The sequence below is a fragment of the Lutra lutra genome, chromosome 2, assembly GCF_902655055.1.
Source record: "Lutra lutra chromosome 2, mLutLut1.2, whole genome shotgun sequence".
Lineage (NCBI taxonomy): Eukaryota > Metazoa > Chordata > Mammalia > Carnivora > Mustelidae > Lutra > Lutra lutra.
The window spans coordinates 46,242,552-46,314,640 of NC_062279.1; the positions used below are offsets into that span (position 1 = coordinate 46,242,552).

The 72,089-nt window shown below is 41.1% G+C and overlaps 1 long non-coding RNA gene and 1 pseudogene across 3 annotated transcripts; both read left to right on the forward strand.

Annotated features, from left to right (window-relative positions):
* Positions 1-644: 644 nt before the first annotated feature.
* On the forward strand, positions 645-28,196 carry LOC125093996 (uncharacterized). Of its 3 annotated transcripts, none has more exons than XR_007125421.1 (4): positions 645-960; positions 1,592-2,059; positions 2,840-2,971; positions 27,682-28,196. It is a non-coding gene; the product is annotated as an uncharacterized LOC125093996 (long non-coding RNA). The 3 variants fall into 3 exon arrangements; XR_007125419.1 differs by lacking the exon at positions 645-960 and adding an exon at positions 1,203-1,415 and having other exon boundaries at positions 1,592-2,081; XR_007125420.1 differs by lacking the exon at positions 645-960 and adding an exon at positions 1,203-1,415.
* A 42,581-nt stretch (positions 28,197-70,777) lies between these two features.
* On the forward strand, positions 70,778-71,474 carry LOC125093998 (ubiquitin-like-conjugating enzyme ATG3; annotated as a pseudogene).
* The last annotated feature ends 615 nt before the right edge of the window (positions 71,475-72,089 follow it).

The window sequence follows — 72,089 nt, forward strand, 5'->3', positions numbered from 1 at the left end:
AGGAATGTGAGGATGTGAGCAAAGACACGCAGGAGACCCACTGTCCGAGCCCTGGATTGTTCTTCGTCCCCCTCCTTTTTCCACTCTCCTGTACCCCACACTCATAAAAATAGGAAGCGATGTCATCGCATATGTGCATGCCTCCCCTTCGTGGGACGCCTCTGGGTCACCGCTTCCTGTTTCTGAGTCATCAGGAAGGTAATTTCCCCCCGATGCTTAGCATCCTCAGGGACACTCTGATCACTCAGCATCTACCTACCCGGTTTCCCCTTCTTCTCTCCCCTCTTTAAAAACAACCACCACCCCCCACCCCCAAAAAAGGAAAAAGAGAAAGGAAAAAAAAAAAAAAAAACCAAAACAAAACCCTAAACGCAGTACAGCTGCCGGTCTGAGCTGCTGCAAGTTCACAAAATGCCTGGTGGATTACAACCTTCAGCCCCGGTTTGGATGGATGGCTGAGTGCCTGGATTTAATTGGATAGTTAATTACAGACGAAGATGACTCTTGAGTGCCTCTCTTTCTGCAACAAGATCTGTCCCAGTTCTTGCCTACTAAGAGAAGTGGGGAGGTATTTGGCTGCCCCTCAAAATAAGGAATGAATCAAACTGCTGGAATCAGATAGCCCAGGAGGCACGGGCTGGCACTGGAAGGATTTGTTAGACTCAACGGAAGCAAATCTTCAAGCAGCTAGCTCCATAGACAAGCCCTCACTGCAGTCTTCCCCCACTTTCACTCGTTTCCCTCCTCCCTTCCTTTCTAGTCCTTTCTCTCTTTCCTTTTCTTCTTCCTTCTCTCCTTCCCTTTTTTCCTTCCTCCTTCCTTCCTTCATAAATCCTGTACCACACTTGCTCTCTGTTTTTCCTCTTTCTCTCTGATTTTCGCAGGAGGGAGGTGACTAGTGGGACCATTGCTTTCCTAGTGAGTATCTACGACTCTGCTAGGCACCAGGCTCAGAGACTGGTAAGGCTCTGGCCTTTAGGAATCTCCCTGTTACTGGAGACATTTTATTTATCCATTCATCTGCGGATGAACCCTGAGGTTGTGAAATGATGTTTTAAATTTTATTTGAGAAAGAGAGAGAGCATGAGAGAGCCGCAGAGGCAGAGGGAGAAGCAGGCTTCCCGCTGAGCAGGGAGTCCCAACTGGGCTGGATCCCGGGACCCTGGCATCATGACCTGAGCTGACGGCAGATGCTTAAACCACTGAGCCACCTAGGTGCCCCTTGAAATGGTCTTTTAAATAACTCACAGGCAAGGTTAGAGGCTGAGAGGGTGATGTGGGGTTGGAAACTAGAAAAATGAAAGGAGACCAGGATCTGGAGTGCCCTTTTGCTGGGTGAGCCTGGATTAAGCAGGGGCGTGCACTGGGCACTGGCGGACGGCAAGAAAGCCAGTGGTGGTGTTGGGATGACCTAGGTGAGTTTGTAACAGACCCCCAAGAGCGTTCCTAGCCAATGCCCTCAATGTTCTCAACAGAAACAGGAAGGGAGGTGGATGTGCACAGAGCACCTGCGGTCAGAAGGGCAAAGGGCAGAGCGGACCTTCCTGATTTGCTGGGAGACCCCCCTTTAGAGCATGTGATTTCCTTCCAGTGCTCCTTGGGGCTTGCCACTCCCTTCCTGGTGTGTTTTCCCTGCTCTTCCGGCTCTGAAATTATGGTTCGGACTAGAATGAAGGAACTTGAAAATTCGTGCATGGAAAATGCCGCCCCCGCCCGCGGCTTGGGCCTGGAGATCAACGACTAGTCAGGTCCCAGCGCCGGGTGGACACTCACAGGCTGCGGGACAGCTCTGAGCCTCGGTGTCTTCACGCTCCGAGTAGAGGCAATTGGAGGAGCTGTGGCCTAAGGTTGTGTGACACAGAGGCAGGCCAACCCAGGCATCCAGACTGTGAGCTGCGGGGCCGTGTGGCAGGGCACAGAGCTTCGAGGGACCCTCTGGCCATTGCGGGGTCACGCTCCAGCCTCGTGCACTGGAGTTGCCCCCTGTCCGCCTAATCCTAATCCCTTTCTAATCGCCCCGTGGTGGTGAGAAGATATCGAGTGTCAGCAGCCTGGTCCGGTGAGCTCCCCTCCCGTCCTGTGTGAGTCTTCTGGGCACGGCAGGCCCGATACAATTTCAACGTTATTATTTGGGCTCATTCACTGGGGTTATTTTGGAAGCATGGCTTTGTGAGGCTTCTGGGAGCCTGGCCGGGAGTTATGCAACCACTTGGGCCTGGTGCACTGAAGCTGCTGCCTCCTACGGCCAGTGGCCCTAAGCTGGTGGAAAATGTGCTGGGAAAGCCGGGGAAATTGAGCTTCTTAGGTTCCCAGAGGGGAGAGTGAAAGAGAGCTTGGAGGCTCCCTTCTCTCCAGATACTCATATATTGACTGACCTTGGCTGTGAGCCCAGTGATGAGGAAAGTAGGGTGAAGGAGACTAGTCAGTGCCGGACTTTCTTGGTCCTGAGTCCCTGTGCTGGGGACAGGGGGCTTCAGAGGCCACTGACTGTAAGGGAGATGAGAGAAGAAGAGAGGAGAGGGGCAGAGGAGGGAAAAGAACGAAAGGGAAGGAGAATGGGGTTGGGGGGTGGAGTTGGGAGCAAGAAAAATTACCAAATGTATGTGCCTTCTTTTGCTTCGGATGCCCCTGCCTTCCCAAGCTGCCTTCCCAAACTTTCCCTTCTTACCGTTATTCAGCTCCTCCCCCACCCCGGGCCCTTTTGGGGGCACTGTAGCTTCTGAAAGTCTAAGTTCAGACAGCAGAGATTCTGAGATAATGAAGCAGGGGAAGGGAAGAGTGACAAGGAGACGTGCCTTTTGAGCCAGTGGGGTGATGGCCTGTGCTCCCACTTTCTCAGAGCAGAGGCAAACCTCCCGTCCTTGGGTGTGGTCGACTGCAAGATCTAGAGACAGATCCTCTGCAGATCACTGAGGAGGCCAGAAGCTCTTCTACCACATCTTCTTTCTTAGGCTCTCTTCTGTCCGTTGAGGTAGGTTTATGCCCATTTTACAGGTGAGTAGTGTGAGGCTTGGAGAGGCTAAGTGGTGTGCTGTAAGATCACATGGGGTTAAGTGGAAAAGCTGCTTCTTAGCTCCAGTTCTTCCTGGCTCCAAAGCCATTCCTTATGGTGCATTATATATCCTAAACATTCTGTTGATTCTGGCTCCAAAATGTGTCCTGATTCCGTGCACCTACTTTCATGCTCGCTCATACATCCAGGCCAGGGCACCATCATCTCCCACCCTCCAACCTGCAGTAGCTTTTTTACTGGTGTTCTGTTTCTGCTTTGGTCTCTTTCCTGTGAATTTTCCACAGCTCCGCTACAGAAATAATTCTAAAAGATGAATTAGTCATGTCATGGCTGCTCATAGAACCCTTCCTGTGTTTCCCAGTGTGGTTGGACTAAAATCTGGACTTCTTGACATACCCAACGGGCCTGCAAAAATGGGCTCAGCTGTTTTGGAGGGTCTACAACTCATTATACTTTCACTAGTACCATCCTCTTCTTTCCTTAGCAGGTTCTAGTCACTCTGAACTTTGGGTTCTTTTCTGCCTCAGGACCTTAGCACATGCTGCTTTTTCAGAATGGAATGATGTTCCCCTCAGTCTTCATCTGGCTAATTTTTTTTCTTCCTGTAGGTCTCAGCTTACATGTCACTTCCTTTTAGAGCAGAGACCTCCCCCAGATTTCCTAACCCAAGTTAAACCATCCTTGTGCTTGGAGCTTCTCAGTGGGCAAAGAAGAAAACATGAGCAGTTACAACGATCTCATTATCAGAAAAGAAAGAAAATGCTAGTTCTTCATGAGGGAAGGTGTCTTGGCTCGGAATTCAGCAGGAACTTTCCTTCATGGCGTCTTCCATGGGAGTGATGGACTAATGTAAATGGCAGATTGCCCTCAATGTCAATCAAATGATTAAGGGTAGACTGGATGGGCAGAAATACTAGTAGGTCCCAGTCCTGAGGAAGGACTTGGCCAGGGAAGGCTTCACAAAGGAGGTAGGTAAGACCTTTCCTTTGTCGATGGGAAAGATTTGAAAAGGCTTGAGGAGAAGATAGCCTAGGCAAGGCTTGATGAACTATGAGGAGAAAAGCATATGGAAGAAGCTAACATGTTGCCTAGTAGGTGCCTGGTCAATCTTAGCTTTTAGTTATGATTCTCCTAGTACTCAGAGGTTACGGTTTGTCTCAGTAACGCACGCCTCTGCTGTGGTACCAGTGTGGCTTTTAGGCCAATCCACAAAGGGGCTGATCCCTGCCCACCCTCTGTGCCCACTTTCCCCAGACCTTTAACCAACTCTTTCCTGAGCAGGGCCGGGACTAGGGCACAGTGAGTGAAGCACCCAGGGCACTGGAGGGCTGAGCTGGGTGAAGGTCTGCCTAAATGTTTCACCCTGGGTGCGACAGAGCCCTCGACACCAACTCCCGTAGGCCCACGTCTGACCTGAGCCCATGGGGTTATCACCTATGATGCTGGAAAAAGCAACTGAGCCCCTTGGTTCAGGTGTGAGGGGAGGAAGCGGAGAGTGGCACTAGAAAGAGATGGGGAGCTGGCCACAGTTATTCAGAAATCTTTTCCAAAAACATCTGACTTAGTTTCTTTACATTGTCAAGAAGGCTTTTAAAGCCCAGCTGCCTCTTATTAATCCTGTTTGGGCTGATCCCCTTCCCGCCAACCTTGCTCTCGGGCCGTGCCAGCATAAACGGCCCGGTGGAAGTGGAGGGCATGCTGAGTGACGTCAGTGGCTGGGTCTGGGCTTCAGATCTCAGCCCAAGCAGCTGAGAACACAGCGCCTTGGGCCCCATCCAGTGAGAATGTAAAATACTCTGCCCACTGCCCTAGAAGGCACAGGGCTTTAGGGGACCCAGAGGATGGAAGGGAGAGAGGGACGTGCCTACACTGTGTGACTGGGGAGGTGGCCTGTAGACCCCAGTTCTTGGATATGTCTTAGCAGGAGGTAGGGGAAGGGAGCGCAGATCGTGCAGACCGCAGATCCTTGAGTTTGAATGCTGGTGTTTACTAATGGTTGGCCCTTGGCCTGGTTAGCTCATACCTCTGAACCGGGTTTCCTCAATGGTACCATGTGAATGATGATACCAGCGCCCTCTTGAGATCATTGTGGTTGGGATTAAAGTATGTTTCTTTATGTAAACCGCTCAGACAGGTTCTAGTGTATAATAGTTGTTCAGTAAATGTTTCCTTACTTCCCTCTCTCCCTTCTTTCCTCCTTCCATTCCCTCTTCTTCTCTCCTGCCTCGCCTTCCTCTCTTTCAGAGAAAGCTAACACTTTACTGTCCGTAGGGCTGAAATCAATAAGGAACGCACCTTTTCTTGCTGTACAAGTCCTGAAAAGCTTAGGAATCAGAGGCAACAGGTCCTTCTAAAAGCTGAGGCGCCAGGAAGGGGCCTACGCAGAAAGTCTTGGGGTAAGTTTGCATGAAGAAAGCATAGACACTCATATTCACTCTGTCTTCGGGCAGCCGGGCAACTTCCCCTCTACCTGCTTCCTCTCACTCTTCCCCAGGATCAGAGATGTATTCTGGCGTTTAGGTGATGTGCTGAAAGTGGGCACGAAGTGAAACTCTGCACACTGAACTGTGAGGTTCTCATAGTCCATCTGCCCCCGAGCCCAGTCAATGCAGGTAGGCAGCTAAGGAGACAGAGATTGTGTTCTGGGAAAGTTGGTCTGCCCCAGACAGAATAGATCAAACAGGAGAGATCCAAGTCCCTCCTCAAAATCAGGCCGTTAGCCCTGCCCATGCATGAAAAACCTCTAATATGGAGTTCCTCACCATTAGGTATGAAAAGAAGAAGACAAGAGTCACCAATGGTTTGAGGCAAGATTAAAGTGTATAAGATGGAGACCCTGACAAGAACATGAAAAAAAAAAATAGAAACAATGTAAGGGACATAATAAAAATTCAAAGTACAATGATCAGTACTGTCAAGACATAAGGGGAAATAGATCTATGAAAAAAGAATGGAGAGTTAGATAAACATTCAGAGAATGGAAAAAGGCCTTTGACAATTACAGTATATTGCAGAACTTATAAAAGTCTGTAGACAATGTTGAGGACAGCTTCCAGAACGTAGAACTAATGGAGAAAATTGTGGAAAATAGAAGAGATGGGGGAAATTAAAGATCAGTCCACAGGTCTTTGGACCTGACTATTAGGAGCTACGGAAAGTGACAAAAAAATAGAGGGGTTTTCATTATAGGAAAAAAAAGTGGGAACAAAATTTCCGAAGCTTCTGAAGTTTTGCATTTCTAGTTTAAAGGGGTCCCATGAGCATAACTGATGTAAAGCAGTTGTCACCCAAGGCACACGACTGTGAAATGTCGGGACTCTATGGGTCACAGAAGTTTGCAGAGGCTCTCAGAGAGGAAGAAAGCCTGTCTCATACAGAGGGCATAAGACTTCTCAAGAGTTTAGATGGTGTAGCAGTGCCTTCAACAACCTGAGGGAAAATGATTTCGAATCTAGAACCATAGTCCTGAGAACATCACTCTCAAGAGTAAAGACAGGTCTCAAAAAATGTTCCTTTCTGCAGCCTTTTTGATAGTGTTACTGTAGGATGTGCTCCACCCAAACTAGGATGTAAACAAGAAATAGGAAGACGTCAAGTCTAGGAGTCAGGGATGATAAAACTGAGGAAAGGCAAGGAAATTAGTTGGGATAATGATGAAGGGAGGCCCAGACAGTGGCCTGGAGTGCGATCCTTCCATCCAGGATTCTCTTAGAGTAAATAGCAAGGTGTAGATTTCCCAATGTGTTTCACTGGATTGAGAGGAATTTTACTTTCTCTTGGGAAGCGTAGGGCTGAATTAGAGATAGATACATACAAAGGTTGAAGAAAAATGAAAAACATAATCATAGTTTACAAATGTGTGGAAAAACTTATAGACATATTAATGTAAATGTTGCATAATAATTTCCCCACTAATCATGATGTCACATATGGGGACCATGGAAGGAAGGGAAGTTGCATTTGTGTGCCTGGTGGGAGACGGGGCGGGGTTGGTAAAGGGGACTGAATCTTCCTCTTCCACAGTAGGAAGGTCAAAGATAATATCAAAATATTAAAGTTAAATGAGAGATGGGGCACCTGGGTGGTTCAGTGGGTTAAAGCCTCTGCCTTCGGCTCAGGTCATGATCTTGGGGTCCTGGGATCGAGCCCCACATTGGGCTTTCTGCTCAGCAGGGAGCCTGCTTCCTCTCTGCCTGCCTCTCTGCCTGCTTGTGATCTCTGTCTTTCAAATAAATAAATAAAATCTTAAAAAAAAAAGTTAAATGAGAGTGTACCACGCTATTTAGAAAAATGGGGATTGCTGGGGTGCCTGGGTGGCTCAGTCAGGTAAGCACCCGAGCCTGGATTTCAGCTGAGGTCATGATCTCAAGGTGGTGAGATCGAGCCCTGAGTAAGGCTCCATGCTCAGTGGAGAGTCTGCTCGAAACTCTTTCTTTCCCTTTCCCTCTGCCCATCCCTTCTCAAATAAATAAATCTTAAAAAAAAAAAGAAGAAAGAAAAATGGGGAATACAGAAAAATATTCAAAAATTTTGTTAAGCTTTGTAGCCTTGTTTGATACCTTAAAGTTATGCTTTTTTTTGACTAAAAAAAAAGAATAGAAATGGAGGAGTATTTGTCACACAATAGGTTGTGAAGACCATCACTGGGAAGTGGGATCTTGAGTCATGGAGACTTTTTTTTTAAAGATGGCAGAGACTCATTTATAAGCCAAAATCTGAAGTGAAGGAGTGAGAGATGGAAGATCCAGAGAAAAGAGAGGGAATGAGTGTTGCATGGGTAGGATCTAAAGCAGAGGTGCATGGATGGATTCTTCTGAGGAGAATGGTCCAGAGAAGGAAGGGTGGGTGTAGGCACAGACACATTAGGGAAACTGAGAGATCTCCCACCAGAAGACATCTGTTTTCTCTGTGAACTAAGGGTCCAAGGCAGGTTGTTAGAGTGAAGATGGCTGGGGAGACAGTTTGAGCAGAGTGCTAAAGCTAGGATCCTTAGGGCAGACTGGGGCCTGAAAGCTGGCTGGGGGTGGGGGGATGGGTGGTGGTGGGGGGCAGGTAACCGCATATCTGAGCAGACCCAGCAGTTCAGCTGAGACTGGAAACCATACGTTTGGAATGGCATATGTTCCTGGTTGTGAATTGTTAGTTATCTCTGCAATCTTGGGGAACGTGCCTGGTTGGGATGTTGGGGGTTTGCCGGATGAGCTTACCCTAAGGGCAGGAAGAAGGAGCCAACGGTGATGGCGAGAAGTGGATGACAGTCTGTCAAATAAAAGGTAATGTCAAGATATAAAAAGCTAAAATAGGGTATACCTGGGCTATTTTGAAAAATGGCTTAAATGTTTGTTAAGCCCTTAATAGCATTGTTTGACTTCAAAGCTATGCTTACGCATCACTTCGAGAATGTCGTAAGAGACCAGAGAAGGGAAAGAGAGCAAGGAGTGCAGTGAGGGGGCCCCGGAGTCTAAGAGGCTAAGATTCACGCAGTGGAGCAGTTCCAGTGGGGGATCAACCTGGGGACCACAAAGCCAGGATGCCAAGAGGGTTATCTCTGGGATGAGGGCAGTGCTTAAAGGTGGGGAGAAGTTAGTGAGCCAGTTGCCAAGTCTGTTGGATGTAGTGGGCAAAAGGAGGTCAGGACTGGAGCACCATGAGGAGAGGCAGAGAGAGGGAGAACCAGGAAATGTGAGTCAGATGGGAGGAACTTTCAAAAATGCCCATGAACTGGGGCGCCTGGGTGGCTCAGTGGGTTAAGCCTCTGCCTTCGGATAGGCTCCAGGGGACCCAAACATTGAAAAGGCAGAGCTGGGGAGCACTTCCTGCATCTTCCCAGAGCTTCTTCCGTCTTCTTCAGGCCCGACACTGCAGAAGAAGGGAAAGCCTTTACTGAGGGATAGCATAGCTGTCGAAAGGAACAGGACAGGGCAAACTGAATGGAGATGGTGTCTGTGTCTAGTTCGTGTGCTTCCTTGCACATGCCTGGGAAGGGTGTTAAAAATGGAGGCCTTTGCAAAGAGGATGTTCTGTGTGGCTGCTGCCTGTTTGCCAGCCAATTTTTTCCTCCTTTGCCCTATTAATGTTCCCTCAGCTATGTTCCCATCCTCTCTCAAGGTCTTGCCCCCCAACAGGGAGTGTTGTCCCCCCTTCCCAAGCTTTGCACATCTATGCTTCTTGCTTGGGCTGGATGGGGATGAAGTTGTCCCAGTTTTTCATTGCTACCTCTGGTTGGAGTGGAGGGAGGCTCTTATTCTCAAAATAAGAACGGAAGCTGGTGTTCACATTTCAGTGTAATCTCCCTGCCCCAGTTGGGCTCACCCTGCCAAGGTCAGCAACACAGTTGAGCTTTTTTGAGGAAGGTCTCTTCCTTCTCCACTCTGTTGCCAAACAACAAAACCTACCATTAGTGTGTTAAGCAATATTCTACCGTGGTAGCTACCAGTGCCCTTAAGTGTCGACCAGTTGGCTGTGGGTTTCATTAGATTTTCCTTCGTTTCAGAATGCTCTCTCCATGGAATGGGGGAGGAGGAGTTCCACTTGACTTTGACACATATGATGATCTTTTAACATGTCTGTGTCACAGAGTAGAGCGTGAGCTTCTTGGGTATAGAGTCTGTATGTTATGCATCCTGGGACCCTCTGTCTCCTCACAGGGCCAGTCTTGTGCAAGGTCGTGTGAATGAGTCCCAGTGCTTAACGAGGATTTTCTAACCTTTCTTTTCTATCATCAGTGGTGTAAGTCAAGTTTGGAGCAGAGATTTACATGGATTTTCCTTTGCCTCAGTTCTGTCCTTCCTGGGAAGTTCAGTGTCATGATACAGGGGAGCTTTGGCATTCCATGGCTGGCCTCTAGAACATTTCACAGTGTGGTTGGCATTGGATGTTCATTTATTGTTCAGCAAGTGCTTAGTGAGGTCTTACTATGTGCTTGCCAGTGTGGTAAGTGCTGGGACTCCAGGAACTGACAGAGAGACAGCCCTTGTAGAACTTAACATTGTTCTCCATTCTTAATTGTTAGGCAATTTGACAAGCACGCTTCAGTGGAAGGGGGAAAACTTGTGATGTGATTTCAGAGGAATTCTCCCTTGAGCCAGCCTGATATTCAAAATGGACTTTGGAGGCGTATTATTGATCATTTCAGTCTCTTTTATGGACACCCTCCTGGACAGATAATATCTACTGGTATTTACCCCTTTTGTCTGAAAAGAGGAATTGAGAGCAGCCTTCAGTTTGGGAGGAGGGAAGGCAGGGAAGCAACTTGGCCACTATGTTTGGAGAAAGGGGAGTCTGCTAATGAGGGCAGGCAGAGGCAGAAGGATCTGGAGGCTGGGCCTGTGACTGACCAGGAGGGCAGGGCGATGCAGTGTAGAGTCAGTCATCCGGACCTCCGTTCTCCACTCACAAGTGGCTTGACCGCCAACAACATCTCTAAAATTCTCATGGTCTAACTTGTAAAAATCTGTCACATGAAGATTACAATACTCAACTTTTTTCAGAGTTATTGCTAATTTCCTTTTCACCTCCACAGTCTGCCAGATCTGTGTGACTCATGGGTGAAGGTATTATTCTCTGTTAAAATGCAAATTCTCTTGGATTAGGGCATAGAAAACTATTGTTGACATAGGCATGTTGGTTGAATTCGGGATTTACTTAATAAGAGCGGTCACCTTGGAAAATAGAGCCAAACTCCAGGAAAGGCATCTCCTGGTAGATATGTTTGTTGAGAAGAGAGGATGAGTTTTTTTATGGATGCGAGCCAGAGATTGTTCTGAAGTAAGGACTACACCTAAGCAGAAGGTGCTAGAGTTTGGGATGGGAAAATGAAGCTTGCTGTCATACCTCTTCACAGTTGGTAGGATCAGTGCCTTATCTTTGAATTTTATACCTGTCTGTCCAGCTGTCTGTCTGTCTTTCTCCCTATCTATCCACCCATCCATCATCTATATTTTTATGTTTTAGATTGTTTGAGTTCCTCATAGAAAGAAAAGGGCAGGGGCGCCTGGGTGGCTCAGTGGGTTAAAGCCTCTGCCTTCAGCTCAGGTCATGATCCCGGGGTCCTGGGATGGAGCCCCACATCAGGTTCTCTGCTCAGCAGGGAGCCTGCTTCCCCCCTCTCTCTCTGTCCGCCTCTCTGCCTACTTGTGATCTCTTTCTCTCTCTGTTAAATAAATAAATACAATCTTAAAAAAAAAAAGAAAGAAAAGGGCAGAAAGGGCAGGAAGAAAAGGTAAGAAAGAAGAGAAAAGAAAAGAAAAGAAAGATATGTTTGATGGTCAATGTAAGATCAAGAATGAGATGCTCTATCCTGCTCTTGAATATTTGAGCCATTCATGGATGCCACAATTTAGGAAGGACTTTGGTGAATCTGAGGGGAACTGGCTTGTGGGAAGACACTTAAGAAATTGCTGAAGGAACCAAGGACGTTTAAGTTGGAGAGAAATCTCCAGACCCGAATGAAAGCTGTTTTCAAGACCATCTGAAGCAGAGTGTTGGGGAGAGGAGGTGGCGGTTTGTCCTCTGTCTCAGGGAACTCGGGGTGAGGAAGAGTCTCTGTGGGTGAGGGTGGGGGCTGGTCCTGGAAGTGCGGCCTGGGAGGGGGGCTCCTGTCTGCACGGAGTAAGGCTAATTGATCCCAAAGCTCTTTCCTGGGTCAAAGCAGTTCACAGCCAATTCCTTGGAGTGTAACAAGACTTAGAGCAACCTATTATTAAATACTACTTAAAAATCATGTTACAAAGGCACTATGCATATATTTGGGGAAGTAAATGTATAAAGATATCTATATCTATATCTATATCTATATCTATAATCTATCATCTCTCTATATGTAGTATTGCTCATAATCCTACCCCTCTGCGTCCCAGTCTCGTGTGGCTCTGACTGGTCACAGGCCTGTAGCCGTGTTGCAAGGCAGTCTTGGAAATGTAGTGTTTTTGATTTTGCTTTGGGAAGGAGTAGAGGGTTCTTCAGAGAAACAGAATCAATAGGGTGGATTAGATATCTCCTTTTCATGGCTGAATATGTCCCATCGTGTGTGTAGGTATATTTCACATCCTTACCCATTCGTCTGTTGATGGATACCTAGGCGGTTTCTATATCTTGGCTGTTGGGATTAATGCTGCAGTGGACATGGGAGTGCAGATAGATTTTCAATATCCTGTTTTCATTTTCTTTGGATATATATCCAGAAGTGGGATTGTCGGATTATATGGAAATGTATTTAAATATTTTTTAAGCCCTTCCATATTTTCCATCGTGGCTGCACCAATGTACCTTCCCACCAGCAAGGCACAGGGCTCTCTTTTCCCCACATGCTGGCCAACAATTTCTCTTGTCTTTCTGACGACAGCCATTCTACCAGGTGTGAGACGATAGCTCATTGTGTTTTGATTTCCTTGCCCTGCTGATGAGTGAAGCAGAGTATCAGTGCAATCGTCTGTTGGCCATGTGTATGTCTTCTTCAGAAAAATACCCATTCGGTTCCTCTGTCCATTTTTGAATCGGATTGTTTGTTTTCTTGCTACTGAGTTGTATGAAGAATCACTTTTCAATATCCAGACTGAGGCCAAAGTTGACACCTCATTTAATCATAATCACAGACACAGACTGATCCCAGCCTGGGTCACTGTTTACAAGCATCATAGAAGTCAGTTCCTGTTTATCTTAAGACACAACCAACCATGTTTATGTTTCTGGGCTCCTTCAAGGACTTTCTCCATTTCCTTTCTGCTTCTCTCCCTTCCCTTCTGTCAAAAACCCAAACCCAAAAGACCCTATAAATATAGAAGGCATGCTCCTCCCCCCCACACAAAAGAAGTACTTACATATAAATTTGCAACTGCTTTCTAAAGAGCTTCCTGTCGAGGGGGTCTGACTGGTGGTAGGCTTTGAAAACGTATCCAGAGGATGAAAGTATTGAGTTTGAAAATATGGAGTATTCCCCTGTCCACCCCCATATCTCACTTTGGGTGAGTCCAGATTACCCTGGACTGATACGGAAAGGTTAATGAGCTGCTACAAAGTTTGTTTTGGACCGGACTAACTGCTTCCTGCAGGCTTGGCTGGGTATTGGAGCATCGGTCCTTTGAGGAGGGTCACAACAGGGGCAAGGACACAGAGAACGTAGAGGTGGCTGGAGTTGTCCGAACATCTGTAGGCGCTCTGGCCAACATGCTGTGTTAGGTTTGGTAACAGCGAAGCAGAGTTCCGGAGTCCACCATCCCGGACTGACAGGGGTCAGGCCAGTTAAAGGTGAGCTGTGCTAGGTCTGTTTCCTCAGAAATTTCTGGCATGCCTCCAGGCAAGCCTTCACTGATGGTCTGTTTCTCTAGGGTTATTTTGCTATTCAGAAAATTCTCCAAGGATTGACTGATGGGTGTTGGAACACCTCTGTGTATCCATTTGAAATTGGCTGCTTCTTCAGTTTGGTGTTTTGTTTGAGTATTCATTCTTTCCTGTGTGGATGTGGTATAGCAGAAAGGTCACTAGATGAGGGACGAGGGCCGGACTTTCTTACTAGCTGTGTGACCTTAGGTAATTGGCTTATCCATCAAACGACAGACTTCTACTAGTAAACGATGTTTGCTGTGGGCTCTAAGATGCTCACAGATCCATGAGATTTGTTAAGTATTTAAAAATGACTCCTAGAAATCACAATTTACCTCTGGTATGGCCACACAAGTTAAAGAAAGCAAAAGGCTCTTGCTGTTGGCTAAATCTGGTCACAACCATGCACACTATTGTGTGCTGCCCAGAGGCCATGTTTGGCTGTGAAGAACATCCTTTCTGGAGAACACTTGGTCAGTCAAACCAAAGTCATCAGTCAGGTTATCATGGTATAAGACCCTATCACCAGTGCTCCTACTACCACGGATAATGGTGTTTTCGGTGGTCAAGCTCTGAAGTGCCTTGTAGCTCTGGTGTTTTATGAATTTCTAGGTAGGAGAGAGGAAGATGAAACTGGAAAGAGAATCTTCTCGAATGATTATGGCTGTATGGATTGTCTAAGTATAAGTTAGGAAAGCTTGCCTCCAGCCACACAGTGTTTCTCTGCTCCTTATTTGATGTTTTTAAGTGGTAAGGCTTTTTGGTCCAGAGATAAATTGGCATGTCCCACGTTCCAGGAGTGAAACCTCTCCCTCAGCTCACCCGGTCCTGGGACATTTTCCCTCTTCTCTGTCAGGTAACAACAGGCTTCTTAAGTCACTATGTACTAGAGGGAGCTGTGTCTCTGTCAGGAGGACCAACACTTCACAAATCTTCTTTGCATGGATCACCCGAGTGCTCAATAAAAATGTGTTGAAATAAACGGTGAAGGTGCAGTTTGCATTGTGTGTCCAAGCTAGTCAGTTCTGCCTGAATCACTGGAAAGTTGTGAGAGTTAGAGGGAGCTAGGCCGCCATGTTAGTTTTGTAGCAAATCTATTCTTTAGGAAGAATCCAGATACATAGAATGAAAAAAACTTTAAAAAAGAAAAAAAGAATGCTTACAACATCCAAGCCGCCCCCTCCACCCCAAATTGCTCTCAGATGCGTTCAAACACTTGGAAGCTTGCTTTCTCTGCGATTTCATTTTCAGTTTTTCAAGAAGTATGGTGTTTGTCACTGTGCAAACAAAAGAACAAAAGGGAAAAGAGAAAGGAGGAAGGCTGGAAGAGAGCATGGAAGGAAGGCAGGTTGTAGTTTTGGATTCTGCCACCCAGAAACAGTGGTTCTCAGACATACCTATGGGATTCAAACTGAAAAACAGTCACAGAATGATTTGAGAAAATGGCAGACTCATTTTTCCTCTTAAACAATCAAGCAAAAAAACTTAAAAAAGGCATACACAGTGTGGCGACAACAATCTTCGCAGATAATGTCTCATGGACACCTGTAGTTAAACATTAATGTTATGGGACAGCTTTTGAAAAGATAGGCGGTAGCTGTTAATGTATACTAGACACTTAATTGTGTTCCAGGCATTGTGCTAAGCATTTTATGTGCATTACTGTTTTTATTTTTATTTTTAATTTTTTTAATAAAGATTTTATTTATTTGTCAGAGAAAGAGGGAATGTGCACGCAAGCACAAGAAGGGGGAGGGGCAGAGAGAGAATCAGACTCCTGCTGAGCAGGGAGCCTCTGATGTGGGGCTCGATCCCAGGACCCTGAGATCAGGGCTGGAGCCAAAGGCAGACGCTTAACTGATTGAGCCACACAGGTGCCCCTGCATTATTGTTTTTCATCTACACAGTCTAAAAATGGGGTGGGTACTGTGTTATTTTTACAGGTGGGAAAAATGAGGCTCAGTATGGTTTCTCGCTGGCCTGAAATGCATCACACATTCATCTATTAGCCATAGAGCTAAATCTAGTTCTCTGGGATTTTAAAGCAGGCATCCCTCGTGGCCTGCACTGTCTGCTTCCTTGAAGGTGAACGGGGGCTTCCTCATCAAAGCTTTCTCTGATCACCTTTTTCTAATTATGCACCTCCACCGAGTTATCTGCTCTTGGAAGCAAAAGCTGCTCTCACCCTTGAGGAAGGAATGTTGGCTCCCAGGTTCTAGAGGGTAGAGTGGATTTGAGAGAACGACTGCAGAGGATCTGAGGGAGAGAAGGGAGAGAAACGACTGAGACTTAGAAAACAAAATGCCTTCTAGTATCCGCTTGAATGAGTCCTGGGGCCCTAACAGACAGCGTGGCCCTGGCAGGAACACAGCGGTATCCTACATTTGGAAGTTGTTCAGAAAGTAGATCTTAAAAGATAGATGTTAATTTACTATGATCATGTGGTCATTATTTGATATATTTGCATGTATATACAATCATTAGGTTGTACACCTAAAATTAATACCATGTTACATGTCGGTTATAGCTCAATTAGGAAAATAAATTAATATGGCCACGGAGCATCGAAGACTCAATACTCTTCTTAAGAAAGATACGTGTACAGTGGTCGGTAGTAGGATACTTTCAGCAGCTTCCCTCTTACTCGCCATGTGGCTTTGTTGAGATCTTTGTAACGACCCTGGTCGCCACCTTTTTGAGCAGTCTGCTCTTGAGCAACTACCCAAAATTGTAGTTTCCGCTCTTCAGAGCTACGTCTCTTTCTCCTCCTCTGTCCTCGTACATATCACACGACAAAAAGAGGGAGATGCTCAGCATGATGGTTGGATTTACATGTACAGATTTTCCTCGGTTTATGATGGGTTTATGCCCCGATGAACCCATTGTAAATTGAAAATATTGTAAATCAGGGGTGCCTGGGTGGCTCAGTGGGTTAAAGCCTCTGCCTTCAGCTCAGGTCATGATCCCAGGGTCCTGGGATGGAGCCCCACATCAGGCTCTCTTCTCAGCAGGGAGCCTGCTTCCTCCTCTCTCTCTCTCTGCCTGCCTCTCTGCCTACTGTGATCTCTGTCTGTCAAATAAATAAATAAAATCTTAAAAAAAAAATCAAAACTTAAAAAAAAAGAAAATATTGTAAATCAGAAATCCATGTAATACACCTAACCTGCCTTATGTTATATAGATCAGCCAAAGCCACCTTAAAAGTGCTCAGAACACTCACATTAGTCTACATTTGGGTAAAATCATCTCACACAAAGTCTATTTTGGAATACAATGCTGAATGGCTCATGTAACTTATTGAATACTGGACTGCAAGTAAGAAGCAGAGTGGTTGTCTGAGTACCGAATGGTTGTCACTATATCGGTTGTTGGCCATTGTGATTGTGTGGCTGCCTGGGAGATGTGGCTCACTGCCACTGCCCAACAGCAGGAGAGAGGGTCCTACTGAAGGTATATCATTAGCCTGGGAGAAGATCCAAATTCAAAATTCAAAGTGCAGTTTAGACTGAATGCAACATCGTGAAATAAAAAAATTTTAAGTTAAGCCATCCTAAGTTGGGGAACCTTACACAGTATGAAATGATTACCACAATAGGTTCAGCTAACATCAATCTTCCCATATAGAGTAAAAAAAAAAAAAAAAAGAAGAGAAAAAATGGAGTGCCTGGGTGGTTCAGTCAGTTAAGCATCTGACTCTTGGTTTGGCTCAGGTCATGAGCTCAGCGTCGTGAGACTGAACTCTGAATCAGGCTCTGTGCTGAGTGTGGAGCCTGCTTAAGATTCTTTCTCTCTCTTTCTCCCTCTGCTCCTCCCCACGGCTCGCACTCACTCTCTCCAAAAAAAAAAAAAGGAGAAAGAGAACAGTGGATAGAAGGTGTCTAATGATGGGAAGCATGTACTTCATGTCACTTATTCTTTTAAAATGTAGATTTCTTGGTGTCCTTATAAGAAAGTAAAACAGGGGTGCCTGGGTGGCTCAGTGGGTTAAGGCCTCTGCCTTCGGCTCATGTCATGATCCCAGGGTCCTGGGATCTAGTCCCGCATCCGGCTTTCTGCTCAGCAGGGAACCTGCTTCTTCCTCTCTTTCTCTGCTTGCCTCTCTGCCTACTTATGATCTCTGTCTGTCGAATAAATAAATAAAATCTTAAAAAAAAAAAAGAAAGTAAAACATGTCTGAATTCCTTTTCAAGTTGGGAATTGATGGAAATATTTTGGACAGTACACTTAACTAGCTAAGTAGCTTTAGCATTCCTTAGCAACCAAAGCATTTTATGTTTTATAGAGCTCTCAGGAAGTTTTTTGGAAGGTATTTCTTCATATGAGAGACACAGAACAGAATTTTGAACTGAATTTAAATAAGAATGAAAATTCAGATTCAAAGTAGCATCGTGACATATGGTTTGCATATAAACAAGGATAGAATGCTCTTAAAGCTTTCCACTGTATTTTTTTAAAAGCAGGTAGTCTAAAGGCATCTGTTTTTGTTGAAATTTTTAAATCACAAATTTAAAAAGCTCCATAAAACAAACTTGGAAGTATAAAAAAAGTATAAAGGGACAGAAATTAAAGGCCTGAAATCCTAGGTCAGAGAAGCAATCCGCATTCACATCTCCCTCCAGCCTTGTTTCTAGTCATGATTTAGGTAGCTGCCAGGACAAGTTGTATCAGTCAGGATAGGCTTGGTTATGGTATGATAATAAGCACATCCCAGCTGTGATTGTATAAAACTGAGATAGGTGTTTCTCATGCACGCCGCTTGTCCATCCCAGGTCTGTTGAGGATCTTACCCCCACATCATGGCTGTCCTCATTCAGAGCGATCACGACAATAGGGAGCATTTCTGGTAACCACGGCAGGATGGAAAGAGTGCTCTGGCCACACAGTGGACACTGAATGCTTGCGCAGAAAATCTCATATATTCTGCTCACAAATCAATGGCAGGAGTCAGTTCCATGGTCTTATCAACCACAAGCCATCTTTACATCATGTAAGCTTTATTAAACATTACCATTATTAGTCAGCAGTACCTTTTAGAGCTGAAGTTTAATTGTATGAAACTCAGAGTTGTGTTTCTCTTCATTTGAGTTCATAGTTCACTTTTTAAAAAAAATTATTTATTTATTTATTTGACAGAGAGAGAGAGAGAGAGAGCAAGTAGGCAGAAGAGCAGGCAGAGAAAGAGGGGGAATCAGGCTCCCCGCTGAGCAGAGAGCCTGATGTGGGACTCGATCCCAGGACCCTGAGATCATGACCCGAGCCGAAGGCAGAGGCTTAACCCACTGAGCCACCCAGGCACCCCAATAGTTCACTTTCAATTAGGTCTTCTTAGATTGCTGAGTGTTAATTTGCCTTGGTCTTATTTATTATATCTGGTGTTAGAAAGCATGTATTTTTCTTACTCCAGATGTTTCCTTCTATGATTTGAGGGACCATTTAATTGAACATTCTTTTCCTCTGGTGACTTAATTTGATTGGTGAGGTTGGAAGGAGAAATTGGGCACCATAGCCTTGGCCTTCCTTTTTCCTTCCTCAGGAGAAGGAACTGCCCATGGGAAGTGCCAACTGATCTTCTCCGCCATGTTGTTGGGAGCAGTCTGCCAACAGCACCCTGCCCCTTCTGGGGTGACCCATCATCCCAGTTTGCTCAGGCTGTGAGGTTTCCTGGGATGTGGGACTTTCAGTGCTAAAACTAGGAGAGTCTCTTTCAGTGAATGACTAGTCAAACCTGGATAACTCTAGGATCTGGGCTGGGGAAGCCCATTTGTTCCTTTCAAAAGTCACATCCTCTGGATGCCTGGGTGACTCAGTTGGTTAAGTGTCTGCCTTTGGTTCAGGTCATGATCCCCGGGTCCTGGGATTGAGTCCCACATCAGGTTTCTTGCTTAGCTTCTCCTTCTCTCTGCTACCCCCCACCCTCAGCTTGTGCTCTCTTTCTCTCTGACAAATAAATACAAATACATAAAATCTTTAAAAGTCACCTCCTTTACCATCAGGTTATCAGTAATAATAGTGATCAAGGTGATAATTTAGTGTCCCACCAAGGACAGGTTTTTGTCTCATTTCTCAGTTGGACCAGAACTCAGGCAGGTAGGGGAGATGCTATTTATTGGGCCTGTCCAACCTGAGCACTGGACTAGAACTGTCCCTACTCGTCCTTTTCCCCATAGCCTTACCATGGACTGATCTGGCCGCCTCCACAAATAATGAACCCAGATCTGAAGTTGCACTTCTCCAAGATAAACATCCCCATGGGAGTCATAAGCATCATCTAGTTGAGGTCTAAGATCAGAGTTTATTTATCTATTTGGCTTCTGTCGTGTAATTTCTCCAAAGCCTAGGGATGTTTAGATAACCAGACCCATGGTGATTAAGGGTGGGTCAGATCAAAGTAGGGGCCGAAGAGCCGGGGGAGGACATAACTGAGGAGTGTGGGAAGGACGGCATGCACTGGGACCGCTCCATCATGAGGAGGGCCAGGTTGTGGGGCGAGTCAAAGAACAATTTCTGATTTCTTAGTGAACGAAATAGCACGGCCCCGGGGGGCTGGATTCACTTCAAACATGGAGAACGGAGGAGAGCAGCCCATATGCCAAGAGATCTACTCCCGGTTTTCAGACGGAAACATTGTCACATACGTTGTTCTCTCTGACTTCTCATAAATCACCCAATGTTTCAGCCAAAGCAAGGATGAAAAGAAACAAAAGCTCCTTTGAAAGTCATGTAAATTCTGCTCCGCATAGCTGTCATTTTTACAAAGAGAGACTCTGAAATGTTTTTGAGATCTCTTTTGGCTGATACTCGGTTGGTTTCACGTATCCGTGCAATGGTGACAAGCGCGGTGTCCAGCAGCTGGCACAGCAGGGCTCTGCTGCCGATTGTGACAGCTTCTGGAGAAAAAGCATTGGAATGCTGGGTTTGGCCGTGTGTTCACGCAGGTGCCTTCACGCCGGAAATCCGCCCGATGTGTCTGTGAATATGTTAATCATTTTGTTCATACCTCCCTGCAGGTCACCTAAATTCCCTGACTACCTCAGGGTTTCTGTAACACCGAACTTCCAGATCTTTGTATTTTTCCTTTTGTTAGCATAGTATTTCTGGGAGCTGTGTTCTGGAGAACTTGTGGAAAATGCTGGTTTCTGAGCCTCCTTCAGACCCGTTCGGTCAGAATCCCCGGGGTGGGGCCTGGTGTCTGACTTTTAGCAAGCTTCTCAGATTCCTCAGATGCAGCTCACGGATGTACTAGGATCTCCCCTAGTGACTTTCTCCATTTCTAAGGACCCCTGTAATGGGACCGCATTTACTTCCTGCTGTCCTTACGCCTCCCCCACCTTTCCTTTAATGATTTGTTGTCTTGAAGGTAGGCTCTTTTTATTATTGTGGGACATTTTGAGGTCATCAACTTGAACTTAACCGGGTCAGTCATCCTTTTCAAGCCCTTCCCTAAGGGGGAGACACACAGGCAGTCTTTGGTCTCATTTTCTTGGCTACAGGGGGGAAACCTTTCCTCTTCTGAGGCTTGTGGCTTAAAAAAAAGAAGGCAAGAAAGTCAGCCTCCTTTGCTCCCTTCCCCCTTCTTGATGGGAAGGTGGGAATGAGGTACTAATTATTTTGTCAGGAATGGAAAAGGCAGATCTTGTCTTTCTCCCCCGAACCAGTTATGCAGCCAGTGAGTTTATGCACATATTTTTTCTGCTTTAGGCAAAGACTCACCAGAGCTGGTGGTTTCTGTAGCCTCTGGGGTTTTAAAAGCGGGTTTTAGGATCTTTCAGCAGTTCATGATGTTGGGGCGAGGATTAAGCAACGTGAATGAGTATGTTCGCGGATGTGGAAAATGCCCACTGTGTCTTACTGTGTCTTGCAAAATTGGCCCCAATGCCATGGAAGCATTTCAGCCAGGGGCCGTCTGCAGACTGATGAAGTTGGATTTTTAAGCATTGCCTCGGAAGACAGCAGTTACCATGTCATTTCTAAGTTGTTAGCTTTTTACCAGGGCTTGGGGAGGAGGGGCAGGGGTTCTAGAAGGTGGCCAAGGATTGGTTCTTGACCTTTTGGTGTAATTGAAGAAAAGTGATCAACATGCACGAAATGAGAGAAACACAGTACAAGGGAGGGTAAGCTTATATTAGCCAAATTGTAGGTGCTGTAGGGACTCAAAAGAGAAAGGACCCAGGGAACACTGAGTGACAGGGCAAAGCTTCTTGGAGAAGCTACACATGAACTTTACTTTGAAGGCTTTGGGAGGACACTGGAGACCCAAGAAGGACAGAGCAAGGCTCAGGGATGGGGCTGAGGGGGGCCAGTGTGGGAGCAACAGCAGGGGTTCAGTCTAAGACCCACAGGGGAATAGGTGGAGGGAGCAGGAGAAGAAGCTAAAAACAAAACGCAACAGGAAATAGGGGGTAGTCGAATGTTCCTGAGTGGGGGGGGGGGGGCGGTTACATGTTTAAAGAAAAGCTTTTGTGGTTGTGTGGAAATGACTTTGTGACCCAGGGTTTCACTGTAATTCAACAATGTAGCAACTACCTTGCTGGGTTCTGGCTCACTGTGATTTGGCTCAAAGTGCTGATGCTTCTTTTTATTTTTCTGATTTATCAAGTGATGATGATGATGTTGTTGATGGTAATGATGATGGTGATGATGATTTTTGCAGCCCTGTCCAATGTCCTCACATCAACCCATAAGAAAGGACGTGGCCTTGTGCTGAGCAGGTTCCTGGGCCTCCTCTAGTTCAGCAGCTAGACCTTGACTGGTTGGATCCTGGGAGGTGTGGGTGATGCTGGGGGAATTTTCGGAGGAGGTCAGAGAAGTGCCAATTTACCAGGCTTTTAAAAAAGTACCTTTGTTGGATGGAGTGCGCCTAGATGGCTTGATGGGTGGAGCATGTGACTCTTGATCTTGGGGTGTGAGTTTGAGCTCCACATTGGGTGTAGCGATTACTGAAATCAATCAAGAAACCTTTGGAAAAAGCAAAACAAAACCAGAAACTACCTTCAGGGAAACATTTCAATATCTTAGCAGCTAGTGCAACTATACTAGAGAGACCTGACTGGATATCAGCTCTTCGTTGATCTTTAGTTCTTGATGGTACGTTTTCCACCGCATTGCTTAGCTGAAAGCAGGTAATGCAGAGGCTCAATGATGTGTTCTGTATCATACAACAAGAAAAAAAAAATCATTCTGTATGAGATTTATCCCTGGGTTGAGAGCTCCTGTTTTTATTCTGGTCAAAGATTTGCTCAATTTCAGACCTTTTTTAGAAAAAGTTCGATGAGAATGAGGGAGGGGAGCAGATAGGGAAAGAAGAAAGAATATTTCAGGCAGGAGTGTAACCGTGTATTCTCTGTCCACACCTGATGGCAAAGGAGGGGGAGTCCAGTCGGTCCAGGGGCCATCCTCAGGAGGCATTTGTGCCAATGAAGACTTCTCTGAGGGGTCTCAGCACCTTGCCGTTGAGTGGATACACGGATGTGAGTGAGTGAAACAAGAAAAGGGGTTGAAGGGAGAGTTATGACTCTCAGTTTCTAGCTCTAGCTTGATGGTGAGCCAGGGGTGGAACTAGGGGCAAATCCATCTTTTTCTTTTTCAAGGTATTATTTATTTATTTGAGAGAGAGAGAGCAAGCGAGTGAGCAAGTGCACAAGCAGGGAGAGAAGCAGACTCCCTGCTGAGCAGGGAGCTTGATGTGGGACTCGATCTTAGGACCCTGGGATCAGGAACTGAGCCAAAGGCAGATGCTTAACTGACTGAGCCACCTAGGCGCCCTCATCTTTCTGGAACTCATGACCCCGCACTCCACAGACTACTGTGGCATCCAACGTGATGATACCTGTGTGTGTCCTTGTGAGCACTGAAGCTTCATGCAAAAAGAAGCATTCTTCGTTTCTTTCCACAGAAGCTTGTGTGTTTTTTCCAGATAACCAGCTAATTCACTTCCAGTCAGTGGGGTTGCCTATTTTCCCTCAAGTGGGTCTTTCCTCCCATGTAAGAGCAGTTAAGTGGGTGTCTATGTACTTTTGGCTAGTTCTGTATTTTTGTGCTATTGAGGCTGATGGACCATTGTTAGGAGGGGAGCTCCAAGGCCCAAGGGGGCTTCTTGGGCAGTTGCCACCAGTCAAATACTATGAGATAATGTCCTCTGGGGTTTCACTATTGGGGAGATCTGGGAAAACAGACTGCAGACCGGAGAGTTCTGGAGCATCTGACCCTGATGGGGAGCCCTGTTGCCCCCACTCATATGGTCCCCCACAACCAGGATGGTCCAGGTGGTGGGTTGGAAATCAGCTGGGCCTCCCACTAGGTTAGAGTCACTGAGGTGCCAGAATATCCTCTTGGCCAAGGGGTGGATGTGAGCTGAGGACTTGGATTGTCCTGTCTTCAGTTTCCTTCACTCTCGTAATTATTTCCAGGCAGCCCTTCTCCCTGATGTGCGGAGGACTGGCCTCTATTTATGGAACTTGTGGGCAAACCTTGATTTTGGGGCCCTACTTTCTAAGTAGGGCAGTCAGGTTCATGACCCCCCCACCCAAGGTCTTTATGAATACCAAACAAATGACAGAGGAACTTGGATCTGTAACTAGAACGTCCCAACTGAAGACCTAGATGAAGCACTCAACAGCTGGGAGCATGCTGGGAGGGTGCTGGGAGCACTGGGAAAGGCTGGTTGGGTCACTCAAAACATTATGAGCTGTGGTTCTGTGTCTTAGGGGGTTCTGTGTCCCTAGCCCTCAAGGTTTGTTGTGAAGATCAAATGAGATCTGTTTGAGGAAATGATTTTAAATCACCAAGCGTGGTACAAGGTAAGATCTCTTCTTTACTGCTGCATCAGGGCTCTTTGGGCAAAGGAGGAACTCTGATCACTCAGTTACTGCTATTGTGCAACTTTTGGGATATTGTCAAGGTACAACTGTGTCAACTTGGCTGTCCCTTCGAACCTCTGGGAGCTGTGCTGGATGGGAGATGTTCTGGATGTCAAGCTGTTGCTTGAGGCGACAGAGAAGGAAGTGGCTTAAGCAGCTTGCCCTTTAGACACACCTGGGGGGTATTCAGATTGCCAGGCAAGGGGACGAGACTCTTGCTGATTTCCTCTCTCCCATTCCAGGCGGGCTTTGTTGGTGCACAAATGTTTCTTTAGGGGCCGTGTGATAGGGCGGTGGGGAGAACACAACGCGGACACAGCGTGGTGTATGAAATGTTCTCTGTCCAGTCTAGAGATAGCCAGTAGCAGATGGTTTTTAAGGAAGGGGAGCTGGCCAGTGTTCACTGCCCACTCTGTATCCTGGCCCTTAATCCCATTTCCAGAAAAGACAAAATTGTTCTCCTCCCAGTAGGTGCCAGAGAGGAGCTGTCCCCTGGGCTGGTTCTGGGTTGTGTCTCAACTAGCATCTTTTTTTTTTTTTTTAAATGGGCTAGATTGGGCCAAAATCTACTCTACCAAGTCTCCTTTTTCTTCATGTGTTCAAAAGGATATGAAATCCATGTTTGGGACCTATTAACACTCATTCATCACCAACCATTTGGCAAGAGTTTTGATCCAAGAATGATTTCCTGCCTGGGGATGAGGCCCATCCCAGAGCAGTGGGTTTCACCCCTTCCTCTGCCTTGCCTTGCAGTGTGATGTGGGCTGGTCTTTGTGTTATTACCCATATCTTCAGCTTTAAGAGATGATGCCCTTTTAATTTGAAAAATGAAAACTAAATGTAAACCAAAACTCACTAACCTTCCAAAACAGGGGTAAAAAGGTACCTTTTAAAAAGAGGAAATTGCTTTTTATTAGGTGTCAAGACCAACAAAAAAAATCTCCCAACATCTCCAAATGATTGGGAGTTGCCATGAACCGCTGACCCCATTCCGTTAGGTTGGCAAACGGTCTCCGAAAGCCCGCCATCCAAGGAAAACGGTGAGCTTGCCCTGTGCCACAGAGCAGCTCTGTCTCACCCTGAGAGATGTTTCCATATCCGCCCGAGGGTGCCAGTGTCGTCTTGGTACCTGTCTTTGGTAAGAGACACCACTGGTGGATTCATAACACAAGCTGGGGTGGCCTTGAAGGACAATAGTGTGATCGTGTCATTTGAGACACGAGGAAACGGCCACTCAGAAAGGGAGACATCAGCCCAAGTCACATGTGGGTCGATGGAACTTGTTCAAAGTACTTGTCATGTCTCACCAGCCAGCAACCCAGCAGCAAGGTGCATAGCCATGTGACACAAATCCCAATTTACAGGTGTGGAAAATATGGGTGCTCTGGGTAATGCACTTGAAAGAATTGCTCCAGGGACCCTCCCGAGATGTGGGAGTGGAACCCCAGCCTTGAGAGCAGTGTTCTTCCTACTAAGTCTCTGGAGACTTTAGAAAGCTATTCCCAGAGACAGTCACAGTCCTAGCTCACCAAGTATGAGGTAGGGGCTTCATAAGGAGATCTGGCCAAGGGGCTCTCAGCAGAATGGAACAAAAGTTAACAAGAAACAAACTTTGGTTCTGTTAAGCCAATGAGATTTTGGAGGTATTTTTTGGTCATCGTGGCATAACCAAACTTATCCCGATCTACACAGAGACCAACTCTGCAAAGTCCCGAGTTCACCTCTTCCTGTGACATTGTCACCCAAGGACCCGGAGTCTCTCAGATGCTGTTGGAATATGCCTCACAGAGGAACCAACTCAATTTTAGTATTTATGGATATTTGTTTTTAGAAAAAGATTGGTGTTTGAACTGAGGTTATGTGACAGCCAGTGCAAGTACAAGATTTCAAAATACCTAAGGGCTATGGCTGAAATTAATGAGTCCTCTTCTCTGGGGAAGAAAAACTTATGAGGGAAAAAATAATAAAACACTACATAAAACTCTGGTTCCAAAGAAAGGGGTTGCATACTCTGGCTCTACTAAACGCCTAGAGAAATAGTAATTTATTTAAAAACATCAACTGTTCTACTACTGTGAGGCTGGCGTTGGTCTGGGATGGAGTGGGGATGCAGGGTTTAGGACTATGTACCCCGCATGTCATTTGGGGTTATGCGCTATCTTCTAGCAGTGATCCCCTCCCACATTCCTATCAGAATGCCTCTTAGGAATCTTTATTTTTTTTTTTTAAGATTTTATTTATTTATTTGACAGAGAGAGAGAGAGAGAGAGAAATCTCAAGTAGGCAGAGAGGCAGGCAGAGAGAGGGGGAAGCAGGCTCCCCGCTGAGCAGAGAATCTGATGTGGGACTTGATCCCAGGACCCTGAGATCATGACCTGAGCCAAAGGCAGAGGCTTAATCCACTGAGCCACCCAGGCACCCAGGAATTTTTACTTTTGATGTCAGTTATTTTCTAGACTGAAAGGGAAGGAAACAAAACATCATCAGAAATACCCTGGGCCTTAATTTCTGGGATGGAGATTATGACTGGCAAAGCACTTTCCTTCATTTCTGTTGTGTTCTGTCACAAACTTAAAAGCAGCTTGAAAGGAGGAACGAGCTTCCTACATTCTACATACTCTTGTATGTTGGACGATTTTATAAGAGGCCCTGTTGTGACTCATGATCCACGTGGGGTAACCCCTCCCCATTCTACCCCTCCATATCCTCTGTCCCATGAGCCAACTTGTTGTCAAAAATATTCACAACTGGGGGATTACCATCAGATTAAAAAAAAAAAACAAATAAAACAAAAAACCTGTCTCTGAGATGAGCTCTGCATGTGTCTTCCTGTCTCAGTTTTTTTCTGAGAGGCTATTTTTTTTTTCTTTCCCCAAATGGCAAAAAAAAAAAATCACTCCCCTCTTTTTTGGAGGTTATGAGAAGATAAGCCCTAGGTGGGAAAAGTATCATTAAAAAAAAAAAAAAATCGTGCTTTCCACTTTTCAGGACACTTTCGTTTTCATGGTGCCGTCTGATTTTCCCAGCATCTCTGTGAGGTGTGTTGAGTACACATTTTAGTCCTGATTTCCCAGACAAAGGAAGTGAAGTGCAGAGAGCCTCAGGAACACAGGAAATCAATCTCAAAGTCAGGACCAAAACCTGATGCAGTGTTCCCAAGTGATAATAGGGAACAAATAGCTCTTTGTACAACCTTGGGAGACCCAAGGTTGATTTCTTATCTGCCACTACATGGGAGTGAGATCTTTAACAGAGTACTTAAAATCCTTGCCCCGTAGTTCTTATTCACACAATAAGGGGGTTAGCTGAAAGGCCTTTATGATTTCAACCCTTCCACAGTACTTTCCGCTCTATAAAAGGGTCACAAGGGAGGACTACATGTAGGGAGAGGGGACACTCCTGGGGAATGGCGCGTGGCGCCTCCCAGGTGAATGGAAGCCTTGGTGATCATGCCTGCAGATGTCTGGGGTCGGCCTTCTCTCTCTTTCCAAGGAACTTGGCCTTGGGGAAGGGCCCAGCATGCCAGGCGTGTCGACCACAAGTGGAAAGAAGAGTAACGTCCTTTCATCTTACCTATCTCTGAATCTGACGCACCACTGGGACTCCAGAGCTGGCTGAGCGATCGGTGCCTTCAGGAGTAAGGAGTGTTTAAAAAGAGAGAGGGAAATATGGCGACTCGGCCTAGAGGCCAAAGATGAACAGGACCTGTGTTCACCAGGAGGAAATTCAGAGTGAAAAAAAGATTTGCTTCTACTCTCTTCCCACAGGGGCAGCAAACCCCAAGGAAACTTCATCCCCCCCGCCGCCTTTAATAGATGCTAACATTTATCTTGTTGGCAGAGGTTTATCTTCCCCTGGATCTCATGGAGACCTTGGAAAATATAGGGATAATATAACAAAGGACACGGCCCTCAAAAGGTAAGTGCCTGCTTTTTAATGAGAACTGCTGTCAAGTAAAATGGTTTAAAGAGAATGGCTTAAAAAGACTCAAAAAAAAAAAAAAAAAAGGTGGGGGTTTGTGTTTTGCTTTGGGTGGCACTCTGGAGTCGGTGCCCAGGGAAGAGGTCTGCCCTGTCCCGGGTGGGGCTGAAGAGAGGTGACAATGCTGGGTCAAGGTCACTGGTCAGAAGGCTGGGCACCTGTTTTCATGTGCTATTTGTAGACTGAGGGTGGTTTGAACTTGGATAAGTCACTGGTCCTCCCTACGCCTCCCCTTACTCAACTGCAAAACAAAGGAATCAGAAACTTTTAATTTCCTGTGAAGAAATCTTTACTTCCAGTGTGGCCCCTTGAAGTAGCTGCTGCTTTTGGACAGACTCTCCTTTCCGTGCGTCTCATGACTCTCCCATCGGGCAAGCTTGTAACCTCTCACAATGGCTTCCCCAGGGAGTCTGGGTCATTCTGCCGGGACACCTTCGGAAATGGGGTAAGTTTTCCATCACCTCTGACAGATGAGTGTGTCCTTCCTTGAAATCTGTGGTTCCCAAACATCTGTGAGGGTTCGGAAGCATGAGAATGATCCCATTCCCTGGTTCACAAAATAAGGCAAAACCGAAGGAGACCCACCCCACGTCCACACCCTTGTGCCTTGGAATCCCTAGGGTCGTTCTCTGAAACCTAGGCATTTAAATACATTTCTTAGGTTGGGACCCACTGACAGCTGAAGTTATCGCTCAGGTTCTTTTCTGGCTTTTTGAGAACAAAGCTGTTATGACCAGAGCTCCCGGAGTTGAAACGAGGAGGGCTTAACCAGAATGTTGACCACCACTGGACCTCGCAAGCTTACCCCACACTGCTGCTCTCTTTAGTTTGGCTTCATGGGCCCCTCAGCACCCCTCTGCTCACTCACTCCAGTCTGTGTTCATGCTTTCCACTCTACCTTCAAGGTCAAGCTCATTGTCCCTTTCTGATTTCATCCTCCTCTTTCTAATTTCATCCATTTTTTTGCAACTCAGCACAAGTCCAGCTCCTCCAAAATACTATCTCTGTTCACTGAGCCCAAATGTATTGTCCTTATGTCCCCCACCCCAGGTTCATCCCACATCTATTCACACTGCCTTGTGATGTATCTTGTGGAGTCAAGGCACGCACATCCCTGACTTTAAGAGCATGAGCTACTAGAGGGCAGGTGGCCAGGGCCAGATCTTTCTCTGGCATCCTCCTTGGTGTCGGAAGGAGGAACATCCTGGGGGCCTGTCCTCTTAGGACCAGCTGACCCAGCTACAAGACCAGAGGTCAAGTTGTAGGGAGGCTGTTGGGGGCTGGATGGGAGCAGGGGTGGCAGGAGGACATTGCTGACAAGGTGAGACACTTGCCTCTAGTATGTCCAAAGACACGTGCCTTCAGTGACTGCAGGAGAGTGTTGGGTGTGCCGCAATCTCGTCCTGGCAACTGCCACCCATGCTTTTCCTTCACACACTCTCTTGGGCACATGATGGCCCTCTCCCCCGTCAAGGACAGTGTTGATGTTTATTGTAATTTGACTTCCTATTAGTCAAGAGAAGGTGAAGGTTGATTCTACATATTGTCATTTAGCACATGGTTTAAGCACATTGGTTCTGAGAAGTCTAGATTGGTGCTATACAATATAGTGGCGACAGGGAGCTATTTAAATTTGCTAATTAAAATTAAATGCAAACTTAAAATTCAGTTTTTCAGTAGCACCAGTCGCATCACAAGTGCTCAGTTACCACCTACGGCTAGTGGCTACCATTCTGGATGAGTGTGATAAAGAACATTTCGATCATTGTAGAAAGTTCTACTGGATAGCCTTGGTCTAGACAGTCTGGGTTCAAACCCTGGCTCCTCCACTCACTTGCTGTGTGATTTTGGATAAATTACTTAGAGTTTTGGTGTCTCAGTTTCCTCATTTATAAAGTGGAAAACATAATAGTACAGACCTCAGGAGACTGGAGGTTCAAAGAAATAATCCATGTAAAACGAGTGGCAGAACAGAGAGAGAGAACTCGGTGTTATCTGGATCAACAACAGTGGTTTGTATTATTGGCCCTCTTGGTTATCTGAATCCTGTCTCCCAAGCACTAGGTAGCCTCTCAGTGGATACTCATTCCATGTACAAAGCGTTAACTCTTGGGAGAACAAAGAGCTCAATTGAAAGGGAGTTAGAAGGTTACTTGGCACGGCCCGTCCTGTTGAGCCAAGACCGAGTTTCTCTCTGCGTACGTGCAGCATCTTGGATCTGCTGCTGAACCACAGGACATTTTGATGCTTTCACCTTTTCTGAAAGGACAGAAATTTCCCTGATTGTGGGCTTTCAGCCAAGGGTGAGCGTGTCTTGACCCTCCCTGCTTCTCTCGCTCTCTTTTTTTTCCCACACTGAAAGCATATTCCTTCTTAAGAGGAAGTTTGTTTTCCGTGTCCTGGAAATGTCAGGCTCCCCAGAGGGTTGAAGGGTGGACCTGTCTCAGTCAAATGTCTCTTCCTCTGATGCAGTGGGTGACCCCCCTGCTTTCTTGAATGACATCAGCTGAGCCGTAATCAAAGTACTCACGCCTGACTCACCATGCGCTGTGGAGAATTGACTTCCAGCATAGCGGGGTGGGGGTGAGGTGGAGGAAATGGCCCTTGGCATGTGAATGACTTCTTGACTTTTGACTCAGACATTTTCAATTGTGGTCAGGCCTCGGCATTCCCCTGCTTTCTCTGAGCATCTGTTCATTCCCTTGCAGCTTCTGGACTTTAATTCCTCTCCAGCTTACAGTAAACCCACCCTGGGCTTCACAGATCACTGCGGAAGAGTTCAGTGGGTTGCATCAGCGGGGAGCTGAAACGCCAGATCCTTGCAGAACGTGCCCAGATGCTAGTCTCCAACTTGTACGTTCCCATCAACATAAGGGAGCTGGAGCACCTGAGTTGATCCGTTTTGGCATTTGCTGATGACTTCTGGGGGGAGAGAAGGCAGAGTCTGAGGTTTTAGGAGCCAACCTTGGATTGCTTTCAGAAGCAAAGAGATGTCAGCTGTTTCCCAGCCCTTCAGCCATCTCGTCTCCCTTGTAATTATAACTCATTGTTCCACTGACTTCCTTTTCCATAGGACAGTGTCTCAAGGGTGGACCTGTCTTAGGGCAGGGCTTCCAGAAGCAGTCCTAGAGAGTGCTCAAACATGTGCACTGAGTTTTTCCCAGAGCTCCTTAAAGCCTGGCTGATGAGTTTGTCTGAGAGCCAAACCAGCCTACCCAGAGAGAAAATGCATTTACCATCGGGGCTCTTTCCCTACTGAAACAACGGATAGCTCACCACCTCATCCATCATCTGGAACTCAGCACTCAAAACAGTTTTCCCTTGTGCTCTCTGGTGCATACCAGTACAGGTCTTTTCACTCTAGAGTATACTTCTTTCTAGATATTGACTTTCTGGGGTTACTTTTTATTTTTATATAATTTCAAAACTCCAGCAAAGTTCCAAGAATAGTACAAGAGACTTTTTATACACCCCCTCTTTTTTTTTTAAAGATTTTATTTATTTGTTTGATAGAGAAAGACACAACAAGACAGGGAACACAAGCAGGGGGAGTGGGAGAGGGAGAAGCAGGCTTCCTGCTGAGCAGAGAGCCTGATGCGGGGCTCAATCCCAGGAGCCCAAGATCATGACCTGAGCCGAAGGCAGATGCTTAAGTGACTGAGCCACCCAGGTGCCCCTTTATACACCCTTCTTTACCACTTCACCAACTATTGAAAAATTTTCCCATTTGCTTTTTTGCTTTCTTGCTTTCTCTCCCTATTTTTTTCATGTACTTTTGAGAGTAAATTGGACAAATTATGACTTTCACCCCTAAATATTTCTCTGCGTATATTCTAAGAGTAAGAATGCTCTCTTACATATAACTCTAGTGCAGTTACTAGAGAATGTATAAAGCTTTTTAAGAAAACAAATATATTCTCTATAGCTTTCTTGAAGAGTATTTTACTGCAAGCTAAAACAACCCCTCTTCCACCCAACTCCATAAACACATATACTAAGGCTATACAGTGTATCCATCATGATGCTGGGTATTGTGAACGATATGAGGAAAGTTTAAGAAACAGTCCCTGTCCATATGGAGTTTCCTCCAAAAATTAAAAATAGAACTACTCGATGATCCAGCGATCACACTACTGGGTATTTACCCAGAGAATATAAGAACACTAATTCAAAGAGATCCATGCACTCTGATGTTTATTGCAATATTATATACAATAGCCAAATTATGGAAGCCGCCCACGTGTTATCAATAGATGAGTGAATTTCATCGCAAATGAGTGAATGAAGAAGCTGTGGTATATATACACAATAGACCATTATTAGTCATACAAAGAATGAACTCTTGCCATTTGCAACAGCATGGATGGATCTAGAAAGTAGAATGTGTAAGCCAGTCAGAGAGAGACAAATGCCATATAATTTCACTCATATGTGGTATTTAAGAAACAAAATGAATGAACGAAGGAAAAAAAAAAAGACAAACCAGAAAACAGATTCTTAACTAAAGAGAACAAACAGATAGTTAGCAGAAGGGAGGCAGGTGGGGGGTGGGTGGAATAGGAGGATTAAGAGCACATCTTGATGAGCACTGAGTAATGTAAAGAATTGTTGAATAACTATATTGTGTGCCTGAAACTAATAGAGCACTCTACATGAACTACACTGGAATTAAAAAAAAGTTCCTGTCCTAGTTGGGGATATAAGATATGTGAAAAGTTAAAAATCAAGGCAAATTTATTTTTATTCTTTTTTTTAAAAAAGATTTTATTTATTTATTTGACAGAGAGAGAGAGATTACAAGAAGGCAGAGAGGCAGGCAGAGAGAGAGGGGGAAGCGGGCTCCCGGCTGAGCAGAGAGCCCGACGCAGGGCTTGATCCCAGGACCCTGAGATCATGACCTGAGCCGAAGGCAGAGGCTTAACCCACTGAGCCACCCAGGCGCCCCATATTTTTTATTCTTTTTTAAAAAAGGTTTTATTTATTTATTTGTCAGAGTGAGAGTGAGAGAGAGAGAGAGAGAGAGCGAGGCAGGCAGAGTGGCAGGCAGAGGGAGAGGGAGAAGCAGGCTCTCTGCCGAACAAGGAGCCGGATGCGGGACTCAATCCCAGGACTCTGGGATCATGACCTGAGCCAAAGGCAGCCACCTAACCAAGTGAGCCACCCAGGTATCCCTATTTATTTTTATTCTTAATTTTTTAAGGTAATACATTATTTTTATTTTTGTGTTATGCTCCCCCTGCCCCCAACAAAGAGCTCTCTGAAGTATATGGTGAAAGTTGAAGTTCTATATATTCTCTCAAGTAGATTTTTTTAAAAAATTAAACTTCTTGAGATAACTGTTGATTGACATACAATTGTAAGAATACAGAGCGATGCCGTGACCCCCTTAGCTAGCTTCCCCGATGGTAACGTCTTGCAAATCTGTAGTACCATATGACAGGATACTGAAGTTGATATGGTCAAGACACACAATATTTCCATCATCACAAGCATTTCTCACATTGCACTTTTTTAGCCACACCCGTGTCCCTCCTACGACATCCACTCTTTAAGCCTTGGCAACCATTAATCTGTTCTACGTTTCTATAATTGTGACATTTGAGGGATGTTATATAAATGGAATCAAACAGTACACAACCTTCGGGGATTGGCTTTTTTCACTTGGCATAATTCTTTAGACATTCATCCAGGTTTTTGTGTGTATCAGTAGTTCTTTTTTTTTTTTTAATTGCTAAGTAGTGTTCGTCTGGTCTGGTTGTACCACAGTTTAACCATTCACCAGTTCAAGTGTATCTAGGTTGTTTCTAGCTTTTGGCTAATACAAAAAACTGCTATGAACATCCATATATAGATTTTTCATGAACATAAATTTTACTTTTATTTATTTATTCTAAAAATATTTTATTTATTTATTTGGCAGAGAGAGAGCACACAAGTGGGGGTGGGGTGGGAAGGTCAGAGGCAGAAGGAGAAGCAGACTCCTCACTGAGCAGGGATGCTGATGTGGGGCTGGATCCCAGTAACCTCAGATCATGACCTGAACCGAAGGGAGATGCTTTACCGACTGAGCCACCCGGCCACCCCTGAACATAAATTTTAATTTGGGGAGGAGCTAAAGGGCAGATTTAAAAATAACATATTAATTGGTTAAGGCCGGTTTCTTTGGAGAAAATAATTTAAAATACCCTTGGAAGAACCATCAGAAAAACTGTAAATTCAAAATTAAAATAATTGCTTAAAATTTATTATTATTTTTTAAAGATTTTATTTATTTATTTGACAGAGATCAGAAGTAGGCAGAGAGGCAGGCAGAGAGAGAGGAAAGGAAGCAGGCTCCCTGCTGAGCAGAGAGCTTAATGTGGGCTCTGATTCGGGGCTCGATCCCACAACCCTGAGATCATGACCTGAGATGAAGGCAGAGGATTTAACCTACTGAGCCACCCAGGCACTGCCTTAAAATTTATTTTTAAGCTGCATAAATTCCTTAGCCAATTGTAAGATTGTAGAAAGATTTTGAAAAAATTGACAGTAAAGGTTAGATTGCTTTGAATTTTTTATTACTTTAACCAAATGAGGGTAGACAGCAGAAAAACCGTTTTCTGTTCTAGTAGACAAAGACTATAATTCCAAAAGCAAAGGAAATTGGTACTAAAACTCACTTGTAATATTGAGGTATTACAGGATTAGTGGGAAACTTGACTGTGTCCTGTTTATTTTTGTAACTCTCCCCCTCCCTAGCACAGTGCCAGGCACATACTAGATGCTGGATACATGTTTTTTGGTGAAAAGCAAAGGACTATCTTTGGAGCTGGGGACAGAGTACACGAATACATACCTTGGTGACAGGGGTTTTGGATCGTCCATAATTTTTTCTTAAGATTATTTATTTGTGAGAGAAAGCAGAGAGAGAGCACACAAGCGGGGGGGGGGGGGGGGAGGTGCATGGCACAGAGGGAGAGAGATAAGCAGATTCCCTGCTGAGCAGGGAGCCCTACGTGAATCTTGCTCCCAAGACCCTGAGATTATGACTTGAGCAGAATGCGGACGCTTAACTGACTGAGCTACCTAGGTGTCCCCATTCATTTTCATCTCAATCCGCAGAAGCAAAGATACTGTCATAGGATCAAAAGCCAGTGAAACTGTATATGCCCCTTTGTTATTTTTTTAGCACTTGTGCCTTGTTTAATGAGAATGGAAAGAGATACTAGTGTCTGGAAGAGCATGTGTGTGCACCCTCCCCGCGACTCATGTGCCAAATGCCCTGGCCCCGCTGTGGGACTTGGATGGCCTGTAAGAACGTATTATCTGAAGCTGAGTAGGTTCCAAAATAGGAAATGGTCACTGCTCAGGTTCAAAAATAAGATAACTGGATGAAGTACACTGAAGAATTACAAGACGGTGGCCTGGGTAGGGAAACACGAAATGGCAACAAGGTTCTAAAGTATCGAGTTAAGGGATAGGAGAGCTGAGTATGGAAGACAGGACTTGGCACGAGGCTTTCATGTACACACCCTGGGTGGGTTTGATCCATTTTGGCTACAGCATGGAGTAGACACACAGTAGAACTCAACAAACATCCCTGAAATGAATAAAAACTAATGAACACCTTATATTTTAGGACATTAAAAACCAACAAAGAACCTCCGAACCGAAGGCACTGTTGCTACCATCTGCAAGGATGTTCTCTATTCCCCACCTCTTTCCCTTTGCTGTGTACAGAGCTTATTGTAGACTGAGTAGAACAACTTGTTTCATCCTGAATTTATAAACTCGGGAGCCTAACTATCACAGACGTGAAATATGAAGATGACGCCTGTCATTGTGGGAATCAACGACTGTCCCCTCAGGTTTTCCTCCTCTTACTTGTGGTCACTTACCCAAAGTGAGTCCCATCCCCTCACTTCCTTGAGCTCTTCTCTTTATCTTGCCCCTCACCCATCCTCAGTCATTCACTCCCCTGGTTATAGTTCCTCCTCCTCATCAACAAGAACAACAACATCTTCATAATCTCAGTCTCATGCCCTGCCCCCTCTCTGACCAACACCGCTGTTCTCCTGTTTCACTCTTTCTAGCAGCCCAACACCAAGAATCTCATCCTCTTAATCCTCATTCCCTCTTCACCTGTCTTAAATTCCACATTCAATTATTATAATCCTTGCAAATACCCTTGATTCCCTTTCCACTCTTATTTTATCATACTCGTTTGGCCAAATCACAACCCTGATTAAATCCCACTATTTTTCTGTTTAGTATCTGTAAGCTTGGAGAAATGTAGCTGGAGGAAAACGTGTCATCACACTGGCTAATCTCATTAAAAAATTGTGACCTTGAATCTGAAGTGGATTTTTTTATTGCTGAGAGACATTCTTACTCATCACTGCTGGTCATTTCACAATCTGTCACAATCTCATCCCACGCACTCCCTCCCATGGAACCTAGTTCTTAATTGAATTTTATTGCAGTAAAACATGTACAGAGTTTAAAAAGCAACAAATAGTATTAGATATATAATGAAAAAACAACAGTTCTTTGCCACGTTTCCCTTCATTTCCAGTTCTCACATTCTTCAGGTAATACTTTCAACTCTTTACACTGTTTCTATGGTTTCCCTCACCAAGTACTGTGATTATATAGCACTATATTAGTATTTCTAATTTTTTTCAATTTTATATTGCCTTTACACACACACATACATGTATGCACACATAATGCACCCACATTTCCTCTCCCGTTACTCTCCCGTTTTTCCAGCATGGATTTCTCAAAATGCTTGGTTAAGTCATTCCTCAGTGTTTACGTTGTATTTACCGTATAACTAATATTTGCAGCTGAGCTACATAGAATTCAAGGAAATCATTCTTCTTTTTTAAAAAATAGCTTTAATTTTTTTCTCTGGAATTGATTATGCCACTTTTTTATTCGCTAAGTTTTCTTGGTTGCAATCGCGAAATCTCCCAGATTTTCCCTCCGAAATAAATAATCAAATCTCCTCTGAATATGCCAGATGTTCTTCTTGAGGATCTCCTTCCAGGAAACTTCCCCTGTTCTGCTTTGGCTGATTAGCTTCTAGTCTCCTGCGAAATCGCCATCCTGGGGCTTCTTTGCACCATCATTCCATGGCTTCCTTTTCATCTCTCCTGTGTTGGAGCCCTGTTGCTTGGACCCCCATCTTCTTTCTCCCTTAAGTCTTCACTGTGGAAGAGTTGGGTCAGCAAGTAGCTTCCTGGGAAAGGTACCTAGAGAGAGTTTTTGGGGTATGCTGAAAGTCTAAAATACCTTTATTTCACCCATGTACCTGATCGATAGTTTGGCTGTGTACATAATTCTAGATTAGCATCAATTTTCTCTCACATTTTGATGGTATTGCTATACTGTTTTCTAGCTACCAGTGTTGCTAGTAAGGATTTTAATGGCACTGGTAATATTTTTTGTAAATGAGCATATGTTTGCTCTCTGCATAATTTTAAGTTCTCATTTTGTTCCTGGTATTCAGAAATGCCACATGAAATACCTCTGTATGGGATTTTTGTTTTGTTTTATTTTCACTCATTGCACTGCTTGTTAAGTCATCTTTTCAGTCTGAAAACTAATATTTTTCAGTTCTGAAAATCAATTATTATATTCTTGTTATATTACCATATGATTGTTGCTCTCTTCCCTATTGTCTTCTTCCAAAACGCCTATTAGTTGGCCATTGTGTATCCTGGGTTAATCTTCTCAGTTCCTTACTTACCTCACCAATTTTCTCTCTCTTTTTCTATTTGATCTACTTTCTGGATTATTTCCCAATATTTTCACTGAATTTAAAATTCTTGCTATCAGCTTTTACTTTTCAAGAGCTCTTTCTTACATTCTGAATGGTCCCCCTCTTTATAGGATCATGTTCTTGTTTTGTGGGGCCGGTATTTCTTTCTTTTCTTTTTTTTTTTTTTGCACGCTACCAATGAAAAAATATGGCTCTTAGTCCTGGGTGGGACATTTGAACAAACAAAAACAACTTTGCTAAAGTAAACATGAAGGCTTCCACGCTTGGGATTTAGTTTTAATGTTGGGCATGAGATGTAACTTAAATATTCGTTCTCATGACTGACCCCAGGAAAGTATTTCTTTATGTCTCTTGCCTAAAGTCTCAAAGCTGGCGGGAATTGTTTAAATGCTGAAAGGGTCTGTGGGCAGGGTCACTAGGATTTAGAGAAGGACACTGCTTAGGTGAACGGGAGGGATGTGAATGACAGGAGCACTTACGTAAATGTTAAAAACCAGAATTAATGAATTTGTCAAATCCTTTTCTCAGATAATTTGAATGCAATAGATTCTTGCATAATACAGTATCACTTTCCAGTAGTACCCCATATCCATTTCTTGCTCCTCTTCAGGTTTAAATTGTGGTTTTAGAGTTATTCACGGATTAGCGTAATATTTGAAAACATTTGCTCATAACAGCTGAAGAACATTTTGCAATTTTAAACAAAAATACTCTTAAATTTGTGTATGTGTGGGTCGAGACGTAACATTGTGAAATGTGATACTAATTATTCATTGGCAACTAGAGGGACTTTGAACTGGGAATAGGTTTATTTTTATAAAATATGTCATAGTAAGATGTAACTACATTAAAAAATTAAATAAAATCCAGCTTTACTGAACTAATTTTGATTTAAACTTTGATATTTTTATATAATTTGATTTTCATCTCTTAATTGTGACAGATCATTTTGAATGCTTTAGAAGAAATGACTTTTTGAAAAATATTTTATAAACCTCTAAAAGTTTCTTTCTGACATTTACTTTACACTTTTACTGAAAGTCTATTAGAATTTTGTAAACTTTAAAACAATTACCTTTTATTTAAAAACATCATTACTGTCAATAGAATCCAAAACATGTAAAAAATCTCTATACCAATAGTGATTTTACTGAAGTGAAGGAAAGAAAGGTAAAGTTTGTGGAATAAATAAATAATAATTATGAATCACATATGACTTTATTACTGATCAGTGCTAGTTCAGCATCAGAACACCATAAGCAGGAACAATAATAATTATACTCAGTTATTGTTGATGTTTTAAACTCTACTTTTATGTCTATTTTTCAATTTTTTTTTATTGTGATGGTATACTTATCAAGATGAGAGGAAGGAACATATTTTATTTAACAGTTCGTTAGCTTGATTTAGAATTTTAAAATATTGTTAAACATATGGTATATGGGGCTTCGTTTGTACTTCTGCCCCAGGCCCTTTTATTTGCGGGGACTCAGGGTCCTAGTTATTCTCTTAGGTTTGGGTCTAAAACTGAAGCGTGTCGAGCTTGTTATCTGGGCTCTTGTCTTCCCATCTTCCTTCATTTGTCCACCCCTCCTCTAACCTGGAATACAGAGACAGAGACTATGGAAGTGTAACGTGTAATTTATGTTCTAACAATGATTTGTTGAGGTTGGAATGATACAGGACACTCTCTATATCTTCAGTTTCTTGAGGTGAGATGAAATATTCTAGAATCTTTGGGATGGGATCAACGAAACTTACTAGCTTTTTGGGGATATAGGTGATGTGAAACTAATCTTTCTCATTGACAGTGCCTCGCAGAGTACTGTGCAAATTAGAGAGTGTTTTTGGAAAAGCTGAAAAATTTGCAAGGCCTGGAGGATGGGTGGAATTTGCAATACACTGAGTGTTGGAAGCATCTAGGCTGGGAATGCATTGGTGAGCGTGGTACAAAGGTGGACGTGTGTGTCCATGTGTATATATACGCATGTGTGAGAGAGGTGTGGTGGGGATGAGGGGGAGGAGAGAGAGCGAGATTGAGAGACTGAGAGAGATTTTAGCTTGGATGAACTGGAGACTGGAGAGTGTGATGGGAAGAGGGGAATGAGATGGGGTGAAAGAGAGCCCTAGCTGATGCAAGATGCTGGGGAAAAAACATTGTTCTCAGGTTACATTATGAACATGTGGAACAGAGAGGATGGTGGTGCCTTTGGAAAAAGGTGATTTATGGGTAACTCTGAACTATTGTAATTACTTCCAATCAAGCCAAACAGAAGGGAATGATTGAGACAGTGCCCATTTATATGAAATTTGACTTTTAATGTCTGGAGAGCTCCAGAGAAAGCAGGAAGCAAAGTGCATTATGAACTTCACAACCAGGCTCTTTTACTAAAGACATTTTTAAGAGCCAACTTTTTGAGTGTCTTTGCTTAACTATAAAGAAAGCAAAGAGAAGCAGGAAGGGTGAGGGCCAGGAAAATTTGAGATGATTTTTCCCTTGTTATGTAATGAAACTTTTAAAAAAGTAGATAAGAGCATCAGTCAATCAGTTTCTTTTGATTTGGGGCCAAGTTGAAATGTTTTCTGTTCTGTTTGCTTGTTTTAAAGAGCCTAATGTTAACCAACGAATCCATTTGTTCTTCTTTTATGCTTATAAGAAAATGCAACACCTGTCGAAGACAATCTTGTGATTGATTCTTACTATAATGAATACAAAAGGAACTGGGGCACATTACCCTCCAGCACTGATTCTTAGCTCCAAGAAGGTCCTGGGGAATGTTTAGGCAGAAGATCTTGTCCTCTTATAAAATGCAGTAAGTCTCCTCCCCATAGTTTGGAATTACCTTGTACATGAAAATCAGTGGAATAGAAGGAAAGGGTTTCTGTGTTCTCCCCCCTATTACTTGGCTGTATGACTTTGGAAAAGTCCTCTTTCCAGGATCCTATGTTCTTATCTAAAACCAGAAGAAATTGGAATAGATTATCTCAGAGACCCACTTTAGGAGAGATACGTAGGGTCCAAAGGAAGTAGAAAGGGTCATCAAGAGAAAGGGTCTGGGAGCCCAGTGTATTTGTTGCTACTCAAGTGTTGCTGCTTCTAAGCCTTGCCAGCTGACAAAGCAAGAGAGTATATGTGTGTTGTGCTGACTCATTATATACACATCTCTATAAATATTTTTGTATATAACCATTTGTGTCTATGTTAAGCTAAACATAAGTTCATACTGACATCTCCACTTCTATTTCCAGATGAATCATTCTAGCCACCTCCCCTTGATTATCCTTAACTTGCCACACCAGCAGTGAGAACCTGGCTCCTACCATCTTGCCATCTATTTATTTCCTTGTTTGAATCTAGTATCCATTTTTAGTGACATCAAGATCGTTAAATTATATCCCATGGGAGATAACTTTATCAACTAGGGTACAGTGCTTAGATGTGGTTTCTTTTGTCTTAGATGTGGTTTCTTTTGTCTTTGGGATTGCAGACTCCACTTCCAAAGTCTGTTAATGTCAACATCTTTTCCCCGAGTCCCTTTGAAGAAGTTGTTTCATAGATTTGTAATGCATTTAGAGTGTCTTGTCGTATTGTGCATTCCATTCTACGATCCCCCAAATTCCTAAATGATTTTTTTTAGTTTGCATACGTCACTGTTCCGTATTCACTAATTTTACCTCTAAAAAATCCTGTGCTCCCCCTCTTCAGCCTTCTCTCTTTCTCTCTGAATCCTGAAAAACACTGATATTTTTTACTGTCTCCATTGTTTTACCTTTTCAAGAATATCATATAATTAGAATCATACAGACTGGCTTCTTCCACCCAGCATTTGAGATTCCTCTTTTTTTTTTTTTTGTAGCTTGATAGCCCATTTAAAAAAAAAATCACTGAATATTCCATGATGTGGATGTACAAGAGTTTGTTCACTCATCTATGGAGGGAAATCTTAGTTGTCTCCAGTTTTTGGCGATTATGAACAAAGCTGCTGTAAATATTCACTTGCAGGTTTTGTGTGGGAGTATGTTTTCGTATCACTTGGGTAAATACACAGGAGCACAGTTGCTATAACCCAGAGTAAGGGACTGCTGAACTGTCTTCCAAAGTGGCTGTCTCATTTTGCATTCCCTTGAGCGATAAAGTAGATGAACAGTACTTTTTAATTGATGGAAGAGATTTAAAAATGAAGATTTCTGATTTTTCTTGGAAGTTAACAGTTTCCTCTCATGAGCTTGGGGGAAAAGCAACTTCAGTTGAGTTTTTACAATGTTTTGGACACTACGGCAATGCTAAAAATACAAAGACAGTACAGAGTTAAAACACTAGAATGTCTTCAGAGACCCAGAAGATAGCAAATGAAGACAATAGCATATATCTGGGGAAAAAAGGAGTGATTTGGTCTGTAGTGACCCAAAGTGTAAGGCTAGCTGCTCTCTGGCTGTAGCTACTTGTTGCCATGCAGGAACCTGCGTCCAGGGTTTCTGAGTACTCTAATTTTTCAAGAGAAGCTAGAAATCTAGATTCTTACAAAAACTCTTCCATTTTTTGGATATACAAAGATTTGCATATATTCATGGCATATAATTTGATAAGTTTTGACCTGTATTTGCACCAGTAAAACCATCACCCCATGAATCAGGTAATGAACATAACCATCACTCCAAAGAATTTTGTCATTTCTCTTGGCAAGTCCTGCTTCCTCCTCCTCCCTGCCTTACCTCTCTGGGCAACCATGGATTACCTTTTGTCACTATACATTAGTTTGCCTTTTCTAGAATTTTATATTAATGGAACCATACATTATGTATTCCTTATTTTGGTCTGCCTTCTTTCTCACAACATAATTATTTTGAGAATTTCCATGTTGTGAGAGATCAATGGTTTACCCATTTTTATAGCTGTCAAGTATTCCATTGCATGGGTATACCATACTTTGTTCTTTTTAAGGATTTCTGTCTCTCTGCTTGCATTGCATGATGTCTAACTCTCCATTAGAACCCTTAGCGTATTCATCATTGTTGGTTTAAATTCCCAGTCTGATAATTCCAACATCCCTCTCATGTCTGGTCCTGATGCCTGTTTCCTCTCTTCAGATTGTGTTTTCTGTCTCCTCAAATTGTGTTTTTTGTCTTTTTATATGGCTTGTAAATTTTTCTTGATAGTTGGCTGTGATATTCCAGGACAAAGGGACAGCTCTAGATAAGCTTTTGGTAATGTGGTGGTGAGTTACTGAGGATGGGGAAGCAGTCTTTAGTCCCATGATCAGTGCTCAGCTTTCTAGTGAGCCTATTTCCTGCCTGTGAACTTCACAAGTGTTTCTTAGTTTTCTCTCCCCACTTAGGTGGGAAGGGATGGCTACTGTTGGCTAGAGTTGGAGATTTCCCCTCCCGTGGGTCAGTTAAGCTCTGATAATACTCCAGCAGTTCAGGTTCTAGTTAACTGATTTTTCCTGAGGGCAGAGCTTGTTAGGAAGAACATTCTGGCATGTTGAAATGGTTCTTTTCCCTTTCCCCCTGCTGGAAACTTGAGGGGATTTTTTTTCTGGATATTCACTGTGAGAACTTTGCAGTGCTCAGTATGGTTAGGCTTTCTAATTTTAGCTCATCTAGTGGGTGTGTAGTGATACCTTATGTAGTTTTAATTTGCACTTCCTTAATCATGGACATTGAGCACCTTTTCGTGTGTTCCTTTGCCCTCTATGTATCTACTTTGGTGAAATGCTTATTCAAATCTTTTGTCCATTATTTTATTGAATTATTTGCTTATTGAGTTTGGAGAGTTATAAGACTGTATATATTTGGTAATATGGTAATATATATTATATATTTTTATATTTTTTGTCTGTTTATCTATTTTAGATGCAAGTTCTTTGTCAGATATATGCTTTGCAAATATTTCCTCACTGTCTGCGTTATTCTTTTCATTTTCTTAACAGGATTTTTTTAAAAAAATTATATATTTGAAAGAGAGACAGGGAGAGAGAGAACACAAGCAGTGGGAGTGGAAGAGGGAGAAGCAGGCTTCCCGCTGAGCAGGGAGCCTGATGCAGGTCTCAATCCCAGGACGTGAGCCAAAGGCAGACACTTAATGACTGAGCCACCCAGGTGCCCCTTAACAGGGTCTTTTGAGAAGCAGATTGATTAATGTCCAGGTCTCAATTTATAAAGACAGAGTGACAACATGGAGAAGTCAATGCTCTTGAGATAGAAATTTAATGTTATAGTCCTCCTAGAAATGAGAGGGACAACACACCATGCAGGGCCATATGTGGAAGCACTGGTATCGGTTGGGGGAGCAGTAGGAAGTAAGGGGGAGACAAACTACAGCTTTTATTGGGGTTTCTATGGGAAAGCCAACGCAGGGCAAACAGCTTTCACTTGGGTAGTTTGAATAATTCTGGCAGGCTTTGGGGCATGGGAAATGTCCTTAGTGATCTGGTACCTGACTATAGGTTGAGTCAGGCAGGAGAAATATTGGCTTGGTATTAAATATAGGGCTTGGGATGGATTGGTTTGTATATGAAAGGGAAGTTCACTGACCAGTTGTCTGTTGTCTTAGGATATAGCTTGCCCTGGAAGGGGCGGTCTCTTCTCAACCAGCAAGACTCCCCAAAATGTCAAAACATTATAAAATGTAAAAACGTATTGATACATGGATTTTTAAAATTTAGATGAAGTTTTCAATTTTTTTTACATATAATTTATCATTTTTTTCCTTTTATGTATAATCTTGCTGTAGATAAGAAACCTGATTTAATGTGACAAAGATACTCTCTTATGGTTTTTTTTGGAAGTGTTATAACTTTAGGTTTTACATTTTAAATCTATGATTCATCTTTTGTAAGTGGTTTGAGATTACATATTGATGTTTTTTTTCTCTTCTCTTCTCTTCTTTTCTTTCTTTCTCTCTCTCTCTTTTTATTATTTTTTTTGCTTATGGGTATGTAATTATTTTAGCACCATTTGATGAAAATAATATTCTTCTCCTGACTGAACTGTTGTTTGTTCCTTTGTCAAAAATTTAATTATCTGAAGATAATGTGGGTCTATTTCTAGACACTATTCTGTTGATACATTTGTCTGTCCTTGCATCATCTTATTTCCCTTATACCAAGTCTTGAAATTATTCAGTTATAGTCCTTCAACTTTATTCTTAATTTCCAAAATTGGTTCTACAAAAGGATAAAATTGATAAACCTTTAGTTGAACTGATGAGGGAAAAATGGAAGAGGTACAAAATTACCAATATCATTTGTGAGAAAATTGGTTCTACTGGTCATAAATTCTACAACCTAGATGAAATGGACACATTCCTTAAAAGACACACACTATCAAACTTATTCAAGAAGAAATAGTTAACTTGAAAGACTCTGTGCCTAACAAACAAAATTTGTAATTAAAACCTCTTCAAAAAGAAAACCCCAGGCTTTTGTTTTGACTATTCTAGGTCCTTTGCATTTCCATAAGAATTTTTGAGTCATCCATGAATTTCAACAAAAATCAACTAAAATTTTGATTTGAATCTCATTGATTCAATAGATAAATTTGGGGGAGAAGTCACATCTTAACAATATCGAGTCTTGTGACCCATGGACAAAGTGTAACTCTGCATTTATTTAGGTCTTTTTCATTATCTCTCATCAGTGGTTTGTAGTTTTTAGGGTACAGGTCTTACATATCTTTTGTCAGATTTTCCCTAAGTATTTTAATAATTTTGATGCATTTTTTAATACTTCTTTTTATTTATTTATTTATTTAAATTTTTTATTTCTTTTGGGCATAACAGTATTCATTGTTTTTGCACCACACCCAGTGCTCCATGAATCTGTGCCCTCCCTAATACCCACCACCTAGTTCCCCCAACCTCCCACCCCCTGCCCCTTCAAAACCCTCAGGTTGTTTTTCAGAGTCCATAGTCTCTCATGGTTCACCTCCCCTTCCAATTTCCCTCAACTCCCTTCTCCTCTCCATCTCCCCTTGTCTTTCATGTTATTTGTTATGCTCCACAAATAAGTGAAACCATATGATAATTGACTCTCTTTGCTTGACTTATTTCACTCAGCATAATCTCTTCCAGTCCTGTCCATGTTGCTACAAAAGTTGGGTATTCATCCTTTCTGATGGAGGCATAATACTCCATAGTGTATATGGACCACATCTTCCTTATCCATTCGTCCGTTGAAGGGCATCTTGGTTCTTTCCACAGTTTGGCGACCGTGGCCATTGCTGCTAAAAACATTGGGGTACAGATGGCCCTTCTTTTCACTACATCTGTATCTTTGGGGTAAATACCCAGTAGTGCAATTGCAGGGTCCTAGGGAAGCTCTATTTTTAATTTCTTGAGGAATCTCCACACTGTTCTCTAAAGTGGCTGCACCAACTTGCATTCCCATCAACAGTGTAAGAGGCTTCCCCTTTCTCCACATCCTCTCCAACACATGTTGTTTCCTGTCTTGCTAATTTTGGCCATTCTAACTGGTGTAAGGTGGTACCTCAATGTGGTTTTAATTTGAATCTCCCTGATGGCTAGTGATGAACATTTTTTCATGTGTCTGATAGCCATTTGTATGTTTTCATTGGAGAAGTGTCTGTTCATATCTTCTGCCTATTTTTTGATATGATTATCTGTTTTGTGTGTGTTGAGTTTGAGGAGTTCTTTATAGATCCTGGATATCAGCCTTTTGTCTGTACTGTCATTTGCAAATATCTTCTCCCATTCCGTGGGTTGCCTCTTTGTTTTCTTGACTGTTTCCTTTGCTGTGCGGAAGCTTTTGATCTTGATGAAATCCCAAAAGTTCATTTTTGCTTTTGTTTCCTTTGCCTTTGGAGACATATCTTGAAAGAAGTTGCTGTGGCTGATATTGAAGTGGTTACTGCCTATGTCCTCCTCTAGGATTCTGATGGATTCCTGTCTCACGTTGAGGTCTTTTATCCATTTCGAGTTTATCTTTGTGTACGGTGTAAGAGAATGGTTGAGTTTCATTCTTCTACATATACCTGTCCAGTTTTCCCAGCACCATTTATTGAAGAGACTTTTTTCCACTGTATATTTTTTCCTGTTTGGTCGAAGATTATTTGACCATAGAGTTGAGGGTCCATATCTGGGCTCTCTGCTCTGTTCCACTGGTCTATGTGTCTGTATTTATGCCAGTACCATGCTGTCTTGGTGATCACAGCTTTGTAGTAAAGCTTGAAATCAGGTAACGTGATGCCGCCAGTTTTATTTTTGTTTTTCAACATTTCCTTAGTGATTCGGGGTCTCTTCTGATTCCATACAAATTTTAGGATTATTTGCTCCAGCTCTTTGAAAAATACTGGTGGAATTTTGATCGGAATGGCATTAAAAGTATAGATTACTCTAGGCAATTTAGACATTTTAACAATGTTTATTCTTCTGATCCAAGAGCATGGAATGGTCTTCCATCTTTTTGTGTCTTCTTCAATTTCTTTCATGAGTGTTCTGTAGTTCCTCGAGTACAGATCCTTTACCTCTTTGGTTAGGTTTATTCCCAGGTATCTTATGGTTCTTGGTGCTATAGTAAATGGAATCGATTCTCTAATTTCCCTTTCTGTATTTTCATTGTTAGTGTATAAGAAAGCCACTGATTTCTGTACATTGACTTTGTATCCTGTCACGTTACTGAATTGCTGTATGAGTTCTAGTAGTTTGGGGGTGGAGGCTTTTGGGTTTTCCATATAAAGAATCATGTCATCTTGATGCATTTTTTTTTAGAAGATTTTACTTATTTATTTTTTTTAAGTAAACTCTCCACCCAACATGGGGCTCAAACTTAGAATCCATGTCAAGAGGTTCATGTTGCACTACTGAGCTACCCAGGTGCCCCCAATAATTTTGATGCTATTGTAAGTGACATTTCATATTTTTAAATTTCTAATTATTCCTTACTATATATAGAAAGACACAATTGATTTAGTTTTTTTAAAAAGATTTTATTTATTTATTTGACACAGAGAGAGATCACAAGTAGGCAGAGAGGCAGGCAGAGAGAGAGGAGGAAGCAGGCTCCCTGCTGAGCAGAGAGCTCAGCAGGGGCTGGACCCAGGACCCTGGACCCAGGACCCTGAGACCACAACCTGAGACCCACTGAGCCACCCAGGCACCCCAATTTTTTTTTAAGAGAGGGAGTGTGGTGGGGGGGGTCAGGGCAGAGGGAGATGGAGAGGGAGGAGAGAATCTTAAGCAGGTTCCATGCCCAACAAAGAGCCTGATGTGGGGGTCAGTCTCTCAATCCCGAGATCATGGCCTGTGCCCAAATCAAGAGTCAAATGCTTAACCAACTGAGCCACCCAGCTGCCTTGCAATTGATTTTTCTTTTTCTTTTTTTTTTTTAAAGATTTTATTTATTTTATTTGACAGATAGAGATCACAAGTAGGCAGAGAGGCAGGCAGAGAGAGAGAGAGAGAGGAGGAAGCAGGCTCCCTGCCAAGCAGAGAGCCCGATGCGGGGCTCGATCCCAGGATCCGGGGATCATGACCTGAGCCGAAGGCAGAGGCTTTAATCCACTGAGCCACGCAGGCACCCTGCAATTGATTTTTCTATATTGATAAGTATCTTATTCCTTATGAAACTCATTTATTAATTTTAGTTACTTTTTTTTTTAAGATTCCATAGGATTTTATACAGCTATACTTTTTTTCCCCCTCTCAATCTAGATGCCTTTTATTTCTTTTTCCTTGCTGATTGCAGTGGCTAGAACCTTCTATATAATGTTGAATAGAAGTGGTGAGAGTGGAAACTAGGAGAATGCCTTGTTTTGCCTTGTTTTTGACCTTTAGATATGAAGTATAAAATCTTTTATCATTAAGTTAGATGTCAACTATAGGATTTTTTGGGTTCTTTTTATCAGTTTCCTTTTAAACCTAGTGTTTTTTTAAAAAATTAATTAATTAATTAATTTGACAGAGAAATTGCAAGTAGGCAGAAGTAGGCAGAGAGGCAGGCAGAGAGAGGAGGAGAAGTAGACTCCCCGCTGGGCAGAGAGCCTGATGTGGGGCTCAATCCCAGGACCCTGGAATCATGACCTGAGCTGAAGGCAGAGGCTTAATCCACTAAGCCACCCAGGCATCCCTAAACCTAGTGTTTTAAGAAGTTTTTTCTTTTTTTTAGGAATTGATGTTAGATTTTGACAAATGCCTTTTCTGTGTCCTTTGAGAAAATCACATGATTTTTATTTTTTATTTTGTAAATAAGTGAATTGAGTAGTTTGATTTTTGAATTTGATTAGTTAAACTTTATATTAGTATTTTACATCTGTTTTCCTGAAGAATGCTGGCCTGCAGATTTCTTTTTCTTTCTTTCTTTCTTTTTTTTTTTTTTAAAGATTTATTTATTTGACACAGAGAGAGATAGAGTGCACATGCATGAGTGGGGTTGGGGAGGGGCAGAAGGAGAGAGAGAAGCAGACTTCCTGCTGAGCAGGAAGCCTGACACAGGGTTTGATCTCAGGAGCCTGAGATCATGACCTAGGCGGAAGGCAGGTGCTTATACTGACTGAGCTACCCAGGCACTCCTGTAGATTTCTTTTCTTTTCTTTCTTTCTTTTTCTTTCCTTTTTTTTTTTTTTTGTGTGTGTGTGATTTTTTTTTCTGGCTTTGGTATTAGGATTATGTGGCCTCTTAGAGTACATTGGGAAGTATTCCCTTTTCTTCCACTTTTTGGTAGAGCTTGTAAAATTGGTATTATTTCTTTTATAAATATTTGGGATAATTAACCAGTGTAGTTACTTGGGCCTAGTGTTTTCTTTTTGAGAAAGTTTTTAAATAAAAAAAAATTTTTTTGTTAGACATAGAGCTAATCAGATTAAATATTTTTTCTTAACTAAGCTTTAATAGTTTTAATTTTTCGAAGATATGCCCATTTCATTCAAGTTGTCAAACTTAACATGTATAGAATGAACCACTCATACCTGATATTGGTGATTTCATATTGCCTCCACTTTTTCCTCCTAGTATGGCTAGAGTTTTATAATTTGCATTGATCCTTTCAAAGAACCAGCTTTTTCTTTTATCGACTTAGTATAATGCTCTCTTTGATTGTTGTTTGCTTTGATCTTTATGATTTATTGTGTTCTGCCTTTCAATTTAATTTGTCCTTTTTTTTTCTTTTTAGTTTCTTCTTAAGGTGGAAGCTGAGGTCATTGATTTGAGACATTTTTCTTTTCTAATCAAGGCAGTTAGTGATAGAAATTTCCCTCTATGAGTGATGTGGGGGAAGACAATAGAGTAGGAATCACCAGGAATCTGTGTCTTCACCTGAATGATGATAGAACTGGCAGGATCTGTCTGAAGGAAATATTTCAGAACTTTAGAATTTGTTTGATGCTTGCAACTTTTTAGGAAACAGCTAGGTGGGTTAATTTCAGTTAATTTTAGTCAATTTTAGCCATCAGCACAGTGTGGCAACTATTGCTTACCCCCAACTCCGTGGCAGGTAGCTATGGGAATGGCAAGCTGTGCTTGTAATGCTGCTTGCTATAGTGAGGGTAGGTAATAAGGATCTTGTCTTCCAAATATTGGAGTTCTGTATTCTTGTCGTGGATTGCTGCTCTTATCAGTGAAGCATGAGCATGGATGCTGGCTGCCATTGTTCCAACCCCATGGGTTGCAGTGACTTCTAGGATATTTAAAGGGCTCCACCTATTCTTTTGGACATTCAAAAACATCTATATATTTAGGGAAACTTAGAAGTCATCACACATGCTCATGGGAATACATGAGCTCAGAAAAGACCTGAGAAGAACTTAAGCTTTCACCTCAGGCTTATCCTGGCCCAGAGAGACATCTTATAAGAAATAGAAAAACAGCAAATCCTGGGAGAGGAGAATCTGATTATCATAGTTACCACATTATAAGATTCAAATCATAAGGCATAAAAAATCATAAGGCATACAAAGAAATCATAAAGCATACAAAGACAGAGGAAAGGATCGTCCCTTCACAGGAACAAAACAATTGACAAAAAATGTACCTAAAAAGCCCAGATGTCAGAACTTACTAGATAAAAACTTTTAAAACAACTCCTATAGATGTTCAAAGAGCTAAAGGCAGGCATAGATAGAGATAGGAAAACAGTGAATGAATAAAATGAGAATATTAATTAAGAGATAGAAATTATAGAAGAGGAACCAAAAGAAATTCTGGAGCTGAAAAGGACAGTAGCTGAAATGAAAAGTACAATGGAGGGGGTAAAAAAGAGAGATGAGCAGGCAAAAGAAAGTATCAATGAATTTAAATATAGAACAATTGAAATTACTAAGTTCTGAGGAACAAAAAGAAAAGGGAATGAAGGAAAGTGGACAGAGACTAAGGGTCCTGTGGAACATCGTCAAATGGATCAAGAAGCACATTATGGGAATCCCAGGAGGAGAAGAAAGAGAGTGGCAGAAACAATATTTGAAGAACTAATATCTGAAAACTCCCTAAATTTGATGCAAGACATAGTCTACAAATCCAAGAAGCTCATTAACACCAAGTAGAATACACTAAAAGAGACACACTGTTAGAAATATTATAATCAAACTGTCAAAATTCAAAGATAAGGAGAGAATCTTAACATCACCAAGAGGAAAGTGATTCAACAAATATGATGGATCCTCAATAAGATTATCGGCCAAATTCTCCTCAAAATGTTGGAAGCCAGAAGGCAAGGTGTTTTTATGTTCTAAATACTGAAAGTAAAAAACTCAACTGAGAAATCTGTATCTGGCAAGACTTCTTAAAAAATGAGGGATAAATTTCCAGATAAAGACTTTCCTAGGTAAACAAAATCTGGAGTTCATTACCACCACACTACCTTGCAAAAAATGTTAAAGGGCATTCTTCAGGTTGAAATGAAAGGAAAGTAAAAAGTAACTTGAATCTATATGAAGAAATAAAGATCTATGGTAAAGGTAAATACATGGGAAATTATAAAAGCTAGTATTATTACAATTTTGTCTTATAATCCCACTTTTCATTTTGAATATGATTTAAAAGACAAATGCATAAAATTATTAATTGATGTTATTGGCACACAATGTATACAGATGCAATCTCTGACATCAGTAATAGAAAGATGGAGATAGGAGTGTACAGGAGCACAGTTTTTGTATAGTATTGAAGTTAAATCGGTCAAATTCTAAATTAGATTGTCATAATTTTAAGATGTTAAATGTAACCACCATGGTTACTACAAGGAAAATATCTATAGAATATACATAAGAAAATGAGGAGGGAACAAAATTTTGCTTTTACTACAAAAAATTAAACGCAAAAGAAGGCAGTGTGGGAAGCAACAAAGAACAAAAAGCCATGAGTCATATAGAAAACATAGAGCAAAGTGGCAGAAGTATCTTCTTATCAGTAATATAAGTGTAAATGTATTAAATCCTCCAATAAAAATACAGTGGCAGAAAGGATAAAAAATATGATTTGACTGTATACTATCTACAAGAGATTCACTTTATTTTCTTTTTATAATTTAAATTCAATTAATTAACATACAATGTTTTATTAGTTTCATAGGTAGAGTTAGTGATTCATTTGTCTTATATAATACCTAGTTTTCATTACATCATGTCCCTCCTTAATGCCCATCAACCAGATATCCTATTCTCCAACCTCCTTCCCCTCCAGCAGCCCTCAGTTTGTTTCCTATGATTAAGAGATTAGTATGGTTTGAGAGACTCACTTTTTATTTAAATTAAAAAATAGACTCAAATTGAAAGGGTGGAAAACATATTGTATATAAACAGTAACCAAAAGAGGGCTGGAGTGGTTATACTAATATCAGATAAAATATATCTTAAATCCAAAAGGGTTCAAGAGACAAAGAAAGATATTATATATTAAAAGTTTCAGTATAACAATATAACAACTATAAATATAACAACTATAAATATTAACAACACCTCTTAACAGAAATATTTCCTGGAGGGGAAAAATCTACAGAATTGAAAGGAGAAATAGACAATTCTGCAATAATATTTGGAAGCTTTAATTCCCCACTGTTAATAATGGATAGATCCACCAGACATAAGATAAGAAAGCAGAACTGAACTACACAATGAAACAACTAGACCTAACAGACATGTACAGAACACTCCACTCAACCACAGTAAAATGCATATTCTTCTCAAGTGAACAGAGAATTTTCTCCAGGATAGACCATGTATAAGGCCACAAAACGAGTCTCAACAGATTTAAAAAGGTAGATAGCATACAAAGTATCTTCTCCAATCACAGTGGGATGAAGTTAGAAATCAATAACAGAAAGAGAAATGGAAAATTCCAATATGAGGAAATTAAATGACACACTCTTAAGCAACCAGTGGTTCAAGGAAGAAATCAAAAGGAAATTAGAAAATACTTAAAGGTGAATTAACGTGAAAACATTGCATACAAACACATATGCCATGTGGTAAAACAGTGCTCACAGGGAAAGTTATATGTGTAAGTGCCTGTGTTAAAGAAGAAGAAAGATCTCAAATCAGTAACCTAACTTTATAACTTAAAGAACTAGAAAAAGAAGAACAAGCTAAATGTAAGTCTGGCAGAATAAAGAAGATAATTTAAAAAATAGGGCAGAGATAAATAAATAGAAAGATTATAGAGAAAATCAATAAACCCAAAAGGTGGTCCTCTGAAAAGTTCAACCAAATTTGTGAACTTTCATCTAGAATAACCATGAAAAAAGAGAAGGCAAAAATAACCCAAGTAAAAATGAAACTAGAAACATTACTACTGATCTGACAGAAGTTAAAAAATGATAAGAGAATAGTATGAACAAATTAGAGAACCTGGAAGAAACGTGGACAAATTCCTTGAGATGCATAAATTAACTAACTCAAGAGGAAGTAGCAGATTTCTTCAGATGTCTAACAGTTAAAGAGATTCAAGCAATAATCAAAAACCTCCCAAGAAAGAAAAGTTCTGGGCCAGATGGCTTTGCTGTTTGGTAGTGAATTCTACCAAACATTTGAAGTATTTGTTTTATTATTAACATATAATGTATTATTTATTTCAAGGGTACAGGTCTGTGATTCATCAGTCTTACATAATACACAGTGCTCACCACAACACATACCCTCCCCAATGTCCATCAATCAGCCACCCCATCACCCCACCACACTCTGCTCCAGCAACCTTCAGTTTGTTTCCGGAGATTAAGAGGGTCTTATGGTTTGTGTCCTTCTCTGGTTTCATCTTGTTTCATTTTTTTGTCTCTTCCTCAGTGATCCTTTGCCTAAACATTGTAAGTCTTAACACCAATTGTTCTGAAACTCTTCCAAAAAACTGAAGAAAGAATATTTCCTGATTCATTCTATATGGCAAACATTACTTTTTTCATAAGAAAACAAACTATAGACCCATATTCATTATGAATATAGATGTAAAAATCCTCAAGAAAATATTACATATTGAATCCAACAGCATTTCAAAGGGATTATTCACCATGACCAAGTGTGATTTATCTCAGGAATGCAAGGGTGGTTCATAAAAACAATTAACTGGATAAAGAAAAAAATCTACATTACCATCTCACCTCACACAGAAAAGGCATTTGACAAAATCCAACACCATTTTGTGATAAAAGCTCTCAGAAAATTAAAAATAAAAACTTCCTCATGATAATAAAGGATATTTATAAGTAGCCTATAGTTAACATGATATTCAAAAGTGAAAGACTGAAACCTTTTCCCTTAATGTCAGAAACAAGACAAGAATGTCCACTTTCCTTGTTGCCGTTCAACATCTCTAAGGATTTGCTCAATTGATGGAGCTTCTTAACTGTTTCTAGACAAAGCTACTTTGGTCTGGAGGTTTTTGTTTATTGATATTTAGTGGGTAATGAAGACATGGAACTTCATAATCCACCATTTTGCTCACTTAGCTTTCAGTTTGTCCCTTTTCGTTACTGGTACAGTTAGATGTACCACAGTTTCTTTTCTTTTCTTTTTTTAAATTAAGATATAATGTATTATTTGCTTCAGGGATATAGGTCTGTGAATCATCAGTCTTACACACTTCACAGCACTCACCATAGCACATACCCTTCCCAATGGCCATAACCCAGCCACCCTATCCCTCCCCTCCCAACTCCCAGCAACCCTCAGTTTGTTTTCTGAGATTAAGAGTCTCTTATGGTTTGTCTCCTTCCTGATCCCATCTTGTCTCATTATTTTGCTCTCTGCCCCCCACAACTCCCTGCCCTGCCTCTCAAATTCCTCATATCAAAGAGATCATATGATAATTGTCCTTCTCTGATTGACTTATTTCACTCAGCATAATACCCTCTAGTTCCATCCACGTCATTGCAAATGGCAAGATTTCATTTCTTTTGATGGCTGCATAGTATTCCACTATATATATATATATATATATATACATATATATATATATGTATATATATATATATATATATATATATACATATATATATATGTATATATATGTATATATATACCATTTCTTCTTTATCTATTCATCTGTCAATGGACATCTAGGTTCTTTCCACATTCTGGCTATTACGGACACTACTGCTATAAACATTTGGGTGCATGTGCCCCTTCAGATCACTACATTAGTATCTTTAGGGTAAATACCCAGTATAGTGCAATTGCTGGGTCATAGGGTAGCTCTATTTTCAACTTTTTGAGGAACCTCCATGTTGTTTTCCAGAGTGGCTGCACCAGCTTGCATTCCCACCAAAAATGTAGGAGGGTTCCCCTTTCTCCACATCCTTGACAGCATTTGTCGATTCCTGACTTGTTAATTTTAGTCATTCTGATGGGTTTAAAGTAGTATCTCATGGTTTTGATTTGTATTTCCCTGATGCTGGGTGATGTGGAGCATTTTTTCATGTGTCTATTGGCCATCTGTATGTCTTCTTTGCAGAAATGTCTGTTCATGTCTTCTGCCCATTTCTTGATTGGATTATTTGTTCTTCGGGTGTTGAGTTTGATAAGTTCTTTATAGATTTTGGATCCTAGCCCTTCATCTGATATGTCATTTGCAAATATCTTCTCCCATTCTGTCGGTTGTCTTTTGGTTTTATTGACTGTTTCCTTTGCTGTGCAAAAGATTTTGATCTTGATGAAGTCCCAATAGTTCAGTTTTGCCCTTGCTTCTCTTGCCTTTGGCAATGTTTCTAAGAAGAAGTTGCTGTGGCTGAGGTCAAAGAGGTTGCTGGCTGTGCTCTCCTCAAGAATTTTGATGGATTCCTATCTCACATTGAGGTCTTTCATCCATTTTGAGCCTATTTTTGTGTGTGGTGTAAGGAAAAGATCCAGTTTTATTCTTCTGCACGTGGCTGTCCAATTTCCCCAACACCACTTGTTGAAGAGACTGTCTTTTTCCCATTGGACATTCTTTCCTGCTTTGTTGAAGAGTAGTTGAACATAGAGTTGAGGGTCTATTTCTGGGCTCTCTATTCTGTTCCATTGATCTATATGTCTGTTTTTGTGCCAGTACCATACTGTCTTGATGATGACAACTTTGTAATAGAGCTTGAAGTCTGGAATTGTGATGCCACCAACTTTGGCTTCCTTTTTCAACATTCTTCTGGCTGTTTGAGGTCTTTTCTGGTTCCATATAAATTTTAGGGTAATTTGTTCCATTTCTTTGAAAAAAAGTTGGTGGTATTTTGATAGGGATTACATTAAACATGTAGATTGCTTTAGGTAACATAGACATTTTCACAATATTTGTTCTTTTAATCCATGAGCATGGAACATTTTTCCACTTCTTTGTGTCTTCCTCAATTTCTTTCATGAGTAATTTATAGTTTTCTGAGTACAGATTCTTTGCCTCTCTGGTTAAGTTTATTCCTCGATACCCCATGGTTTTGGGTGCAATTGTAAATGGGATCAACTCCTTAATTTCTCTTTATTCTCTCTTGTTGTTGGTGTATAGAAATGCAACTGACTTCTGTGCATTGATTTTATATCCTGACACTTTACTGAATTTCTGTTCAAGTTCTAGCAGATTTGGAGTGGAGTCTTTTGGGTTTTCCACATAAAGTATCCTATCATCTTCAAAGAGTGATAGTTTGAATTCTTCTTTGCCTATTTGGATGAATTTAATTTCTTTTTGTTGTCTGCTGCGGCTAGGACTTCTAGTACTATGTTGAATAGCAGTGGTGATAATGGACATCCCTCCCATGTTCCTGACCTTAGTGGAAACTCTCTCAGTTCTTCTCCATTGAGAATGATATTTGCTGTGGGTCTTTCTTTCTTTCTTTTTTTAAAGATTTTATTTATTTATATATTTATATAAGATTTATTTATTTATTTATTATTTATTTATGACAGAGATCACAAGTAGGCAGAAAGGCAGGCAGAGAGAGAGAGGGGGGAAGCAGGCTCCTTGCTGAGCAGAGAGGCTGATGTGGGGCTCGATCCTAGGACCCCAGGATCATGACCTGAGCTGAAGGCAGAGGCCCTAACCCACTGAGCCACCCAGATACCCCCTCTGTGGGTTTTTCATAGATGGCTTTGATGATATTGAGGTATGTACCCTCTATCCCTACACTTTGAAGAGTTTTGATCAAGAAAGGATGTTGTACTTTGTCAAATGCTATTTCAGCATCTATTGAGAGTATCATTTGGTTCTTGTTCTTTCTTTTATTAATGTATTGTATCACATTGATTGATTTGCAGATGTTGAACCAACCTTGCATCCCTGGAATGAATCCCACTTGGTCATGGTGAATAATCTTTTTAATGTACTGTTGGATCCTATTGGCTAGTATTTTGGTGAGAATTTTCACATCTGTGTTCATCAAGGATATTGTTCTATAATTCTCTTTTTTGATGGGGTCTTTGTCTGGTTTTGGGATCAAGGTAATGTTGGCCTCATAAAATGAGTTTGGAAGTTTTTCTTCCATTTCTATTTTTTGGAACAGTTTCAGGAGAATAGGTATTCATTTTTCACTAAATGTTTGGTAGAATTCCCCTGGGAAGCCTTCTGGCCCTGGGCTCTTGTTTGTTGGGAGATTTTTGATTACTGCTTCAATCTTCTTACTGGTTATGGGTCTGTTCAGTTTTCTGTTTCTTCTGGGTTCAGTTTTGGTAGTTTATATGCCTCTAGGAATGCATCCATTTCTTCCAGATTGTCAAATTTGCTGGCGTATACTTGCTCATAATATTTTCTTCTAATTGTATTTCTTTGGTGTTGGTTGTGATCTCTCCTTTTTTATTCATGATTTTATTAATTTGGATCCTTTCTCTTTTCTTTTTGATAAGTCTGGCCAGGGGTTTATCAATCTTATTAAGTCTTTCAAAGAACCAACTCCTACTTTCATTGATTTGTTCTACTGTTCTTTTGGTTTCTATTTCATTGATTTCTGCTCTGATCTTCATGATTTCTCTTCTCCTGCTGGGTTTAGGCTTTCTTTGCTGTTCTTTCTCCAGGTCCTTTAGTTGTAGGGTTAAGTTGTGTATTTGAGACCATTTTTGTTTCTTGAGAAAGGCTTGTATCACTATATACTTTCCTCTCGGGAACACCTTTGCTGTGTCCCAATGATTTTGAACACTTGTGTTTTCATTATCATTTGTTTCCATGAATTTTTTCAATTATTCTTTAATCTCATGGTCACCCATTCATTCTTTAATAGGATGCTCTTTAGCCTCCATGTATTGAGTTCTTTCAAACTTTCATCTTGTGATTGAGTTCAGAGCATTGTGGTCTGAAAATATGCAGGAAGTGATCCCAATCTTTTGGTACTGGTTGAGACCTGATTTGTGACCCAGGATATGATCTATTCTGGAAATGTTCCATGTGCACTAGAGAAGAATGTGTATTCTGTTGCTTTGTGGTGGAATGTTCTGAGTATATCTGTGATGTCCATCTGGTCCAGTGTGTCATTTCAGGCCTTTATTTCCCTGTTGATCTTTTGCTTGGATGATCTATCCATTTCAGTGAGGGGTTGTCAAAGTCCCCTACTATTATTGTATTATTGTCAATGTGTTTCTTTGATTTTGTTATTAATTGGTTTATATAGTTGGCTGCTCCCAACTATATGGAGCGTATAATTTAAAATTGTTAGATCTTCTTGTTGTACAGATCCTTTGAGTATGATGTAGTGTCCTTCCTCATCTCTTCTTATAGTCTTTGGCTTAAAATCTAATTGATCTGATATAAGGATTAACACCCTAGCTTTCTTTTGATGTCCATTAGCATGGTAAATTGTTTTCCACCCCCTCACTTTAAATCTGGAAGTGTCTTTGGGTCTAAAATGAGTTTCTTGTAGACAACATATTGATGGGTTTTGTTTTTTTATCCATTCTGATACCCTGTGTCTTTTGATTGGGGCATTTAGCCCATTTACATTCAGGGTAACTATTGAGAGATATGAATTTAGTGCCATTGTATTACCTATAAGGTGACTGTTACTGTATATTGTCTCTGTTCCTTTCTGGTCTACTACTTTTAGGCTCTCTCTTTGCTTAGAGGACCCCTTTCAATATTTCCTGTAGGGCTGGTTTGGTGTTTGCAAGTTCTTTTAGTTTTTGTTTGTCCTGGAAGCTTTTTATCCCTCCTTCTATTTTCAATGATAGTCTAGCTGGATATAGTATTCTTGGCTGCATGTTTTTCTCATTTAGTGCTCTGAATATATCATGCCAGTTCTTTCTGGCCTGCCAGGTCTCTGTGGATAAGTCTTCTGCCAATCTAATATTTTTACCATTGTATGTTACAGCCTTTTTGTCCTGAGCTGCTTTCAGGATTTTGTCTTTGTCACTAAGACTTGTAAGTTTTACTATTAGATGACAGGGTGTGGACCTATTTTTATTGATTTTGAGGAGGATTCTCTGTGCCTCCTCGACTTTGATGATTGTTCCTTTTGCCATATTAGGGAAATTCTCTACTATAATTCACTCCAATATACCCTCTGCCCCCCCTCTCTATTTCTTCTTCTTCTGGAATCCCAATTATTCTAGTAATTTTTTGTCTTATTGATGAGGGAGCAGGAGGCTGGCTGAGGACAAAGCAAAAGCTGGCACCCTGCACCCCCTCTCCACCCGCTCCCCTCGGTAATGTGTGTGACATTCCTCAGGGACCCCTGACTGCCATAATTGAGAAACAAATAGTTAACTTGCAGAGATCACAATCCTGCAAGACAGAATCTCCCTTGGTTTACAAATGTCCTAGAGATCTACAAAGAAGTTACCTTATCAGTAGCACTATTTCCAGAGGCAAATAACTCAGTTCCTCAAGCCCTAAATAAAGTTAAATTTCTTCTAAACCCAAATCTCACTAACAAAGATGCTTGATAGCAGAAATGTGAATGGCTTGCCAAAAGACAACATTGATCAAGCCGCAAGGCCTTGGGTATCCTGGCACCTTGTAGGCCCTCTTTAGCATATGAAAGTTCCATTGAAACCTCCCTTCCCTTCACCTTCCCCCAACCGCAAGGTACATAACCTGCCATGTCTCACAACCTGGGGCAGCAGCTCTTTCTGCCCATGGGTCCTGTCCCCGTGCTTTAATAAACCATCATTTTGCACCAAAGATGTCTCAAGAATTCTTTCTTGGTCATTGGCTCCAGACCTCAGCCCACCGAACCTCACCTAGGTTCTAGAACGTCATCATTATGGTATCACTCGTCTCTCAGATTCTACCCTTGTGGTCCAGTAGTTGTCTCTCTTTTGCTCAGCTTTTTTATTCTCCATCCTTTGGTCTTCTATATCACTAATTCTCTCTTCTGCCTCATTTATCCTAGCAGTAAGAGCCTCCGTTTTTGATTGCACCTTATTAATATCTTTTTTTATTTCAGCTTGGCTAGATTTTAGTTCTTTTATTTCTTCAGAAATGGCTTTTATTTCTCAGACAGGGTTTCTCTAATATCTTCCATGCCTTTTTTGAACCCAGCTAGCACCTTGAGAATCATCATTCTGAACTCTAGATCTGACATAATACCAATGTCCATATTGATTAGGTCCCTAGCCTTTGGTACTGCCTCTTGTTCTTTTTTTTTGAGTTGAGTTTTCCACCTTGTCATTTTATCCAGAGAAGAATATATGAACGAGAGTATAAAATATTAACAGGGTGGCAAACATCCCAGAAAAATGCATGCTAACCAAATCAAAGAGACCCCAAACCAGAGGGAGAAGAAAGGGGGTAAAAAGAAATTAAGAAAAAAAATATATATATATATATTACACTGGTGAGTAGAACAGAGCCACCCACTTGATTTTGGATGTATTTTGGTCTCTTAGAAGAAACTACCCCCCAAATTTTAAAGAAAGAAATACTTATATATGTACACAAAAATAATGGTGAACATGATAAAGGGATGGAATATGTCTATAAAGATGAAAATTAAAAAAAATTCTAACAAAGGAATTGATAAGATAAGCTGGTTGGAAAAAGAAAGAAAAAGAACGTGGATAGTATTTGTTCAGGCTGGAGACTAGAACAAAGCCCTGTGCTAGATTTATGGTATATTTTGATCTATTAGAAGAAATTGGAATTACTTCAACTTTACAGTGTCTGAAAACATCTTTAGTTCACTTTTGCTTTTGAAAGAGTTTTTGCTGGGTGTAGAATTCTAACTGGACAATATTTTTCCTCCAGTTCTTTTTGTTTTAATAAGGAATTTACTTTTTTTAAAAATCAAAATACATGTACTCTTTAATCCCCATCCCCTATTATGCCCTCACCCTCCTACCCTCTGGTAACCATCAGTTTTTAATTGGATTATTTGTTTTTTGAGTGTTGAGTTGTGTAAGTTCTTTATATGTTTTGGGTACTCTTTATTGGGTGTCATTTGCAAATATCTTCTCCCATTCTGTAGGTTGCCTTTTAGTTTTGTTCATAGTTTCCTTAACTGTGCGAAGTTGTTTACTTTGCTGTAGTCTCAATAGTTTATTTTTGCTTGTATTTCCCCCACCTCATAAGAAATACCTAGAAAACTATTGCTATGGCCAATGTCAGAGAGATTACTTCCTGAGCTCTCCTCAAGGGTTTTTATGGTTTCAGGTCTCATATTAAGGTCTCTAATCCATTTTGAGTTTATTTTTGTATATGGTATAAGAAGGAAGTTCAGTTTCATTCTTTTGCATGTGGACGTCCAGTTTTCCCAACACCATTTGTTGAAGAGACTGTCTTTTTCCCATTGTATATTCATTCCTCCTTTGTCAAAGATTAATTGAACATATAATTGTAGGTTTATTTCTGGGTTTTCTGTTCTGTTGAACTATTTTTTTATGCTATTACCATACTCTTTCAATTAGTACAACTTGTAATATAATTTGAAATCTGGAATTGTGATATCTGCAGTTTTGTTTTTCTTTTTCATGATTGCTTTGGATATTTGAGGTCTTTTGTGGTTCCATACAAATTTTAAGACTGTTTTTTCTAGTTCTGTGAAAAATGCTGTTGGTAATTTGATAGGGATTGCATTAAATGTGTAGATTGCTTTGGGTTGTATAGACAATTTAACAATTTATTCTTCTAAACCATGAGCATGGAATGTCTTTCCATTTCTTTGTGTCATTTTCAGTTTCTTTCATCAATGTTTTATAGTTTACAGAATACAGGTCTTTCGCTTTTTTGGTTAAGTTTATTCCTGGATATTTCATCTAGGGATTGCACCAAATGGGACTATTTTCGTAATTTCACTTCCTGCTCGTTCATTGCTAGCATATGGGAATGTAACTGATTTCTGTACATTGTTTTTGTATCCTGCGACTTTACTGAATTCATTGATCAGTTCTAGTAGTTTTTTAATGGAGTCTTTTGGGTTTTCTATATATGGTATCAAGTCATGTGCAAATAGAGTTTTGCTTCTTCTTTACCTAATTGTTGTGGCATAGACTTCCAGTACTATGTTGAATAAAAGTGTTGAAAGTAAACATCCTTGTCTTATTCCTGACCTCAGGGGAAAAGCTCTAGATGGTTTTTCATCATTTAGTATGATGATGGCTGTGGGCTATTCATATATGGCCTTTATTATGTTGAAGTATGTTCCCTTTGATCTACTTTGCAGAGGGTTTTTATCATGAATGAATATCGTGCATTGTCAAATGCTTGACAAATCTGTTGAGATGATTGTACAGTTTTTATCCTTACTCTTGTTGATGTGACATATCACATTGATTGTTTCCTGAATACTGAAGCACTCTTACTTCCTAGGAATAAATTTCATTCGATTATGGTGTATGATTTTTTATAATGTATTCTTGGATTCAGTTTGCTAATATTTTATTGAGGGTTTTTGAATCTATATTCATGAGAGATATTGGCCTGTAGTTCTCTTTTTTTTTGTGGTGACTATATCTGGTTTTGTTATCCGGATGATACTGGCCTCATAAAATGAATTGAAAGTTTTCCCTCCTCTTGTATTTTTTGGAATAGTTTAGGAAAAATAAGTATTAACTCTTCTTTAAATGCTTGGTTGGTAGAATTCACCTGTGAAACCTTCTGGTTCTGGACTTTTGTTTTCTTTTTTTGGGAGTTTTTACAATTCAATTTCATTGCTGGGTAATTTATCTGTTCAAGTGCTCCATTTCTTCTTGCTTTAGATTAGGTAGGTTATATGTTTCTAGGAATTTATCCATTTCTTCTAAGTTGTCCAATTTGTTGGCATACAGGTTTTCATAATATTATTACAATTGGTTGTATTTCTGCAATGTTGGTTTTTATTTCTCCCCTTTTGTTAGTGATTTTGTTTCTTTGGGACCTCCCACCCTTTTTTATTTTTGATGAGTCTTGCTGGAGTTTTATAAATTGTGTTGATTTTTTCAAAGAACTAGCTCTTAGTTACATTGATCTTTTTTTTTTAAGTTTCTATATTATTTATTTCTGCTCTAACCTTTATTATATCCTTCCTTTTGCTTGGATTGGATTTTATTTGTTCTTCTTTTTCTAGCTACTTCACATGTAAGGTTAGGTTGTTTATTTAAGACTTTTCTTGTTTCTTAAGGTATAAATTTCCCTCTTAGAACCAGTTCTGCTGTATCCCAAAGATTTTGGACTGTTTTCATTTTCATTTGTTTTTAATTTGTGATTACTATTAGATTGTATGTAACATCTTCTGCATAAAGCAGCCTATGTTAAGTTGATGATCCTTAAGTTTAAACCCATTTTGTACTCCTCTACCCTTTTCATTTTAGGTAACAGTGTCATCCTTTCTTTTATGAATCCTTTGACTGATTAAAAGAAATATTTCTATTTCTTTTATGTTTTTTATTTTTCATACTCTCACTTATAGTCTTTTCTTTCCACTCAAAGAGACCCTTTTACTATTTCCTTTAAGGTTGTTTTAGTGGTCATGAATTCCTGTAGTTTTTGTTTGAGAAACTCTTTATCTTTCTTTCTCTTCTGAATTATAGCTTTGCTGGGTAAAGTAGTCTTGGCTGCAGAATTATCCCTTTCAGCACTTTGAATATACCATGTCACTCCCTGCAAAGTTTCTGCTGAAAAGTCCTCTGTTAGTTTTATGGGGTTTTCTTTGTGTGTAACTGACTCCTTTTCTCTTGCTGCTTTTAAAATTTTTTTCTTTATCACTACTTTTGCCATGTTAATTACTGTGTCTTGGTGTGGACTTCCATGTGTTGAATTTTTGGGTGGATTCTGTGCCTACTGGATCTAAATATCTCTTTCTTCCCCCAGATTAGGGAAATTTTCAAATAAATATTTTGCTTTTTTTCAAATAAATTTTCAAATAAATTTTCTGTCTCTTTTTCTTTCTCTTCTTCTGAGATCCCTATATTGCAAATGTTATTATGCTTGATGACATCACTGAGTTCCTTAAGACTATTTTCAATTTGCCTAATTTTCTTTCCTCTCTTTTGATCAGCTTGGTTACTTTTCATTACTCTATCTTCCAGGTCATTAATTCATTCCTCTGCTTCGTCTGGCCTGCTATTTATTCCATCACATGTATATTTAATTTCATTTATTTTGTTCTTGGTCTCTGACTGTTTTTTTTTTTTTTAAATCTCTACTCTTTTCCCCAGTCCAGTGAATATCTTTATGATCATTATTTTAAATTCTCCATCAGGCATATTACTTGTATCCATTTCACTTTGATCTCTTGCTGTGGTTTGGTCCTGTTCTTTCATTTGGAGATATTTCTCTGTCTCATCATTTTGTTTGACTTCCCATGTGTATTTCTGTGTATTAGAAATGTCAGCTTCTTCTCTTGCTCTTAATAATAACAGCCTTAGAAAGAAGGGGTCCTATAATGCCCTGAAGTGCAGTGCACCCTGTTTCCTAGGGTCTGGTGCTTCAGCAAGTGTCTCCTATGTGTGTTGTGTGTGCTCTATTGTTGAGTCTTGGCCTCTTTTTTTCTTCAGTCTGGAGAGCAAAGTCTCTCCGTGCCTATTGTGGGCAGTGTTTGGTGCCCAGCAGGGTTGAGGTGCATTTTAATAAGTTGTGCAGTGGTCTGCTTGCCATACAAGACTTGCCCTTTGCCCCCACCACTAAAGGAATGGAGGTCCTGCAAACTGTGTGGGTCAGGAGATGTGTTGTTGGTAGAGTTTGTGCTGGTTTTCTGTGGGAGGGGTCAGTAGTGCAGGGACTCAGGTGAGTGTGGCTGGGAAAGGTGGTTCCACTTCAGCACAGGGGTGTGAGGTTTGGTGTAAGCAAGCTAGGTGAAATACTGGTGTTGTGATGGTTCCCACAGGTGACCATTATTTATACTGGTGAATGGGGGAGGGAAATGGTGCCTTCTAGCTCCTTTGTTCCTAGAAGTGGTCTCTCAGTGATCCCTGTCTCTCCGGGTTATGCTCTGAGATGAGCAAACCACTCTCCCTTCTGTCTGTCCCCAGTGTTTTTCAAACTGCTGGTTCTATGTTATAACTACAAAAGATATTTGTCATCCTGTCTCTTTAAGGGCAGTGATGCAGCCTCCTAGTACCCTCTGGGCTCTCTCAGAGCAGAGCTGCCAATTTTTAAAATTCCAGGCTTTTAGGCCCACTGGTTGTAAGAACTCATGAAATTTGGGCCCTCTCACTTTCAAGGGCAAATGTTATTGGGATTTGTCCTCCCTGTTTGTGGGCTCCCTGGTGTGAAAGTCTGTTTTTCATGCTTCTTTGTGCCACCAGCTCCCTCCCCACTGTGAATGTCCCTGGTCTGGTTTGCTCCCAGACCATGTCTTCACCTTTCTTATTTTCTTCTGTGTGGTTTCTTCTCTACCTTTAGTCATGGAGTTTGTTCTGCCAGTCTTTAGGTTGTTTTCTGGATTATTTACACTGATATGAGTGTTATCTAGCTGCATCCATGGGATAAGGCCAGCTTAGGGTCCTTCTACTCTGCCATCTTCCAAGCCAACCTTTACTTCATGTCTGTTTGTCCTTCTTTTCTTTTCTCTCTTCTTTCTCTTTTCTTTCTTTCTTTCTTTCTTTCTTTCTTTCTTTCTTTCTTTCTTTCAGGACGTTTTTGTGGGGGAGAGGCAGAGGAAGAGAGAAAATCCCGTGTGGGATTGACATCAGGCTTGATCTCAAGACCCTGAGATCATGATCTGAGCCAAAGTTAAAAGTCAGATGCATAACTGACTGACCCACAAAGGTGCCTCAAGACGACTTTAAAAAAAATATTTATTTATTTTAAGTAATCTCTACACCCAACACAGGGCCTGAAACTACAATCTCAAAATCGAGAGTTGATTGAGCCAGCCAGGTGCCCTTACTTCATTTCTTTAAAGAGGTTGTTCTGCTGTCTTCTTTTCTGTTTTTTTTCCCAAGTGAAATTTGCTATCTTTTTGCTTTAGAGTAGTTTTAGATATACAGAAAAATCACACATATAAAACAAAGTTCCCATTTATGCCACACTCAGGTTTCCCTATTATTAACTTCTAAAAATATTGTACATTTACCATAATTAAGGAGCTAATATTGATATATTACTAACTAAAATCCATATTTAATTCACATTTTCTTACTTTTTACCTAATATTTTTCTCTTCCAAGATCTCATTTAGGATACCACATTATATTTAGTTGTATTGTTTCCTTAGTCTCCTTTTGAGTGTGACAATTTCCCAGGCATTCTTTGTTTTTAATGACCTGGTCAGTTTTGAGGAGTACTAGTGAGGTATTTAGTAGAATGTCCCTCAGTTGAGATTTGTATGATGTTGTTCTTATGGTTAGACTGAGGTTATGTGTGTTTGGAAGGAATACCACAGGGATAATCATGTCAGTCACATCATGTCAAGGATATACTATCAACACAACTTCTCACCAGTCATGTTAACCTTGCTCACCTTGGTGAGTGGCATTTGTCAGTTTTCTCCACTGTAAAGTTAGGTGCCTCTCCACCCTTTCAGAGCAGAGTATTTCCATAAATTATCTGGAATTTTTTTTGTATGTGTGATTTATCTGTTATCTCCCATTTGTCTAGTCATTCAGTTGTTTATTAATATCAGCATGGATTCATGCATATTCATTTTATATTTTGAGTTATAACTCATTGCCTCTTAATTTATTTTGTGGCTCAAAATAATGAAAAACATTTTTTTTAGCTATTATTTTTTCAAATCTCCCCTCTCCTTTGGGAATTCCTACAATAGGTATATTAGTCCCATTAAATTTGTCTCACTGATGATCTTTTCCCTTTTCCTCTCTGTATTTCTTTTTATATAGTTCCTTTTACTATATCTTTAAATTCTCTATTCTTTTGTAATGTCTGATCTGCATTAATCCCATATATCATATTTTACCATCTCCGACATTGTAGTTTTAATCTCTAAACACTATATTTGTGTCATTTTTATAGCTTACATATCTTTACTTAACTTTTGAACATATGGAATACTGTTATATTTTATGTTTGTTTAATGTCCTTGTCTAATGATTCAAACATCTGTATTAGTTTTGGATTTTCTTTTTTTAAGATTTTGTTTATTTATTTGACAGACAGAGATTAAAAGTAGGCAGACAGCAGGCAGAAGTGGGGGAGCAGGCCCCCACTGAACAGAGAGCCTGATGTGGGGCTCAATCCCAGAACCCTGAGATCATGAACTGAGCTGAAGGCTGAGGCTTAACCCACTGAGCCACCCAAGTGCCCCTCTGGATTGGTTTTTATTGATTGTTTTTCCTTCTTACAAGCCATGATACTTTTAGTGTCTTTGTGTGCCTGGTAATTTTTTTTTGGTATTTCGACATTGTGATTTCTATCATGTTGGATATCTTTGTATTTTGTTTGTTTGTTTTTTTAGAGGTGGGGAGGAGCAGAGGGAGGGAGAGAGAATCTTAAGCAGGCTGCATGCCCAGCTTGACTCAGGGCTCAGTCTCACAACCCTGATATGACCTGAGCTGAAATAAAGAATTGGGTGTTTAACCCACGGAGCCACCCAGGCACTCCGGATATCTTTGTATTCTTACAAATCTTTTTAACCTTTATTCGTGCACACAGTTGAGATACTTGGAACAACTTTGACTCATTGGGGGGCCTTGCTTTTAAGATTTATAAAGTGACACTAGAGCAATGTTTGATCTAGAGCTTATTATTTCACATTACTGAGCTAAGATCTTTCTGAGTACTGTACTCAGTGCCCTGAAAATTTGAGGTTTTTCAGCCTGGCTTTTGGAAATAGGCAATATTCCTGGTCTTATGTGAGTACCAGGAACTTTTCCCCCTAATCTTTTTGGACTCTTCTTTCCCTGGACTCAAGGTAGTCTTTCCACAAGCAGCTGTTGGTCAGTATTCTGCTGAATGCTCCATCACAGACCATCTACAGGTGTCCAGGGTTCTTAGCCAGTATAGCTGTCTTTTCTGAAATTCTGTCCTGTGAATTCTAAGTACCCTAGTGAGCTCAATTTCCTCAGTTCCAGGAGTTTTCTAGGATCTGCAGAAGTTCTTCTTTTCCTATGTCATGACCTGGAAATTCTCTCAAGGCAGTATACTGAGGCAGTGGTAGGGCTTACCTCCTTTATTTTCCTCTTATAGGGATCACTGTCCTTCATTACCTGATGTCCAGTTTCTTAAAAATGTTTTCTCTTATATTTTGCCTTTTTTTTTTTTTTTTTTTGGTTTAGTTTGATTGTTTCAGGCAAGGAGGTTAAATCTGGTCTTTGTTACTCTCTCTTGGATTAAAGTTGAACATCATTTTGCTCATTTGTTAAATATTGGCACATACTACAGAATTTAAAAATATATACTGCAGGCAAACAGAAGACATCTGGGATTGCTTTTAGCCATTAGGTTATCAGTTTGTGGTCTCTAAAGGAGAAGATCACATAGATAGGCAAAAATGGCACTTTATACAATGTAACAAGAATCATAATAGAAGTTGCTATGGGAACTAAAATGTGAGGTTCTTCACCCATGCTGGGTATTGAATTAAACCTTCTTGGAGGAAATGACACTTGAATGAGCCCTGAAGACTGGGAAGATGTTATCCAATAAAGAAGGCATGGTAGGAAGGAGAGGAGAGTTCAGGTTAGAGGTCACCATGAGTAAAGCTATATTGGCGTGAAATCATATGACACATAACTACAAGTAGTTTGATTTTACCAAAGTATAATAGGCAAGGTAGGAAGTAGTAGAGTGAGACTGGAGAAATAGGTAAGCAGCTCGTAGAAAGCTTCCTATGTCATGCAAGCATTTGTCAGCCATGGGAGAACCACTGAAGAATTTTAAGCTGGGGAGGGATATGTCATATTAGAACCTTAGAGCAGTCATGGTGATGGCCACGTAGAGTATGAAGTTCAAGTGAGAAGACTGACTTCAGGGAGACCATTTGGGAGATCATTACATTAGTTCAGGGAACAGAGAGTGGGGCCTGAGCTATGATGTGTGGTCAGGGTTGGACATTCAGGGAGAGAAAGGAGAATTATTTAGGATGTAAAATGTCAGGACATCTTGACTTACTATGTGTGAGGAAGTGAGGGAATGGGTGTGGATATAAAATAAGTTTCAGGCCTTTGGCTAGAATTGCCACATGAAAAATGCTGAGATGAGCTGTTAGGAGTTATTATGGGGGAGGAACAGTTCTTGGGTAGGGATAATTTGGGAAATGCTGAGCATGAGGTGGTTGTGAGAGGATGCTCTTTGTCTTTGACCCTTGCTCTCACTCCCTCCCCTTGTCCCCCATTCAGTCCCCACCTTTGGTGGGGGGGAAAGCATGTGGATCTGCTACCTGGTTCAAGGAGACTTTGTTCCCGAATCAGGTTCCTTTTTGTAGAACTCTGATCATTGGTACTTTCATCAATAGTCTCTGATAACTGAGGGGAAGCAGCAGTTTCTGGCTGATACATTAGATTATGAAGATTGTCTTCAGTTATACTCAGAGCCACCATTTATATCATAGTACAGTGAACGATGATGAAGTTCCTTGGAATTAGACAGTGCACACCCTAAGCAGCTGTATGTAGTGGTACATTGTTGTGTCATAGAAACAGCCTGACCTTGGCTCTAACACAGTGGGTGACCTTGGTGACCCTTAGCATTTTTGTTTGTACTGTGGGTGTGATCTTACAGGGCTGACTATGAGGATAAAACACATTATAAATTCTAAAAGTGTTAATTATTACTCAAATTCTTATCTTGTCTTTTAAATCTATTTGCTAATATTGGGGAGATTTGGTAATAAACTTTGGGTGATATATTTGCTCCATGGAAAAGACGGCTGTAGCCAAAGTAAAATAGAAGCAAGACCAAGTCCAGATTCAGAACTTTATGACAGACAAAGTGTAACCAGATCTTGTTTCTTTTTGCTGCCTTATTCTCTTTCCCCAGTCACCCGATTCCTATATCTTCCTAAGGGTCATGGACTGGATATAAAACTGAGATGTAAAGGCTAAGGCAGAGGTTTTCAATGCTAGATGCCCATTAGAATCATATGAGGAGCTTTAAAAAATACTGATGTCTGAGTACCACCCCAAGTGATTCTGGTATACATTGGAAAGCAAGGACAGTATAAAACTTCAAGATTGCGCAGCAATATGTGAGGAGGAGGAAGAAGAAGATGAAGGAGAAGCTGCAGATATGGAAGAATATGAAAAAAGTGGATTGTTGGAAACAGATGAGGCTACCCTAGACACAAGGAAAATAGTAGAAGCTTATAAAACTAAAACTGATGCTGGAGGTGAAGATGCTATTTTGCAAACAAGAACTTATGACCTTTATATCACTTATGATAAATATTACCAGACACCATGATTATGGTTGTTTGGCTATGATGAGCAAAGGCAGCCTTTAACAGTTGAGCACATGTATGAAGACATCAGTCAAGATCATGTGAAGAAAACAGTGACCATTGAAAATCACCCTCATCTCCCACCACCTCCTATGTGTTCAGTTCACCCATGCAGGCATGCTGAGGTGATGAAGAAAATCATTGAGACTGTTGCAGAAGGAGGAGGAGAACTTGGTGTTCATATGTGTCTTCTAATTTTCTTGAAGTTTGTACAAGCTGTCATTCCAACAATAGAATATGACTACACAAGACACTTCACAATGTAATGGAGAGAGCATAGAATCTATCCTAATTATTGTTTTTGATTTTTAAACAATTAACCCATAGATGTGACCATTGACCATATTCACCCATATGTACAATTTCTCTAATAAAGGGACTTATATGTTTATGCATTAAATAAAAAAATATATAATTGATCTGAGGTCTGACTTTAGCATTTGAATTTCTTAGTGTTTCCATGATTCTAATGTGCATCTGAGGTTGAGAATCAGTGCATTGGCCTTTATATCTCCCTGATCTAATGGAAGGCCAGGACTGAAGTTGGTGCTGGTGACAGGGGAGAGTTTTCTCTGTTTTCCTTTTATTTTGAGATTAGTCTTTGTCATTTGGAGAGGCTGGGCTGGAACATGGATATGAAGATGAGAATGGGGCATGGGAGCTAGGCATTGTAATCTCTCAGCTTTTTGCATTTGTAGTCTTTTTATGAAAAAAAGGTTGAAACACTTATATAATAAATACCTTAATTAAAAAAAGTTCTATGTTTTTAAGAAGAATGAAATTGGCAACTAATGCCTCACTTTCTGTGGTAAGGTTGGCCAACATCATTACTATGTTGAACACTATTAGGTTCAGGAGGAGATAAAATGTCAGTATGTGAATAAAGTAGGGTTGCCAGATCCAGCAAATAAAAATATGGATTGCATTTAAATTTGAATTTAAGATAAACATGGGGTACATTTTTAGTGTAAGTATGTCCCATGCATGATTTAGGATACACTAAAAAAATTATTTGG